This window comes from Pleurodeles waltl, chromosome 4_1, assembly GCF_031143425.1.
Source record: "Pleurodeles waltl isolate 20211129_DDA chromosome 4_1, aPleWal1.hap1.20221129, whole genome shotgun sequence".
NCBI classification, from domain to species: Eukaryota; Metazoa; Chordata; class Amphibia; order Caudata; family Salamandridae; genus Pleurodeles; species Pleurodeles waltl.
This window is the reverse complement of record NC_090442.1, coordinates 647,152,377-647,224,465: the sequence shown is the minus strand read 5'-3', so window position 1 is coordinate 647,224,465 and position 72,089 is coordinate 647,152,377.

The following is a 72,089-nucleotide window of genomic DNA, read 5'->3' as shown; positions in this document are numbered from 1 at the left end:
ATTTTTTGAAGGAAAACAGAGGTGTTTTTTGCAAAGTGCCTACCTGTAGATTTTGCCCTCTAGCTCAGCCGGCACCTAGGGAAACCTACCAACCCTGTGCATTTTTGAAAACTATAGACCTAGGGGAATCCAAGATGGGGTGACTTGTGGGGCTCTGACCAGGTTCTGTTACCCAGAATCCTTTGCAAACCTCAAAATTTGGCTAAAAAAACACGTTTTCCTCACATTTCGGTGACAGAAAGTTCTGGAATCTGAGAGGAGCCACGAATTTCCTTCCACCCAGCATTTCCACAAGTCTCCCGATAAAAATGACACCTCACTTGTGTGGGTAGGCCTAGCACCCGTGACAGGAAATGCCCCAAAACACAACGTGGACACATCACATTTTTTGAAAGAAAACAGAGGTGTTTTTTGCAAAGTGCCTACCTGTAGACTTTGGCCTCTAGCTCAGCCGGCACCTAGGGAAACTTACCAAACCTGTGCATTTTTCAAAACTAGAGACCTAGGGGAATCCAAGATGGGGTGACTTGTGGGGCTCTGACCAGGTTCTGTTACCCAGAATCCTTTGCAAACCTCAAAATTTGGCTAAAAAAACACGTTTTCCTCACATTTCGGTGACAGAAAGTTCTGGAATCTGAGAGGAGCCACAAATTTCTTTCCACCCAGCGTTCCCCCAAGTCTCCCGATAAAAATGATACCTCACTTGTGTGGGTAGGCCTAGCTCCTGTGACAGGAAATGCCCCAGAACACAACGTAGACACATCACATCTTTTGAAAGAAAACAGAGGTGTTTTTTGCAAAGTGCCTACCTGTAGATTTTGGCCTCTAGCTCAGCCGGCACCTAGGGAAACCTACCAAACCTGTGCATTTTTGAAAACTAGAGACCCAGGGGAATCCAAGATGGGGTGACTTGTGGGGCTCTGACCAGGTTCTGTTACCCAGAATCCTTTGCAAACCTCAAAATTTGGCTAAAAAAACACGTTTTCCTCACATTTCGGTGACAGAAGGTTCTGGAATCTGAGAGGAGCCACAAATTTCCTTCCACCCAGCATTTCCACAAGTCTCCCGATAAAAATGACACCTCACTTGTGTGGGTAGGCCTAGCACCCGTGACAGGAAATGCCCCAAAACACAACGTGGACACATCACATTTTTTTAAAGAAAACAGAGGTGTTTTTTGCAAAGTGCCTACCTGTAGACTTTGGCCTCTAGCTCAGCCGGCACCTAGGGAAACTTACCAAACCTGTGCATTTTTTAAAACTAGAGACCTAGGGGAATCCAAGATGGGGTGACTTGTGGGGCTCTGACCAGGTTCTGTTACCCACAATCCTTTGCAAACCTCAAAATTTGGCTAAAAAAACAAGTTTTCCTCACATTTCGTGACAGAAAGTTCTGGAATCTGAGAGGAGCCACAAATTTCCTTCCACCCAGCGTTCCCCCAAGTCTCCCGATAAAAATGATATCTCACTTGTGTGGGTAGGCCTAGCGCCTGTGACAGGAAATGCCCCAGAACACAACGTAGACACATCACATCTTTTGAAAGAAAACAGAGGTGTTTTTTTCAAAGTGCCTACCTGTAGATTTTGGCCTCTAGCTCATCCGGCACCTAGGGAAACCTACCAAACCTGTGCATTTTTCAAAACTAGAGTCCTAGGGGAATCCAAGATGGGTTGACTTGTGGGGCTCTGACCAGGTTCTGTTACCCAGAATCCTTTGCAAACCTCACAATTTGGATAAAAAACACATTTTCCTCACATTTCGGTGACAGAAAGTTCTGGAATCTGAGAGGAGCCACAACTTTCCTTCCACCCAGCGTTCCCACAAGTCTCCAGATAAAAATGATACCTCACTTGTGTGGGTAGGCCTAGCGCCAGTGACAGGAAATGCCCCAAAACACAACGTGGACACATCACATTTTTTGAAAGAAAACAGAGGTGTTTTTTGCAAAGTGCCTACCTGTAGATTTTGGCCTCTAGCTCAGCCGGCACCTAGGGAAACCTACCAAACCTGTGCATTTTTGAAAACTAGAGACCCAGGGGAATCCAAGATGGGGTGACTTGTGGGGCTCTGACCAGGTTCTGTTACCCAGAATCCTTTGCAAACCTCAAAATTTCGCTAAAAAAACACGTTTTCCTCACATTTCGGTGACAGAAAGTTCTGGAATCTGAGAGGAGCCACAAATTTCCTTCCACCCAGCATTTCCACAAGTCTCCCGATAAAAATGACACCTCACTTGTGTGGGTAGGCCTAGCACCCGTGACAGGAAATGCCCCAAAACACAACGTGGACACATCACATTTTTTTAAAGAAAACAGAGGTGTTTTTTGCAAAGTGCCTACCTGTAGACTTTGGCCTCTAGCTCAGCCGGCACCTAGGGAAACTTACCAAACCTGTGCATTTTTTAAAACTAGAGACCTAGGGGAATCCAAGATGGGGTGACTTGTGGGGCTCTGACCAGGTTCTGTTACTCACAATCCTTTGCAAACCTCAAAATTTGGCTAAAAAAACACGTTTTCCTCACATTTCGTGACAGAAAGTTCTGGAATCTGAGAGGAGCCACAAATTTTCTTCCACCCAGCGTTCCCCCAAGTCTCCCGATAAAAATGATACCTCACTTGTGTGGGTAGGCCTAGCGCCTGTGACAGGAAATGCCCCAGAACACAACGTAGACACATCACATCTTTTGAAAGAAAACAGAGGTGTTTTTTGCAAAGTGCCTACCTGTAGATTTTGGCCTCTAGCTCATCCGGCACCTAGGGAAACCTACCAAACCTCTGCATTTTTCAAAACTAGAGTCCTAGGGGAATCCAAGATGGGGTGACTTGTGGGGCTCTGACCAGGTTCTGTTACCCAGAATCCTTTGCAAACCTCAAAATTTGGCTAAAAAAACACGTTTTCCTCACATTTCGGTGACAGAAAGTTCTGGAATCTGAGAGGAGCCACAAATTTCCTTCCACCCAGCGTTCCCCCAAGTCTCCCGATAAAAATGATACCTCACTTGTGTGGGTAGGCCTAGCGCCAGTGACAGGAAATGCCCCAAAACACAACGTGGACACATCACATTTTTTGAAAGAAAACAGAGGTGTTTTTTGCAAAGTGCCTACATGTAGATTTTGGCCTCTAGCTCAGCCGGCACCTAGGGAAACCTACCAAACCTGTGCATTTTTGAAAACTAGAGACCCAGGGGAATCCAAGATGGGGTGACTTGTGGGGCTCTGACCAGGTTCTGTTACCCAGAATCCTTTGCAAACCTCAAAATTTGGCTAAAAAAACACGTTTTCCTCACATTTCGGTGACAGAAAGTTCTTGAATCTGAGAGGAGCCACAAATTTCCTTCCACCCAGCATTTCCACAAGTCTCCCGATAAAAATGACACCTCACTTGTGTGGGTAGGCCTAGCACCCGTGACAGGAAATGCCCCAAAACACAACGTGGACACATCACATTTTTTTAAAGAAAACAGAGGTGTTTTTTGCAAAGTGCCTACCTGTAGACTTTGGCCTCTAGCTCAGCCGGCACCTAGGGAAACTTACCAAACCTGTGCATTTTTTAAAACTAGAGACCTAGGGGAATCCAAGATGGGGTGACTTGTGGGGCTCTGACCAGGTTCTGTTACTCACAATCCTTTGCAAACCTCAAAATTTGGCTAAAAAAACACGTTTTCCTCACATTTCGTGACAGAAAGTTCTGGAATCTGAGAGGAGCCACAAATTTTCTTCCACCCAGCGTTCCCCCAAGTCTCCCGATAAAAAAGATACCTCACTTGTGTGGGTAGGCCAAGCGCCTGTGACAGGAAATGCCCCAGAACACAACGTAGACACATCACATCTTTTGAAAGAAAACAGAGGTGTTTTTTGCAAAGTGCCTACCTGTAGATTTTGGCCTCTAGCTCATCCGGCACCTAGGGAAACCTACCAAACCTCTGCATTTTTCAAAACTAGAGTCCTAGGGGAATCCAAGATGGGGTGACTTGTGGGGCTCTGACCAGGTTCTGTTACCCAGAATCCTTTGCAACCCTCAAAATTTGGCTAAAAAAACACGTTTTCCTCACATTTCGGTGACAGAAAGTTCTGGAATCTGAGAGGAGCCACAAATTTCCTTCCACTCAGCGTCCCCCCAAGTCTCCCGATAAAAATGATACCTCACTTGTGTGGGTAGGCCTAGCGCCCGTGACAGGAAATGCCCCAAAACACAACGTGGACACATCACATTTTTTGAAAGAAAGCAGAGGTGTTTTTTGCAAAGTGCCTACCTGTAGATTTTGGCCTCTAGCTCAGCCGGCACCTAGGGAAACCTACCAAACCTGTGCATTTTTGAAAACTAGAGACCCAGGGGAATCCAAGATGGGGTGACTTGTGGGGCTCTGACCAGGTTCTGTTACCCAGAATCCTTTGGAAACCTCAAAATTTGGCTAAAAAAACACGTTTTCCTCACATTTCGGTGACAGAAAGTTCTGGAATCTGAGAGGAGCCACAAATTTCCTTCCACCCAGCATTTCCACAAGTCTCCCGATAAAAATGACACCTCACTTGTGTGGGTAGGCCTAGCACCCGTGACAGGAAATGCCCCAAAACACAACGTGGACACATCACATTTTTTGAAAGAAAACAGAGGTGTTTTTTGCAAAGTGCCTACCTGTAGACTTTGGCCTCTAGCTCAGCCGGCACCTAGGGAAACTTACCAAACCTGTGCATTTTTTAAAACTAGAGACCTAGGGGAATCCAAGATGGGGTGACTTGTGGGGCTCTGACCAGGTTCTGTTACCCACAATCCTTTGCAAACCTCAAAATTTGGCTAAAAAAACAAGTTTTCCTCACATTTCGTGACAGAAAGTTCTGGAATCTGAGAGGAGCCACAAATTTCCTTCCACCCAGCGTTCCCCCAAGTCTCCCGATAAAAATGATATCTCACTTGTGTGGGTAGGCCTAGCGCCTGTGACAGGAAATGCCCCAGAACACAACGTAGACACATCACATCTTTTGAAAGAAAACAGAGGTGTTTTTTTCAAAGTGCCTACCTGTAGATTTTGGCCTCTAGCTCATCCGGCACCTAGGGAAACCTACCAAACCTGTGCATTTTTCAAAACTAGAGTCCTAGGGGAATCCAAGATGGGGTGACTTGTGGGGCTCTGACCAGGTTCTGTTACCCAGAATCCTTTGCAAACCTCACAATTTGGATAAAAAACACATTTTCCTCACATTTCGGTGACAGAAAGTTCTGGAATCTGAGAGGAGCCACAACTTTCCTTCCACCCAGCGTTCCCACAAGTCTCCAGATAAAAATGATACCTCACTTGTGTGGGTAGGCCTAGCGCCAGTGACAGGAAATGCCCCAAAACACAACGTGGACACATCACATTTTTTGAAAGAAAACAGAGGTGTTTTTTGCAAAGTGCCTACCTGTAGATTTTGGCCTCTAGCTCAGCCGGCACCTAGGGAAACCTACCAAACCTGTGCATTTTTGAAAACTAGAGACCCAGGGGAATCCAAGATGGGGTGACTTGTGGGGCTCTGACCAGGTTCTGTTACCCAGAATCCTTTGCAAACCTCAAAATTTGGCTAAAAAAACACGTTTTCTTCACATTTCGGTGACAGAAAGTTCTGGAATCTGAGAGGAGCCACAAATTTCCTTCCACCCAGCATTTCCACAAGTCTCCCGATAAAAATGACACCTCACTTGTGTGGGTAGGCCTAGCACCCGTGACAGGAAATGCCCCAAAACACAACGTGGACACATCACATTTTTTTAAAGAAAACAGAGGTGTTTTTTGCAAAGTGCCTATCTGTAGACTTTGGCCTCTAGCTCAGCCGGCACCTAGGGAAACTTACCAAACCTGTGCATTTTTTAAAACTAGAGACCTAGGGGAATCCAAGATGGGGTGACTTGTGGGGCTCTGACCAGGTTCTGTTACTCACAATCCTTTGCAAACCTCAAAATTTGGCTAAAAAAACACGTTTTCCTCACATTTCGTGACAGAAAGTTCTGGAATCTGAGAGGAGCCACAAATTTTCTTCCACCCAGCGTTCCCCCAAGTCTCCCGATAAAAATGATACCTCACTTGTGTGGGTAGGCCTAGCGCCTGTGACAGGAAATGCCCCAGAACACAACGTAGACACATCACATCTTTTGAAAGAAAACAGAGGTGTTTTTTGCAAAGTGCCTACCTGTACATTTTGGCCTCTAGCTCATCCGGCACCTAGGGAAACCTACCAAACCTCTGCATTTTTCAAAACTAGAGTCCTAGGGGAATCCAAGATGGGGTGACTTGTGGGGCTCTGACCAGGTTCTGATACCCAGAATCCTTTGCAAACCTCAAAATTTGGCTAAAAAAAACACGTTTTCCTCACATTTCGGTGACAGAAAGTTCTGGAATCTGAGAGGAGCCACAAATTTCCTTCCACCCAGCGTTCCCCCAAGTCTCCCGATAAAAATGATACCTCACTTGTGTGGGTAGGCCTAGCGCCTGTGACAGGAAATTCCCCAGAACACAACGTAGACACATCACATCTTTTGAAAGAAAACAGAGGTGTTTTTTGCAAAGTGCCTACCTGTAGATTTTGGCCTCTAGCTCATCCGGCACCTAGGGAAACCTACCAAACCTGTGCATTTTTCAAAACTAGAGTTCTAGGGGAATCCAAGATGGGGTGACTTGTGGGGCTCTGACCAGGTTCTGTTACCCAGAATCCTTTGCAAACCTCAAAATGTGGCTAAAAAAACACCTTTTACTTACATTTCGGTGACAGAAAGTTCTGGAATCTGAGAGGAGCCACAAATTTCCTTCCACCCAGCGTTCCCCCAAATCTCCTGATAAAAATGATACCTCACTTGTGTGGGTAGGCCTAGCACCCGTGACAGGAAATGCCCCAAAACACAACGTAGACACATCACATTTTTTGAAGGAAAACAGAGGTGTTTTTTGCAAAGTGCCTACCTGTAGATTTTGCCCTCTAGCTCAGCCGGCACCTAGGGAAACCTACCAACCCTGTGCATTTTTGAAAACTATAGACCTAGGGGAATCCAAGATGGGGTGACTTGTGGGGCTCTGACCAGGTTCTGTTACCCAGAATCCTTTGCAAACCTCAAAATTTGGCTAAAAAAACACGTTTTCCTCACATTTCGGTGACAGAAAGTTCTGGAATCTGAGAGGAGCCACGAATTTCCTTCCACCCAGCATTTCCACAAGTCTCCCGATAAAAATGACACCTCACTTGTGTGGGTAGGCCTAGCACCCGTGACAGGAAATGCCCCAAAACACAACGTGGACACATCACATTTTTTGAAAGAAAACAGAGGTGTTTTTTGCAAAGTGCCTACCTGTAGACTTTGGCCTCTAGCTCAGCCGGCACCTAGGGAAACTTACCAAACCTGTGCATTTTTCAAAACTAGAGACCTAGGGGAATCCAAGATGGGGTGACTTGTGGGGCTCTGACCAGGTTCTGTTACCCAGAATCCTTTGCAAACCTCAAAATTTGGCTAAAAAAACACGTTTTCCTCACATTTCGGTGACAGAAAGTTCTGGAATCTGAGAGGAGCCACAAATTTCTTTCCACCCAGCGTTCCCCCAAGTCTCCCGATAAAAATGATACCTCACTTGTGTGGGTAGGCCTAGCTCCTGTGACAGGAAATGCCCCAGAACACAACGTAGACACATCACATCTTTTGAAAGAAAACAGAGGTGTTTTTTGCAAAGTGCCTACCTGTAGATTTTGGCCTCTAGCTCAGCCGGCACCTAGGGAAACCTACCAAACCTGTGCATTTTTGAAAACTAGAGACCCAGGGGAATCCAAGATGGGGTGACTTGTGGGGCTCTGACCAGGTTCTGTTACCCAGAATCCTTTGCAAACCTCAAAATTTGGCTAAAAAAACACGTTTTCCTCACATTTCGGTGACAGAAAGTTCTGGAATCTGAGAGGAGCCACAAATTTCCTTCCACCCAGCATTTCCACAAGTCTCCCGATAAAAATGACACCTCACTTGTGTGGGTAGGCCTAGCACCCGTGACAGGAAATGCCCCAAAACACAACGTGGACACATCACATTTTTTTAAAGAAAACAGAGGTGTTTTTTGCAAAGTGCCTACCTGTAGACTTTGGCCTCTAGCTCAGCCGGCACCTAGGGAAACTTACCAAACCTGTGCATTTTTTAAAACTAGAGACCTAGGGGAATCCAAGATGGGGTGACTTGTGGGGCTCTGACCAGGTTCTGTTACCCACAATCCTTTGCAAACCTCAAAATTTGGCTAAAAAAACAAGTTTTCCTCACATTTCGTGACAGAAAGTTCTGGAATCTGAGAGGAGCCACAAATTTCCTTCCACCCAGCGTTCCCCCAAGTCTCCCGATAAAAATGATATCTCACTTGTGTGGGTAGGCCTAGCGCCTGTGACAGGAAATGCCCCAGAACACAACGTAGACACATCACATCTTTTGAAAGAAAACAGAGGTGTTTTTTTCAAAGTGCCTACCTGTAGATTTTGGCCTCTAGCTCATCCGGCACCTAGGGAAACCTACCAAACCTGTGCATTTTTCAAAACTAGAGTCCTAGGGGAATCCAAGATGGGTTGACTTGTGGGGCTCTGACCAGGTTCTGTTACCCAGAATCCTTTGCAAACCTCACAATTTGGATAAAAAACACATTTTCCTCACATTTCGGTGACAGAAAGTTCTGGAATCTGAGAGGAGCCACAACTTTCCTTCCACCCAGCGTTCCCACAAGTCTCCAGATAAAAATGATACCTCACTTGTGTGGGTAGGCCTAGCGCCAGTGACAGGAAATGCCCCAAAACACAACGTGGACACATCACATTTTTTGAAAGAAAACAGAGGTGTTTTTTGCAAAGTGCCTACCTGTAGATTTTGGCCTCTAGCTCAGCCGGCACCTAGGGAAACCTACCAAACCTGTGCATTTTTGAAAACTAGAGACCCAGGGGAATCCAAGATGGGGTGACTTGTGGGGCTCTGACCAGGTTCTGTTACCCAGAATCCTTTGCAAACCTCAAAATTTCGCTAAAAAAACACGTTTTCCTCACATTTCGGTGACAGAAAGTTCTGGAATCTGAGAGGAGCCACAAATTTCCTTCCACCCAGCATTTCCACAAGTCTCCCGATAAAAATGACACCTCACTTGTGTGGGTAGGCCTAGCACCCGTGACAGGAAATGCCCCAAAACACAACGTGGACACATCACATTTTTTTAAAGAAAACAGAGGTGTTTTTTGCAAAGTGCCTACCTGTAGACTTTGGCCTCTAGCTCAGCCGGCACCTAGGGAAACTTACCAAACCTGTGCATTTTTTAAAACTAGAGACCTAGGGGAATCCAAGATGGGGTGACTTGTGGGGCTCTGACCAGGTTCTGTTACTCACAATCCTTTGCAAACCTCAAAATTTGGCTAAAAAAACACGTTTTCCTCACATTTCGTGACAGAAAGTTCTGGAATCTGAGAGGAGCCACAAATTTTCTTCCACCCAGCGTTCCCCCAAGTCTCCCGATAAAAATGATACCTCACTTGTGTGGGTAGGCCTAGCGCCTGTGACAGGAAATGCCCCAGAACACAACGTAGACACATCACATCTTTTGAAAGAAAACAGAGGTGTTTTTTGCAAAGTGCCTACCTGTAGATTTTGGCCTCTAGCTCATCCGGCACCTAGGGAAACCTACCAAACCTCTGCATTTTTCAAAACTAGAGTCCTAGGGGAATCCAAGATGGGGTGACTTGTGGGGCTCTGACCAGGTTCTGTTACCCAGAATCCTTTGCAAACCTCAAAATTTGGCTAAAAAAACACGTTTTCCTCACATTTCGGTGACAGAAAGTTCTGGAATCTGAGAGGAGCCACAAATTTCCTTCCACCCAGCGTTCCCCCAAGTCTCCCGATAAAAATGATACCTCACTTGTGTGGGTAGGCCTAGCGCCAGTGACAGGAAATGCCCCAAAACACAACGTGGACACATCACATTTTTTGAAAGAAAACAGAGGTGTTTTTTGCAAAGTGCCTACATGTAGATTTTGGCCTCTAGCTCAGCCGGCACCTAGGGAAACCTACCAAACCTGTGCATTTTTGAAAACTAGAGACCCAGGGGAATCCAAGATGGGGTGACTTGTGGGGCTCTGACCAGGTTCTGTTACCCAGAATCCTTTGCAAACCTCAAAATTTGGCTAAAAAAACACGTTTTCCTCACATTTCGGTGACAGAAAGTTCTTGAATCTGAGAGGAGCCACAAATTTCCTTCCACCCAGCATTTCCACAAGTCTCCCGATAAAAATGACACCTCACTTGTGTGGGTAGGCCTAGCACCCGTGACAGGAAATGCCCCAAAACACAACGTGGACACATCACATTTTTTTAAAGAAAACAGAGGTGTTTTTTGCAAAGTGCCTACCTGTAGACTTTGGCCTCTAGCTCAGCCGGCACCTAGGGAAACTTACCAAACCTGTGCATTTTTTAAAACTAGAGACCTAGGGGAATCCAAGATGGGGTGACTTGTGGGGCTCTGACCAGGTTCTGTTACTCACAATCCTTTGCAAACCTCAAAATTTGGCTAAAAAAACACGTTTTCCTCACATTTCGTGACAGAAAGTTCTGGAATCTGAGAGGAGCCACAAATTTTCTTCCACCCAGCGTTCCCCCAAGTCTCCCGATAAAAAAGATACCTCACTTGTGTGGGTAGGCCAAGCGCCTGTGACAGGAAATGCCCCAGAACACAACGTAGACACATCACATCTTTTGAAAGAAAACAGAGGCGTTTTTTGCAAAGTGCCTACCTGTAGATTTTGGCCTCTAGCTCATCCGGCACCTAGGGAAACCTACCAAACCTCTGCATTTTTCAAAACTAGAGTCCTAGGGGAATCCAAGATGGGGTGACTTGTGGGGCTCTGACCAGGTTCTGTTACCCAGAATCCTTTGCAACCCTCAAAATTTGGCTAAAAAAACACGTTTTCCTCACATTTCGGTGACAGAAAGTTCTGGAATCTGAGAGGAGCCACAAATTTCCTTCCACTCAGCGTCCCCCCAAGTCTCCCGATAAAAATGATACCTCACTTGTGTGGGTAGGCCTAGCGCCCGTGACAGGAAATGCCCCAAAACACAACGTGGACACATCACATTTTTTGAAAGAAAGCAGAGGTGTTTTTTGCAAAGTGCCTACCTGTAGATTTTGGCCTCTAGCTCAGCCGGCACCTAGGGAAACCTACCAAACCTGTGCATTTTTGAAAACTAGAGACCCAGGGGAATCCAAGATGGGGTGACTTGTGGGGCTCTGACCAGGTTCTGTTACCCAGAATCCTTTGGAAACCTCAAAATTTGGCTAAAAAAACACGTTTTCCTCACATTTCGGTGACAGAAAGTTCTGGAATCTGAGAGGAGCCACAAATTTCCTTCCACCCAGCATTTCCACAAGTCTCCCGATAAAAATGACACCTCACTTGTGTGGGTAGGCCTAGCACCCGTGACAGGAAATGCCCCAAAACACAACGTGGACACATCACATTTTTTGAAAGAAAACAGAGGTGTTTTTTGCAAAGTGCCTACCTGTAGACTTTGGCCTCTAGCTCAGCCGGCACCTAGGGAAACTTACCAAACCTGTGCATTTTTTAAAACTAGAGACCTAGGGGAATCCAAGATGGGGTGACTTGTGGGGCTCTGACCAGGTTCTGTTACCCACAATCCTTTGCAAACCTCAAAATTTGGCTAAAAAAACAAGTTTTCCTCACATTTCGTGACAGAAAGTTCTGGAATCTGAGAGGAGCCACAAATTTCCTTCCACCCAGCGTTCCCCCAAGTCTCCCGATAAAAATGATATCTCACTTGTGTGGGTAGGCCTAGCGCCTGTGACAGGAAATGCCCCAGAACACAACGTAGACACATCACATCTTTTGAAAGAAAACAGAGGTGTTTTTTTCAAAGTGCCTACCTGTAGATTTTGGCCTCTAGCTCATCCGGCACCTAGGGAAACCTACCAAACCTGTGCATTTTTCAAAACTAGAGTCCTAGGGGAATCCAAGATGGGGTGACTTGTGGGGCTCTGACCAGGTTCTGTTACCCAGAATCCTTTGCAAACCTCACAATTTGGATAAAAAACACATTTTCCTCACATTTCGGTGACAGAAAGTTCTGGAATCTGAGAGGAGCCACAACTTTCCTTCCACCCAGCGTTCCCACAAGTCTCCAGATAAAAATGATACCTCACTTGTGTGGGTAGGCCTAGCGCCAGTGACAGGAAATGCCCCAAAACACAACGTGGACACATCACATTTTTTGAAAGAAAACAGAGGTGTTTTTTGCAAAGTGCCTACCTGTAGATTTTGGCCTCTAGCTCAGCCGGCACCTAGGGAAACCTACCAAACCTGTGCATTTTTGAAAACTAGAGACCCAGGGGAATCCAAGATGGGGTGACTTGTGGGGCTCTGACCAGGTTCTGTTACCCAGAATCCTTTGCAAACCTCAAAATTTGGCTAAAAAAACACGTTTTCTTCACATTTCGGTGACAGAAAGTTCTGGAATCTGAGAGGAGCCACAAATTTCCTTCCACCCAGCATTTCCACAAGTCTCCCGATAAAAATGACACCTCACTTGTGTGGGTAGGCCTAGCACCCGTGACAGGAAATGCCCCAAAACACAACGTGGACACATCACATTTTTTTAAAGAAAACAGAGGTGTTTTTTGCAAAGTGCCTATCTGTAGACTTTGGCCTCTAGCTCAGCCGGCACCTAGGGAAACTTACCAAACCTGTGCATTTTTTAAAACTAGAGACCTAGGGGAATCCAAGATGGGGTGACTTGTGGGGCTCTGACCAGGTTCTGTTACTCACAATCCTTTGCAAACCTCAAAATTTGGCTAAAAAAACACGTTTTCCTCACATTTCGTGACAGAAAGTTCTGGAATCTGAGAGGAGCCACAAATTTTCTTCCACCCAGCGTTCCCCCAAGTCTCCCGATAAAAATGATACCTCACTTGTGTGGGTAGGCCTAGCGCCTGTGACAGGAAATGCCCCAGAACACAACGTAGACACATCACATCTTTTGAAAGAAAACAGAGGTGTTTTTTTCAAAGTGCCTACCTGTAGATTTTGGCCTCTAGCTCATCCGGCACCTAGGGAAACCTACCAAACCTGTGCATTTTTCAAAACTAGAGTCCTAGGGGAATCCAAGATGGGGTGACTTGTGGGGCTCTGACCAGGTTCTGTTACCCAGAATCCTTTGCAAACCTCAAAATTTGGCTAAAAAAACACGTTTTCCTCACATTTCGTGACAGAAAGTTCTGGAATCTGAGAGGAGCCACAAATTTCCTTCCACCCAGCGTTCCCCCAAGTCTCCCGATAAAAATGATATCTCACTTGTGTGGGTAGGCCTAGCGCCTGTGACAGGAAATGCCCCAGAACACAACGTAGACACATCACATCTTTTGAAAGAAAACAGAGGTGTTTTTTTCAAAGTGCCTACCTGTAGATTTTGGCCTCTAGCTCATCCGGCACCTAGGGAAACCTACCAAACCTGTGCATTTTTCAAAACTAGAGTCCTAGGGGAATCCAAGATGGGTTGACTTGTGGGGCTCTGACCAGGTTCTGTTACCCAGAATCCTTTGCAAACCTCACAATTTGGATAAAAAACACATTTTCCTCACATTTCGGTGACAGAAAGTTCTGGAATCTGAGAGGAGCCACAACTTTCCTTCCACCCAGCGTTCCCACAAGTCTCCAGATAAAAATGATACCTCACTTGTGTGGGTAGGCCTAGCGCCAGTGACAGGAAATGCCCCAAAACACAACGTGGACACATCACATTTTTTGAAAGAAAACAGAGGTGTTTTTTGCAAAGTGCCTACCTGTAGATTTTGGCCTCTAGCTCAGCCGGCACCTAGGGAAACCTACCAAACCTGTGCATTTTTGAAAACTAGAGACCCAGGGGAATCCAAGATGGGGTGACTTGTGGGGCTCTGACCAGGTTCTGTTACCCAGAATCCTTTGCAAACCTCAAAATTTCGCTAAAAAAACACGTTTTCCTCACATTTCGGTGACAGAAAGTTCTGGAATCTGAGAGGAGCCACAAATTTCCTTCCACCCAGCATTTCCACAAGTCTCCCGATAAAAATGACACCTCACTTGTGTGGGTAGGCCTAGCACCCGTGACAGGAAATGCCCCAAAACACAACGTGGACACATCACATTTTTTTAAAGAAAACAGAGGTGTTTTTTGCAAAGTGCCTACCTGTAGACTTTGGCCTCTAGCTCAGCCGGCACCTAGGGAAACTTACCAAACCTGTGCATTTTTTAAAACTAGAGACCTAGGGGAATCCAAGATGGGGTGACTTGTGGGGCTCTGACCAGGTTCTGTTACTCACAATCCTTTGCAAACCTCAAAATTTGGCTAAAAAAACACGTTTTCCTCACATTTCGTGACAGAAAGTTCTGGAATCTGAGAGGAGCCACAAATTTTCTTCCACCCAGCGTTCCCCCAAGTCTCCCGATAAAAATGATACCTCACTTGTGTGGGTAGGCCTAGCGCCTGTGACAGGAAATGCCCCAGAACACAACGTAGACACATCACATCTTTTGAAAGAAAACAGAGGTGTTTTTTGCAAAGTGCCTACCTGTAGATTTTGGCCTCTAGCTCATCCGGCACCTAGGGAAACCTACCAAACCTCTGCATTTTTCAAAACTAGAGTCCTAGGGGAATCCAAGATGGGGTGACTTGTGGGGCTCTGACCAGGTTCTGTTACCCAGAATCCTTTGCAAACCTCAAAATTTGGCTAAAAAAACACGTTTTCCTCACATTTCGGTGACAGAAAGTTCTGGAATCTGAGAGGAGCCACAAATTTCCTTCCACCCAGCGTTCCCCCAAGTCTCCCGATAAAAATGATACCTCACTTGTGTGGGTAGGCCTAGCGCCAGTGACAGGAAATGCCCCAAAACACAACGTGGACACATCACATTTTTTGAAAGAAAACAGAGGTGTTTTTTGCAAAGTGCCTACATGTAGATTTTGGCCTCTAGCTCAGCCGGCACCTAGGGAAACCTACCAAACCTGTGCATTTTTGAAAACTAGAGACCCAGGGGAATCCAAGATGGGGTGACTTGTGGGGCTCTGACCAGGTTCTGTTACCCAGAATCCTTTGCAAACCTCAAAATTTGGCTAAAAAAACACGTTTTCCTCACATTTCGGTGACAGAAAGTTCTTGAATCTGAGAGGAGCCACAAATTTCCTTCCACCCAGCATTTCCACAAGTCTCCCGATAAAAATGACACCTCACTTGTGTGGGTAGGCCTAGCACCCGTGACAGGAAATGCCCCAAAACACAACGTGGACACATCACATTTTTTTAAAGAAAACAGAGGTGTTTTTTGCAAAGTGCCTACCTGTAGACTTTGGCCTCTAGCTCAGCCGGCACCTAGGGAAACTTACCAAACCTGTGCATTTTTTAAAACTAGAGACCTAGGGGAATCCAAGATGGGGTGACTTGTGGGGCTCTGACCAGGTTCTGTTACTCACAATCCTTTGCAAACCTCAAAATTTGGCTAAAAAAACACGTTTTCCTCACATTTCGTGACAGAAAGTTCTGGAATCTGAGAGGAGCCACAAATTTTCTTCCACCCAGCGTTCCCCCAAGTCTCCCGATAAAAAAGATACCTCACTTGTGTGGGTAGGCCAAGCGCCTGTGACAGGAAATGCCCCAGAACACAACGTAGACACATCACATCTTTTGAAAGAAAACAGAGGTGTTTTTTGCAAAGTGCCTACCTGTAGATTTTGGCCTCTAGCTCATCCGGCACCTAGGGAAACCTACCAAACCTCTGCATTTTTCAAAACTAGAGTCCTAGGGGAATCCAAGATGGGGTGACTTGTGGGGCTCTGACCAGGTTCTGTTACCCAGAATCCTTTGCAACCCTCAAAATTTGGCTAAAAAAACACGTTTTCCTCACATTTCGGTGACAGAAAGTTCTGGAATCTGAGAGGAGCCACAAATTTCCTTCCACTCAGCGTCCCCCCAAGTCTCCCGATAAAAATGATACCTCACTTGTGTGGGTAGGCCTAGCGCCCGTGACAGGAAATGCCCCAAAACACAACGTGGACACATCACATTTTTTGAAAGAAAGCAGAGGTGTTTTTTGCAAAGTGCCTACCTGTAGATTTTGGCCTCTAGCTCAGCCGGCACCTAGGGAAACCTACCAAACCTGTGCATTTTTGAAAACTAGAGACCCAGGGGAATCCAAGATGGGGTGACTTGTGGGGCTCTGACCAGGTTCTGTTACCCAGAATCCTTTGGAAACCTCAAAATTTGGCTAAAAAAACACGTTTTCCTCACATTTCGGTGACAGAAAGTTCTGGAATCTGAGAGGAGCCACAAATTTCCTTCCACCCAGCATTTCCACAAGTCTCCCGATAAAAATGACACCTCACTTGTGTGGGTAGGCCTAGCACCCGTGACAGGAAATGCCCCAAAACACAACGTGGACACATCACATTTTTTGAAAGAAAACAGAGGTGTTTTTTGCAAAGTGCCTACCTGTAGACTTTGGCCTCTAGCTCAGCCGGCACCTAGGGAAACTTACCAAACCTGTGCATTTTTTAAAACTAGAGACCTAGGGGAATCCAAGATGGGGTGACTTGTGGGGCTCTGACCAGGTTCTGTTACCCACAATCCTTTGCAAACCTCAAAATTTGGCTAAAAAAACAAGTTTTCCTCACATTTCGTGACAGAAAGTTCTGGAATCTGAGAGGAGCCACAAATTTCCTTCCACCCAGCGTTCCCCCAAGTCTCCCGATAAAAATGATATCTCACTTGTGTGGGTAGGCCTAGCGCCTGTGACAGGAAATGCCCCAGAACACAACGTAGACACATCACATCTTTTGAAAGAAAACAGAGGTGTTTTTTTCAAAGTGCCTACCTGTAGATTTTGGCCTCTAGCTCATCCGGTACCTAGGGAAACCTACCAAACCTGTGCATTTTTCAAAACTAGAGTCCTAGGGGAATCCAAGATGGGGTGACTTGTGGGGCTCTGACCAGGTTCTGTTACCCAGAATCCTTTGCAAACCTCACAATTTGGATAAAAAACACATTTTCCTCACATTTCGGTGACAGAAAGTTCTGGAATCTGAGAGGAGCCACAACTTTCCTTCCACCCAGCGTTCCCACAAGTCTCCAGATAAAAATGATACCTCACTTGTGTGGGTAGGCCTAGCGCCAGTGACAGGAAATGCCCCAAAACACAACGTGGACACATCACATTTTTTGAAAGAAAACAGAGGTGTTTTTTGCAAAGTGCCTACCTGTAGATTTTGGCCTCTAGCTCAGCCGGCACCTAGGGAAACCTACCAAACCTGTGCATTTTTGAAAACTAGAGACCCAGGGGAATCCAAGATGGGGTGACTTGTGGGGCTCTGACCAGGTTCTGTTACCCAGAATCCTTTGCAAACCTCAAAATTTGGCTAAAAAAACACGTTTTCTTCACATTTCGGTGACAGAAAGTTCTGGAATCTGAGAGGAGCCACAAATTTCCTTCCACCCAGCATTTCCACAAGTCTCCCGATAAAAATGACACCTCACTTGTGTGGGTAGGCCTAGCACCCGTGACAGGAAATGCCCCAAAACACAACGTGGACACATCACATTTTTTTAAAGAAAACAGAGGTGTTTTTTGCAAAGTGCCTATCTGTAGACTTTGGCCTCTAGCTCAGCCGGCACCTAGGGAAACTTACCAAACCTGTGCATTTTTTAAAACTAGAGACCTAGGGGAATCCAAGATGGGGTGACTTGTGGGGCTCTGACCAGGTTCTGTTACTCACAATCCTTTGCAAACCTCAAAATTTGGCTAAAAAAACACGTTTTCCTCACATTTCGTGACAGAAAGTTCTGGAATCTGAGAGGAGCCACAAATTTTCTTCCACCCAGCGTTCCCCCAAGTCTCCCGATAAAAATGATACCTCACTTGTGTGGGTAGGCCTAGCGCCTGTGACAGGAAATGCCCCAGAACACAACGTAGACACATCACATCTTTTGAAAGAAAACAGAGGTGTTTTTTGCAAAGTGCCTACCTGTACATTTTGGCCTCTAGCTCATCCGGCACCTAGGGAAACCTACCAAACCTCTGCATTTTTCAAAACTAGAGTCCTAGGGGAATCCAAGATGGGGTGACTTGTGGGGCTCTGACCAGGTTCTGATACCCAGAATCCTTTGCAAACCTCAAAATTTGGCTAAAAAAACACGTTTTCCTCACATTTCGGTGACAGAAAGTTCTGGAATCTGAGAGGAGCCACAAATTTCCTTCCACCCAGCGATCCCCCAAGTCTCCCGATAAAAATGATACCTCACTTGTGTGGGTAGGCCTAGCGCCTGTGACAGGAAATTCCCCAGAACACAACGTAGACACATCACATCTTTTGAAAGAAAACAGAGGTGTTTTTTGCAAAGTGCCTACCTGTAGATTTTGGCCTCTAGCTCATCCGGCACCTAGGGAAACCTACCAAACCTGTGCATTTTTCAAAACTAGAGTTCTAGGGGAATCCAAGATGGGGTGACTTGTGGGGCTCTGACCAGGTTCTGTTACCCAGAATCCTTTGCAAACCTCAAAATGTGGCTAAAAAAACACCTTTTACTTACATTTCGGTGACAGAAAGTTCTGGAATCTGAGAGGAGCCACAAATTTCCTTCCACCCAGCGTTCCCCCAAATCTCCCGATAAAAATGATACCTCACTTGTGTGGGTAGGCCTAGCACCCGTGACAGGAAATGCCCCAAAACACAACGTAGACACATCACATTTTTTGAAGGAAAACAGAGGTGTTTTTTGCAAAGTGCCTACCTGTAGATTTTGCCCTCTAGCTCAGCCGGCACCTAGGGAAACCTACCAACCCTGTGCATTTTTGAAAACTATAGACCTAGGGGAATCCAAGATGGGGTGACTTGTGGGGCTCTGACCAGGTTCTGTTACCCAGAATCCTTTGCAAACCTCAAAATTTGGCTAAAAAACACATTTTTCCTCACATTTCGGTGACAGAAAGTTTTGGAATCTGAGAGGAGCCACAAATTTTCTTCCACCCAGCGTTCCCTCAAGTCTCCCGAGAAAAAATATACCTCACTTGTGTGGGTAGGCCTAGAGCCCGTGACAGGAAATGCCCCAAAACACAACGAGGACACATCACATTTTTTGAAAGAAAACAGAGGTGTTTTTTTGCAAAGTGCCTACCTGTAGATTTTGGCCTCTAGCTCAGCCGGCACCTGGGGAAACCTAGCGAACCAGCGCATTGTTGAAAACTAGAAACCCAGGGGAATCCAAGATGGGGTGACTTGTGGGGCTCTGACCAGGTTCTGTTACCCAGAATCCTTTGCAAACCTCAAAATTTGGCTAAAAAAACACGTTTTCCTCACATTTCGGTGACAGATAGTTCTGGAATCTGAGAGGAGCCACAAATTTCCTTCCGCCCAGCATTTCCACAAGTTTCCTGATAAAAATGACACCTCACTTGTGTGGGTAGGCCTAGCACCCGTGACAGGAAATGCCCCAAAACACAACGTGGACACATCACATTTTTTGAAAGAAAACAGAGGTGTTTTTTGCAAAGTGCCTACCTGTAGATTTTGGCCTCTAGCTCAGCCGGCATCTAGGGAAACCTACCAAACCTGTGCATTTTTCAAAACTAGAGTCATAGGGGAATCCAAGATGGGGTGACTTGTGGGGCTCTGACCAGGTTCTGTTACCCAGAATCCTTTGCAAACCTCACAATTTGGATAAAAAACACATTTTCCTCACATTTCGGTGACAGAAAGTTCTGGAATCTGAGAGGAGACACAACTTTCCTTCCACCCAGCGTTCCCACAAGTCTCCAGATAAAAATGATACCTCACTTGTGTGGGTAGGCCTAGCGCCCGCGACAGGAAATGGCCCAAAACACAACGTGGACACATCACATTTTTTGAAAGAAAACAGAGGTGTTTTTTGCAAAGTGCCTACCTGTAGATTTTGGCCTCTAGCTCAGCCGGCACCTAGGGAAACTTTCCAAACCTGTGCATTTTTTAAAACTAGAGACCTAGGGGAATCCAAGATGGGGTGACTTGTGGGGCTCTGACCAGGTTCTGTTACCCAGAATCCTTAGCAAACCTCAAAATTTGGCTAAAAAAACACGTTTTCCTCACATTTCGGTGACAGAAAGTTCTGGAATCTGAGAGGAGCCACAAATTTCCTTCCACCCAGCGTTCCCCCAAGTCTCCCGATAAAAATGATACCTCACTTGTGTGGGTAGGCCTAGCGCCTGTGACAGGAAATGCCCCAAAACACAACGTGGACACATCACATCTTTTGAAAGAAAACAGAGGTGTTTTTTGCAAAGTGCCTACCTGTAGATTTTGGCCTCTAGCTCAGCCGGCACCTAGGGAAACCTACCAACCCTGTGCATTTTTGAAAACTATAGACCTAGGGGAATCCAAGATGGGGTGACTTGTGGGGCTCTGACCAGGTTCTGTTACCCAGAATCCTTTGCAAACCTCAAAATTTGGCTAAAAAACACATTTTCCTCACATTTCGGTGACAGAAAGTTCTGGAATCTGAGAGGAGCCACAAATTTTCTTCCACCCAGCGTTCCCTCAAGTCTCCCGAGAAAAATTATACCTCACTTGTGTGGGTAGGCCTAGAGCCCGTGACAGGAAATGCCCCAAAACACAACGTAGACACATCACATCTTTTGAAAGAAAACGGAGGTGTTTTTTGCAAAGTGCCTACCTGTAGATTTTGGCCTCTAGCTCAGCCGGCACCTAGGGAAACCTACCAAACCTGTGCATTTTTCAAAACTAGAGTCATAGGGGAATCCAAGATGGGGTGACTTGTGGGGCTCTGACCAGGTTCTGTTACCCAGAATCCTTTGCAAACCTCACAATTTGGATAAAAAACACATTTTCCTCACATTTCGGTGACAGAAAGTTCTGGAATCTGAGAGGAGCCACAACTTTCCTTCCACCCAGCGTTCCCACAAGTCTCCAGATAAAAATGATACCTCACTTGTGTGGGTAGGCCTAGCGCCAGTGACAGGAAATGCCCCAAAACACAACGTGGACACATCACATTTTTTTAAAGAAAACAGAGGTGTTTTTTGCAAAGTGCCTACCTGTAGATTTTGGCCTCTAGCTCAGCCGTCACCTAGGGAAACTTTCCAAACCTGTGCATTTTTTAAAACTAGAGACCTAGGGGAATCCAAGATGGGGTGACTTGTGGGGCTCTGACCAGGTTCTGTTACCCAGAATCCTTTGCAAACCTCAAAATTTGGCTAAAAAAACACGTTTTCCTCACATTTCGCTGACAGAAAGTTCTGGAATCTGAGAGGAGCCACAAATTTCCTTCCACCCAGCGTTACCCCAAGTCTCCCGATAAAAATGATACCTCACTTGTGTGGGTAGGCCTAGCGCCTGTGACAGGAAATGCCCCAAAACACAACGTGGACACATCACATCTTTTGAAAGAAAACAGAGGTGTTTTTTGCAAAGTGCCTACCTGTAGATTTTGGCCTCTAGCTCAGCCGGCACCTGGGGAAACCTAGCGAACCAGCGCATTGTTGAAAACTAGAAACCCAGGGGAATCCAAGATGGGGTGACGTGTGGGGCTCTGACCAGGTTCTGTTACCCAGAATCCTTAGCAAACCTCAAAATTTGGCTAAAAAAACACGTTTTCCTCGCATTTCGGTGACAGAAAGTTCTGGAATCTGAGAGGAGCCACAAATTTCCTTCCACCCAGCGTTCCCCCAAGTCTCCCGATAAAAATGATACCTCACTTGTGTGGGTAGGCCTAGCGCCCGTGACAGGAAATGCCCCAAAACACAACGTAGACACATCACATTTTTTGAAAGAAAACAGAGGTGTTTTTTGCAAAGTGCCTACCTGTAGATTTTGCCCTCTAGCTCAGCCGGCACCTAGGGAAACCTACCAACCCTGTGCATTTTTGAAAACTATAGACCTAGGGGAATCCAAGATGGGGTGACTTGTGGGGCTCTGACCAGGTTCTGTTACCCAGAATCCTTTGCAAACCTCAAAATTTGGCTAAAAAACACATTTTCCTCACATTTCGGTGACAGAAAGTTCTAGAATCTGAGAGGAGCCACAAATTTTCTTCCACCCAGCGTTCCCTCAAGTCTCCCGATAAAAATTATACCTCACTTGTGTGGGTAGGCCTAGAGCCCGTGACAGGAAATGCCCCAAAACACAACGTGGACACATCACATTTTTTTAAAGAAAACAGCGGTGTTTTTTGCAAAGTGCCTATCTGTAGATTTTGGCCTCTAGCTCAGCCGGCACCTAGGGAAACCTACCAAACCTGTGCATTTGTGAAAACTAGAGATCCAGGGGAATCCAAGATGGGGTGACTTGTGGGGCTCTGACCAGGTTCTGTTACCCAGAATCCTTTGCAAACCTCAAAATCTGGCTAAAAAAACACGTTTTCCTCACATTTCGGTGACAGAAAGTTCTGGAATCTGAGAGGAGCCACAAATTTCCTTCCACCCAGCGTTCCCCCAAGTCTCCCGATAAAAATGATACCTCACTTGTGTGGGTAGGCCTAGCGCCCGTGACAGGAAATGCCCCAAAACACAACGTGGACACATCACATTTTTTGAAAGAAAACAGAGGTGTTTTTTGCAAAGTGCCTACCTGTAGATTTTGGCCTCTAGCTCAGCCGGCACCTAGGGAAACCTACCAAACCTGTGCATTTTTGAAAACTAGAGACCCAGGGGAATCCAAGATGGGGTGACTTGTGGGGCTCTGACCAGGTTCTGTTACCCAGAATCCTTTGCAAACCTCAAAATTTGGCTAAAAAAACACGTTTTCCTCACATTTCGGTGACAGAAAGTACTGGAATCTGAGAGGAGCCACAAATTTCCTTCCACCCAGCATTTCCACAAGTCTCCCGATAAAAATGGCACCTCACTTGTGTGGGTAGGCCTAGCACCCGTGACAGAAAATGCCCCAAAACACAACGTGGACACGTCACATTTTTTTAAAGAAAACAGAGGTGTTTTTTGCAAAGTGCCTACCTGTAGATTTTGGCCTCTAGCTCAGCCGGCACCTAGGGAAACTTTCCAAACCTGTGCATTTTTTTAAACTAGAGACCTAGGGGAATCCAAGATGGGGTGACTTGTGGGGCTCTGACCAGGTTCTGTTACCCAGAATCCTTTGCAAACCTCAAAATTTGGCTAAAAAAACACGTTTTCCTCACATTTCGGTGACAGAAAGTACTGGAATCTGAGAGGACCCTCAAATTTCCTTCCACCCAGCGTTCCCCCAAGTCTCCCGATAAAAATGATACCTCACTTGTGTGGATAGGCCTAGCACCCGTGACAGGAAATGCCCCAAAACACAACGTGGACACATCACATTTTTTGAAAGAAAACAGAGGTGTTTTTTGCAAAGTGCCTACCTGTAGATTTTGGCCTCTAGCTCAGCCGGCACCTAGGGAAACCTACCAAACCTGTGCATTTTTGAAAACTAGAGACCCAGGGGAATCCAAGATGGGGTGACTTGTGGGGCTCTGACCAGGTTCTGTTACCCAGAATCCTTTGCAAACCTCAAAATTTGGCTAAAAAAACACGTTTTCCTCACATTTCGGTGACAGAAAGTACTGGAATCTGAGAGGAGCCACAAATTTCCTTCCACCCAGCATTTCCACAAGTCTCCCGATAAAAATGGCACCTCACTTGTGTGGGTAGGCCTAGCACCCGTGACAGGAAATGCCCCAAAACACAACGTGGACACGTCACATTTTTTTAAAGAAAACAGAGGTGTTTTTTGCAAAGTGCCTACCTGTAGATTTTGGCCTCTAGCTCAGCCGGCACCTAGGGAAACTTTCCAAACCTGTGCATTTTTTTAAACTAGAGACCTAGGGGAATCCAAGATGGGGTGACTTGTGGGGCTCTGACCAGGTTCTGTTACCCAGAATCCTTTGCAAACCTCAAAATTTGGCTAAAAAAACACGTTTTCCTCACATTTCGGTGACAGAAAGTTCTGGAATCTGAGAGGAGCCACAAATTTCCTTCCACCCAGCGTTCCCCCAAGTCTCCCGATAAAAATGATACCTCACTTGTGTGGGTAGGCCTAGCGCCTGTGACAGGAAATGCCCCAAAACACAACGTGGACACATCACATCTTTTGAAATAAAACAGAGGTGTTTTTTGCAAAGTGCCTACCTGTAGATTTTGGCCTCTAGCTCAGCCGGCACCTAGGGAAACCTAGCGAACCAGCGCATTGTTGAAAACTAGAAACCCAGGGGAATCCAAGATGGGGTGACTTGTGGGGCTCTGACCAGGTTCTGTTACCCAGAATCCTTTGCAAACCTCAAAATTTGGCTAAATAAACACGTTTTCCTCGCATTTCGGTGACAGAAAGTTCTGGAATCTGAGAGGAGCCACAAATTTCCTTCCACCCAGCGTTCCCCCAAGTCTCCCGATAAAAATGAAACCTCACTTGTGTGGGTAGGCCTAGCGCCCGTGACAGGAAATTCCACAAAACACAACGTGGACACATCACATTTTTTTAAAGAAAACAGAGGTGTTTTTTGCAAAGTGCCTACCTGTAGATTTTGGCCTCTAGCTCAGCCGGCACCTAGGGAAACCTACCAAACCTGTGCATATGTGAAAACTAGAGATCCAGGGGAATCCAAGATGGGGTGACTTGAGGGGCTCTGACCAGGTTCTGTTACCCAGAATCCTTTGCAAACCTCAAAATTTGGCTAAAAAAACACGTTTTCCTCACATTTCGGTGACAGAAAGTTCTGGAATCTGAGAGGAGCCACAAATTTCCTTCCACCCAGCGTTCCCCCAAGTCTCCCGATAAAAATTATACCTCACTTGTGTGGGTAGGCCTAGCGCCCGTGACAGGAAATGCCCCAAAACACAACGTGGACACATCACATTTTTTGAAAGAAAACAGAGGTGTTTTTTGCAAAGTGCCTACCTGTAGACTTTGGCCTCTAGCTCAGCCGGCACCTAGGGAAACTTACCAAACCTGTGCATTTTTCAAAACTAGAGACCTAGGGGAATCCAAGATGGGGTGACTTGTGGGGTTCTGACCAGGTTCTGTTACCCACAATCCTTTGCAAACCTCAAAATTTGGCTAAAAAAACACGTTTTCCTCACATTTCGTGACAGAAAGTTCTGGAATCTGAGAGGAGCCACAAATTTCTTTCCACCCAGCGTTCCCCCAAGTCTCCCGATAAAAATGATACCTCACTTGTGTGGGTAGGCCTAGCTCCTGTGACAGGAAATGCCCCAGAACACAACGTAGACACATCACATCTTTTGAAAGAAAACAGAGGTGTTTTTTGCAAAGTGCCTACCTGTAGATTTTGGCCTCTAGCTCAGCCGGCACCTAGGGAAACCTACCAAACCTGTGCATTTGTGAAAACTAGAGATCCAGGGGAATCCAAGATGGGGTGACTTGAGGGGCTCTGACCAGGTTCTGTTACCCAGAATCCTTTGCAACCCTCAAAATTTGGCTAAAAAAAACACGTTTTCCTCACATTTCGGTGACAGAAAGTTCTGGAATCTGAGAGGAGCCACAAATTTCCTTCCACCCAGCGTTCCCCCAAGTCTCCCGATAAAAATGATACCTCACTTGTGTGGGTAGGCCTAGCGCCCGTGACAGGAAATGCCCCAAAACACAACGTGGACACATCACATTTTTTGAAAGAAAACAGAGGTGTTTTTTGCAAAGTGCCTACCTGTAGATTTTGGCCTCTAGCTCAGCCGGCACCTAGGGAAACCTACCAAACCTGTGCATTTTTGAAAACTAGAGACCCAGGGGAATCCAAGATGGGGTGACTTGTGGGGCTCTGACCAGGTTCTGTTACCCAGAATCCTTTGCAAACCTCAAAATTTGGCTAAAAAAACACGTTTTCCTCACATTTCGGTGACAGAAAGTTCTGGAATCTGACAGGAGCCACAAATTTCCTTCCACCCAGCATTTCCACAAGTCTCCCGATAAAAATGACACCTCACTTGTGTGGGTAGGCCTAGCACCCGTGACAGGAAATGCCCCAAAACACAACGTGGACACATCACATTTTTTGAAAGAAAACAGAGGTGTTTTTTGCAAAGTGCCTACCTGTAGACTTTGGCCTCTAGCTCAGCCGGCACCTAGGGAAACTTACCAAACCTGTGCATTTTTTAAAACTAGAGACCTAGGGGAATCCAAGATGGGGTGACTTGTGGGGCTCTGACCAGGTTCTGTTACCCACAATCCTTTGCAAACCTCAAAATTTGGCCAAAAAAACACGTTTTCCTCACATTTCGTGACAGAAAGTTCTGGAATCTGAGAGGAGCCACAAATTTCCTTCCACCCAGCGTTCCCCCAAGTCTCCCGATAAAAATGATATCTCACTTGTGTGGGTAGGCCTAGCGCCTGTGACAGGAAATGCCCCAGAACACAACGTAGACACATCACATCTTTTGAAAGAAAACAGAGGTGTTTTTTTCAAAGTGCCTACCTGTAGATTTTGGCCTCTAGCTCAGCCGGCACCTAGGGAAACCTAGCGAACCAGCGCATTGTTGAAAACTAGAAACCCAGGGGAATCCAAGATGGGGTGACTTGTGGGGCTCTGACCAGGTTCTGTTACCCAGAATCCTTTGCAAACCTCAAAATTTGGCTAAAAAAACACGTTTTCCTCGCATTTCGGTGACAGAAAGTTCTGGAATCTGAGAGGAGCCACAAATTTCCTTCCACCCAGCGTTCCCCCAAGTCTCCCGATAAAAATGAAACCTCACTTGTGTGGGTAGGCCTAGCGCCCGTGACAGGAAATTCCACAAAACACAACGTGGACACATCACATTTTTTTAAAGAAAACAGAGGTGTTTTTTGCAAAGTGCCTACCTGTAGATTTTGGCCTCTAGCTCAGCCGGCACCTAGGGAAACCTACCAAACCTGTGCATATGTGAAAACTAGAGATCCAGGGGAATCCAAGATGGGGTGACTTGAGGGGCTCTGACCAGGTTCTGTTACCCAGAATCCTTTGCAAACCTCAAAATTTGGCTAAAAAAACACGTTTTCCTCACATTTCGGTGACAGAAAGTTCTGGAATCTGAGAGGAGCCACAAATTTCCTTCCACCCAGCGTTCCCCCAAGTCTCCCGATAAAAATTATACCTCACTTGTGTGGGTAGGCCTAGCGCCCGTGACAGGAAATGCCCCAAAACACAACGTGGACACATCACATTTTTTGAAAGAAAACAGAGGTGTTTTTTGCAAAGTGCCTACCTGTAGATTTTGGCCTCTAGCTCAGCCGGCACCTAGGGAAACCTACCAAACCTGTGCATTTTTGAAAACTAGAGACCCAGGGGAATCCAAGATGGGGTGACTTGTGGGGCTCTGACCAGGTTCTGTTACCCAGAATCCTTTGCAAACCTCAAAATTTGGCTAAAAAACACGTTTTCCTCACATTTCGGTGACAGAAAGTTCTGGAATCTGAGAGGAGCCACGAATTTCCTTCCACCCAGCATTTCCACAAGTCTCCCGATAAAAATGACACCTCACTTGTGTGGGTAGGCCTAGCACCCGTGACAGGAAATGCCCCAAAACACAACGTGGACACATCACATTTTTTGAAAGAAAACAGAGGTGTTTTTTGCAAAGTGCCTACCTGTAGACTTTGGCCTCTAGCTCAGCCGGCACCTAGGGAAACTTACCAAACCTGTGCATTTTTCAAAACTAGAGACCTAGGGGAATCCAAGATGGGGTGACTTGTGGGGTTCTGACCAGGTTCTGTTACCCACAATCCTTTGCAAACCTCAAAATTTGGCTAAAAAAACACGTTTTCCTCACATTTCGTGACAGAAAGTTCTGGAATCTGAGAGGAGCCACAAATTTCTTTCCACCCAGCGTTCCCCCAAGTCTCCCGATAAAAATGATACCTCACTTGTGTGGGTAGGCCTAGCTCCTGTGACAGGAAATGCCCCAGAACACAACGTAGACACATCACATCTTTTGAAAGAAAACAGAGGTGTTTTTTGCAAAGTGCCTACCTGTAGATTTTGGCCTCTAGCTCAGCCAGCACCTAGGGAAACCTACCAAACCTGTGCATTTGTGAAAACTAGAGATCCAGGGGAATCCAAGATGGGGTGACTTGAGGGGCTCTGACCAGGTTCTGTTACCCAGAATCCTTTGCAACCCTCAAAATTTGGCTAAAAAAAACACGTTTTCCTCACATTTCGGTGACAGAAAGTTCTGGAATCTGAGAGGAGCCACAAATTTCCTTCCACCCAGCGTTCCCCCAAGTCTCCCGATAAAAATGATACCTCACTTGTGTGGGTAGGCCTAGCGCCCGTGACAGGAAATGCCCCAAAACACAACGTGGACACATCACATTTTTTGAAAGAAAACAGAGGTGTTTTTTGCAAAGTGCCTACCTGTAGATTTTGGCCTCTAGCTCAGCCGGCACCTAGGGAAACCTACCAAACCTGTGCATTTTTGAAAACTAGAGACCCAGGGGAATCCAAGATGGGGTGACTTGTGGGGCTCTGACCAGGTTCTGTTACCCAGAATCCTTTGCAAACCTCAAAATTTGGCTAAAAAAACACGTTTTCCTCACATTTCGGTGACAGAAAGTTCTGGAATCTGAGAGGAGCCACAAATTTCCTTCCACCCAGCATTTCCACAAGTCTCCCGATAAAAATGACACCTCACTTGTGTGGGTAGGCCTAGCACCCGTGACAGGAAATGCCCCAAAACACAACGTGGACACATCACATTTTTTGAAAGAAAACAGAGGTGTTTTTTGCAAAGTGCCTACCTGTAGACTTTGGCCTCTAGCTCAGCCGGCACCTAGGGAAACTTACCAAACCTGTGCATTTTTTAAAACTAGAGACCTAGGGGAATCCAAGATGGGGTGACTTGTGGGGCTCTGACCAGGTTCTGTTACCCACAATCCTTTGCAAACCTCAAAATTTGGCCAAAAAAACACGTTTTCCTCACATTTCGTGACAGAAAGTTCTGGAATCTGAGAGGAGCCACAAATTTCCTTCCACCCAGCGTTCCCCCAAGTCTCCCGATAAAAATGATATCTCACTTGTGTGGGTAGGCCTAGCGCCTGTGACAGGAAATGCCCCAGAACACAACGTAGACACATCACATCTTTTGAAAGAAAACAGAGGTGTTTTTTTCAAAGTGCCTACCTGTAGATTTTGGCCTCTAGCTCATCCGGCACCTAGGGAAACCTACCAAACCTGTGCATTTTTCAAAACTAGAGTCCTAGGGGAATCCAAGATGGGGTGACTTGTGGGGCTCTGACCAGGTTCTGTTACCCAGAATCCTTTGCAAACCTCACAATTTGGATAAAAAACACATTTTCCTCACATTTCGGTGACAGAAAGTTCTGGAATCTGAGAGGAGCCACAACTTTCCTTCCACCCAGCGTTCCCACAAGTCTCCAGATAAAAATGATACCTCACTTGTGTGGGTAGGCCTAGCGCCAGTGACAGGAAATGCCCCAAAACACAACGTGGACACATCACATTTTTTGAAAGAAAACAGAGGTGTTTTTTGCAAAGTGCCTACCTGTAGATTTTGGCCTCTAGCTCAGCCGGCACCTAGGGAAACCTACCAAACCTGTGCATTTTTGAAAACTAGAGACCCAGGGGAATCCAAGATGGGGTGACTTGTGGGGCTCTGACCAGGTTCTGTTACCCAGAATCCTTTGCAAACCTCAAAATTTGGCTAAAAAAACACGTTTTCCTCACATTTCGGTGACAGAAAGTTCTGGAATCTGAGAGGAGCCACAAATTTCCTTCCACCCAGCATTTCCACAAGTCTCCCGATAAAAATGACACCTCACTTGTGTGGGTAGGCCTAGCACCCGTGACAGGAAATGCCACAAAACACAACGTGGACACATCACATTTTTTTAAAGAAAACAGAGGTGTTTTTTGCAAAGTGCCTACCTGTAGACTTTGGCCTCTACCTCAGCCGGCACCTAGGGAAACTTACCAAACCTGTGCATTTTTTAAAACTAGAGACCTAGGGGAATCCAAGATGGGGTGACTTGTGGGGCTCTGACCAGGTTCTGTTACTCACAATCCTTTGCAAACCTCAAAATTTGGCTAAAAAAACACGTTTTCCTCACATTTCGTGACAGAAAGTTCTGGAATCTGTGAGGAGCCACAAATTTTCTTCCACCCAGCTTTCCCCCAAGTCTCCCGATAAAAATGATACCTCACTTGTGTGGGTAGGCCTAGCGCCTGTGACAGGAAATGCCCCAGAACACAACGTAGACACATCACATCTTTTGAAAGAAAACAGAGGTGTTTTTTGCAAAGTGCCTACCTGTAGATTTTGGCCTCTAGCTCATCCGGCACCTAGGGAAACCTACCAAACCTGTGCATTTTTCAAAACTAGAGTTCTAGGGGAATCCAAGATGGGGTGACTTGTGGGGCTCTGACCAGGTTCTGTTACCCAGAATCCTTTGCAAACCTCAAAATTTGGCTAAAAAAACACCTTTTTCTTACATTTCGGTAACAGAAAGTTCTGGAATCTGAGAGGAGCCACAAATTTCCTTCCACCCAGCGTTCCCCCAAATCTCCTGATAAAAATGATACCTCACTTGTGTGGGTAGGCCTAGCTCCCGTGACAGGAAATGCCCCAAAACACAACGTAGACACATCACATTTTTTGAAAGAAAACAGAGGTGTTTTTTGCAAAGTGCCTACCTGTAGATTTTGCCCTCTAGCTCAGCCGGCACCTAGGGAAACCTACCAAGCCTGTGCATTTTTGAAAACTATAGACCTAGGGGAATCCAAGATGGGGTGACTTGTGGGGCTCTGACCAGGTTCTGTTACCCAGAATCCTTTGCAAACCTCAAAATTTGGCTAAAAAACACATTTTCCTCACATTTCGGTGACAGAAAGTTCTGGAATCTGAGAGGAGCCACAAATTTTCTTCCACCCAGCGTTCCCTCAAGTCTCCCGAGAAAAATTATACCTCACTTGTGTGGGTAGGCCTAGAGCCCGTGACAGGAAATGCCCCAAAACACAACGTGGACACATCACATTTTTTGAAAGAAAACAGAGGTGTTTTTTTGCAAAGTGCCTACCTGTAGATTTTGGCCTCTAGCTCAGCCGGCACCTGGGGAAACCTAGCGAACCAGCGCATTGTTGAAAACTAGAAACCCAGGGGAATCCAAGATGGGGTGACTTGTGGGGCTCTGACCAGGTTCTGTTACCCAGAATCCTTTGCAAACCTCAAAATTTGGCTAAAAAAACACGTTTTCCTCACATTTCGGTGACAGAAAGTTCTGGAATCTGAGAGGAGCCACAAATTTCCTTCCACCCAGCATTTCCACAAGTCTCCTGATAAAAATGACACCTCACTTGTGTGGGTAGGCCTAGCACCCGTGACAGGAAATGCCCCAAAACACAACGTGGACACATCACATTTTTTGAAAGAAAACAGAGGTGTTTTTTGCAAAGTGCCTACCTGTAGATTTTGGCCTCTAGCTCAGCCGGCACCTAGGGAAACCTACCAAACCTGTGCATTTTTCAAAACTAGAGTCATAGGGGAATCCAAGATGGGGTGACTTGTGGGGCTCTGACCAGGTTCTGTTACCCAGAATCCTTTGCAAACCTCACAATTTGGATAAAAAACACATTTTCCTCACATTTCGGTGACAGAAAGTTCTGGAATCTGAGAGGAGCCACAACTTTCCTTCCACCCAGCGTTCCCACAAGTCTCCAGATAAAAATGATACCTCACTTGTGTGGGTAGGCCTAGCGCCCGTGACAGGAAATGGCCCAAAACACAACGTGGACACATCACATTTTTTGAAAGAAAACAGAGGTGTTTTTTGCAAAGTGCCTACCTGTAGATTTTGGCCTCTAGCTCAGCCGGCACCTAGGGAAACTTTCCAAACCTGTGCATTTTTTAAAACTAGAGACCTAGGGGAATCCAAGATGGGGTGACTTGTGGGGCTCTGACCAGGTTCTGTTACCCAGAATCCTTAGCAAACCTCAAAATTTGGCTAAAAAAACACGTTTTCCTCACATTTCGGTGACAGAAAGTTCTGGAATCTGAGAGGAGCCACAAATTTTCTTCCACCCAGCGTTCCCCCAAGTCTCCCGATAAAAATGATACCTCACTTGTGTGGGTAGGCCTAGCGCCTGTGACAGGAAATGCCCCAAAACACAACGTGGACACATCACATCTTTTGAAAGAAAACAGAGGTGTTTTTTGCAAAGTGCCTACCTGTAGATTTTGGCCTCTAGCTCAGCCGGCACCTAGGGAAACCTACCAACCCTGTGCATTTTTGAAAACTATAGACCTAGGGGAATCCAAGATGGGGTGACTTGTGGGGCTCTGACCAGGTTCTGTTACCCAGAATCCTTTGCAAACCTCAAAATTTGGCTAAAAAACACATTTTCCTCACATTTCGGTGACAGAAAGTTCTGGAATCTGAGAGGAGCCACAAATTTTCTTCCACCCAGCGTTCCCTCAAGTCTCCCGAGAAAAATTATACCTCACTTGTGTGGGTAGGCCTAGCGCCCGCGACAGGAAATGGCCCAAAACACAACGTGGACACATCACATTTTTTGAAAGAAAACAGAGGTGTTTTTTGCAAAGTGCCTACCTGTAGATTTTGGCCTCTAGCTCAGCCGGCACCTAGGGAAACTTTCCAAACCTGTGCATTTTTTAAAACTAGAGACCTAGGGGAATCCAAGATGGGGTGACTTGTGGGGCTCTGACCAGGTTCTGTTACCCAGAATCCTTTGCAAACCTCAAAATTTGGCTAAAAAAACACCTTTTCCTCACATTTCGGTGACAGAAAGTTCTGGAATCTGAGAGGAGCCACAAATTTCCTTCCACCCAGCGTTCCCCCAAGTCTCCCGATAAAAATGATACCTCACTTGTGTGGGTAGGCCTAGCGCCTGTGACAGGAAATGCCCCAAAACACAACGTGGACACATCACATCTTTTGAAAGAAAACAGAGGTGTTTTTTGCAAAGTGCCTACCTGTAGATTTTGGCCTCTAGCTCAGCCGGCACCTGGGGAAACCTAGCGAACCAGCGCATTGTTGAAAACTAGAAACCCAGGGGAATCCAAGATGGGGTGACGTGTGGGGCTCTGACCAGGTTCTGTTACCCAGAATCCTTAGCAAACCTCAAAATTTGGCTAAAAAAACACGTTTTCCTCGCATTTCGGTGACAGAAAGTTCTGGAATCTGAGAGGAGCCACAAATTTCCTTCCACCCAGCGTTCCCCCAAGTCTCCCGATAAAAATGATACCTCACTTGTGTGGGTAGGCCTAGCGCCCGTGACAGGAAATGCCCCAAAACACAACGTAGACACATCACATTTTTTGAAAGAAAACAGAGGTGTTTTTTGCAAAGTGCCTACCTGTAGATTTTGCCCTCTAGCTCAGCCGGCACCTAGGGAAACCTACCAACCCTGTGCATTTTTGAAAACTATAGACCTAGGGGAATCCAAGATGGGGTGACTTGTGGGGCTCTGACCAGGTTCTGTTACCCAGAATCCTTTGCAAACCTCAAAATTTGGCTAAAAAACACATTTTCCTCACATTTCGGTGACAGAAAGTTTTAGAATCTGAGAGGAGCCACAAATTTTCTTCCACCCAGCGTTCCCTCAAGTCTCCCGATAAAAATTATACCTCACTTGTGTGGGTAGGCCTAGAGCCCGTGACAGGAAATGCCCCAAAACACAACGTGGACACATCACATTTTTTGAAAGAAAACAGCGGTGTTTTTTGCAAAGTGCCTATCTGTAGATTTTGGCCTCTAGCTCAGCCGGCACCTAGGGAAACCTACCAAACCTGTGCATTTGTGAAAACTAGAGATCCAGGGGAATCCAAGATGGGGTGACTTGTGGGGCTCTGACCAGGTTCTGTTACCCAGAATCCTTTGCAAACCTCAAAATCTGGCTTAAAAAAACACGTTTTCCTCACATTTCGGTGACAGAAAGTTCTGGAATCTGAGAGGAGCCACAAATTTCCTTCCACCCAGCGTTCCCCCAAGTCTCCCGATAAAAATGATACCTCACTTGTGTGGGTAGGCCTAGCGCCCGTGACAGGAAATGCCCCAAAACACAACGTGGACACATCACATTTTTTGAAAGAAAACAGAGGTGTTTTTTGCAAAGTGCCTACCTGTAGATTTTGGCCTCTAGCTCAGCCGGCACCTAGGGAAACCTACCAAACCTGTGCATTTTTGAAAACTAGAGACCCAGGGGAATCCAAGATGGGGTGACTTGTGGGGCTCTGACCAGGTTCTGTTACCCAGAATCCTTTGCAAACCTCAAAATTTGGCTAAAAAAACACGTTTTCCTCACATTTCGGTGACAGAAAGTACTGGAATCTGAGAGGAGCCACAAATTTCCTTCCACCCAGCATTTCCACAAGTCTCCCGATAAAAATGGCACCTCACTTGTGTGGGTAGGCCTAGCACCCGTGACAGGAAATGCCCCAAAACACAACGTGGACACGTCACATTTTTTTAAAGAAAACAGAGGTGTTTTTTGCAAAGTGCCTACCTGTAGATTTTGGCCTCTAGCTCAGCCGGCACCTAGGGAAACTTTCCAAACCTGTGCATTTTTTAAAACTAGAGACCTAGGGGAATCCAAGATGGGGTGACTTGTGGGGCTCTGACCAGGTTCTGTTACCCAGAATCCTTTGCAAACCTCAAAATTTGGCTAAAAAAACACGTTTTCCTCACATTTCGGTGACAGAAAGTTCTGGAATCTGAGAGGAGCCACAAATTTCCTTCCACCCAGCGTTCCCCCAAGTCTCCCGATAAAAATGATACCTCACTTGTGTGGGTAGGCCTAGCGCCTGTGACAGGAAATGCCCCAAAACACAACGTGGACACATCACATCTGTCAGGTGCTAGCCGGCGCCTACAGGGCCTATCGGGAGATTGTAGTCATTAGGGACTACACCTCCCATGAAGCCCAGCGCGGTAGAGATCACGTAAGAGTCAGCGCACCCTGGAAAGGGTGTGCGTTATTCTGTGCTAATGAGGCAGGTCGGAGCCTCAACGAAGTCGGAGCGGACGGCGTTCCCCAGGGGGAAATCATCCGCGGCCGGAAAAGAGGAATGAGATTCATCAGGGCCCCCCTCCTGGAAACTGACCTTTTACCGGCAGAAGGAGTTCCTATCTGCTCCTCCGTTCGAGATCCAAGTACTAAGGAGGTGGTAAGCGGCAAGCTGTGCTACTTGCCGGAGGCTATCGCCTTTCTTTATTTCTGCATTCCTTACAGCCAGGTTGTGAGTGACTGTCATATATTGGAGCACTTTACTTTTTGAGGTACCATAATAAAGGAACGGCGATCTTATGAGACATAATCTTTTGGCTTTTTGTTGGCGGCAATTCAGAATGAGATTTACTGTTTGCAGGATTCCAAACAGCCGGGACAAATGATTCTTGTCAACATTCACTGAGATATGAACGAGTTACTTCTTCAAATATACGTGACATTAACAAAAGGCTCAGTGGGTTAACTGAATCATAGGAAGAAGTGCAAAATAGATTTTCTTCACCTTATTCTTTCTCCTCATGTTTGTTTCTTTATACGTACTGTAGTATTGTTTAGGAGGAGGGGCGGTGAGACCCTTAAGTGATTATTAGTGGCCGTAGTTGGCTTGGGGCATCCATTGGTGATACTGATGGAACATAGTCAGGCTTTGGACTAGTTCTGCCCTTATGAGTTATGGGCAGGCCAGGTCGTTTTGGTTTTAGTGAGACCTTATGAGAATAGACAGACAATGTGATAATTAACACTGTGTATTTTTCTTTACAGTTATCCCGTCCCTGCTGATCCTTCCCCTTCCTTCCCTCGCTTGATTACTCCAATGCACTGTGGTTTTTTATCGGTGACTTGGTGGTGTCAGGAGGTGGACCTTGTTTGCATCACACCGAGTCTGAGGAGTACCTACACCGTGACAGAATAACGCACCCACGAATAATACTCCTCCTGCTCGGTGTAATGCAAAGATGGCATCTATGGATGATGTATTACAGGCGTTAGTGGTAGTGCAGCAAGAGTTGGCAAATTCTAGGGTGGAGGCAGCGGCCCTAAGGGACAAGGTAGAAAGGCTTACTAGGAATCCCTTCGATGCCTCAGCATCTACACCGCAGGTAACCGTGAAAGTCTCCCCTCCAATCCCTTTGGCCAGTCCGGAACGGTTTTCAGGGGACCCCAGGAAAGTTCAGGCTTTTTTAACGCAGTTGTCTCTTCAATTCTCATGTAGACCGGCGTCTTTTCCCTCTAACCTTTCCAGGGTAATGTTCGCTATTTCTTATCTCTCGGGAGATGCAGCTAACTGGGCAGTGCCGTTAGTTAGAAACGATGACCCCTTATTATCGGATTGGAATGCCTTTCGGTCGGCCTTTGAGAAGGTGTTTGATCACAGAACAACCACCTTTAGTGCTGATAGAGAATTGCTGGAACTGAGACAGGGGAGGTCTGACCTGGTTACTTATCTTACGACCTTCAATAGACTGGTGGCGGAATCAGAGTGGCCAGAGGAGAAGAGAATGTCTCTCTATTATCAAGGATTAAGAGACGACATGAAGGATATCCTAGCCCAAATAGATCCACAGCCTTCCACGTGTACTGAACTTGTGAATCTTACCTTGAGATTGAATCATCGGCTAGCAGAGAGAAGGGGAGAGCGTAGAGCGGGTGATAGGCGGCCGGTCATTCCAGAAAAGGAGGGGCGACCAGTTCCTAATTCCCATGATTTATGCGGGGAACCTATGGAAGTGGGAGCCGTTAGGGCACCTCTGTCAAGGGCCGAAAAAGAGAGTAGGAGGGTACAGGGGTTGTGCATGTATTGCGGCAGGAAGGGTCATTATGTGAGAGAGTGTCCCCAAAAACCAAGAAAAAGGTTCTCCTACTCCCCCACTCAAAAGGCCGCGGTGACGTCAGGGAAGATATCAGAGAAAGAGGATTTGCCCTTTATAGAACCCCTATCGGGGTTCCGGTTGACTTCTTTAACCCTCTTGCCACAAGAAGAAAAGGCGTCACACCTTTTGTTATCCGTAGAGCTGGTGTCCCAAGATCGAACCCATCCTGTGTGGGCAATGATAGACTCAGGAGCCACGGGAAATTTCATAGATGAAGGGGTGGTTAAGAGACTGGGACTTCTGAGAATTCCAAGAAAGAACCCCGAAATAGTGTTGGCAGTTGACGGTACACCACTGAAGTCTGGACCCCTTACTGAACAAACTGAGGATGTGGGGTTGGTTTTCAGTGGAGTATCTCCGGCACGCAGAGAAATAATCAGGCTAGATATAATAGAGGCTCCTCAGTATGAAATAATTTTGGGAATGCCCTGGCTAAGAAAAAGCAATCCTGTTATCGATTGGCAAACCAAGACGGTTAGTTTTCAGGCCTTGAGGAGTGAGAAAGTCTGTTCCTTATATGATAACCCCCCCGCGTTAGCGTTGGCTCAAGGGTTACAGTTGGCCACAGTGGTGGAGAAAGCTGTGATATTGCCCTCTGTTTACGCCAAGTTCAAGGATTTGTTCGACGAAGGTCAGGCGGAGACATTGCCACCCCATCGTATATACGATTGCAAGATAGATCTGATTCCGGGAGCACTCCTTCCTTCTTGTAGGGTATATGCTCTATCAGACCCAGAAACCAAACATTTGCGAAGATATCTGGACTGCTTCCTGGAAATCGGGTTCATTAGACCATCTTGTTCTCCGGCAGCTTCTCCACTCTTTTTCATAGCTAAAGCGAATAAAGAGTTGAGAACCTGCATCGATTATCGAATGCTGAACAAGAACACGATAAGGAATAGATACCCTCTTCCCCTCATTCCTGTGTTATTGGAACAGGTGAAAGAGGCAACTATCTATACAAGGTTGGATCTGAAGGGGGCTTACCATCTGGTCAGAATCCGTGAAGGGGATGAGTGGAAGACGGCGTTCAAGACCCGTTATGGCCTGTTTGAATACTTGGTAATGCCGTTCGGGTTGTGTAACGCCCCGGCGGCTTTCCAATACTTTCTGAACGATGTTCTCAAAGAATACGTAGACCACTTTGTGATCGTTTATATAGATGACATATTGGTGTATTCTACCTCCCTAGAGCGGCACATGGAACATGTTTCCCTAGTACTCCAAGCATTGCAACAGCACCATCTTTATTGCAAACTGAGCAAATGCGAGTTCCATGTACAGAAGGTTGAGTTCTTGGGGGTGGATTTAAGCCCGGAAGGGTTCTGCATGTCGACAAGAAAAATACAGGCGGTTCAAGAGTGGCCAGTGCCCACTAGTGTGAGAGACGTGCAATGCTTCCTGGGGTTTTCCAATTACTATAGAAGATTCATCTGTCATTTTTCCCACATTGTGTCACCTATAACAAGGTTGCTAAGAAAGGGTGTGTCTTTTGTTTGGTCAGAGGAGGCAGAGGAGGCCTTCTGCTTCTTAAAACAGGCCTTCTGCTCAGCGCCTATACTTCAGCATCCACAGCCAGAAGTACCTTTTATAGTCGAAGCAGATGCCTCGGATATAGCCATTGGGGCTGTGTTATCCCAAAGAAACAAGACCTCGGGACAGCTTCATCCGGTTGCGTTTTTATCTAAGAAGCTATCTGCTGCGGAACTCAACTATACGGTGGCAGAAAAAGAACTACTAGCCATCAAGAAGGCATTTCAGGAATGGAGACACTATCTCTGGGGGGCCCAACACCCGGTCACGGTATATACTGATCACCGAAACCTGCAGTATATGAAGGAGGCTAGACAGCTTACCCAGCGGCAAATGAGGTGGATGCTGTTCTTTTCAGAATATGAGTTTGTAGTAACCTTCCGTCCTGGGGTCGACAATCGCAAGGCAGATTCACTGTCTAGACAAAGGGACGCGAGGAACATCACTTCAAGACCTGATGAAGCAATCATCCAACCGGAAAAAGTGCTTTGTGCCCTTCATATCTCTCACTTCCTAGAAAAGGTCTCTAAGCATAAGTCTGCTGCTCAGTGGAAGGAGTGGGCCGAAGTAAGTCAGGACCGTACCCTTAAGCATGGAATACCGTTGCAAGGTAATCGTTTGTATTTACCAACACCTGAACTTCGAATGCAAGCCTTCAATTGGTGTCATGATGCGGTAACAGCTGGTCATCCGGGGTACACCAAGACTGCGCAAATAGTTCAACGACATTTCAGGTGGAAAGGTTGGGCTAAGGACATTGCGACATGGGTAGCTCGGTGTGAGATATGTGCTCGATCCAAGGGAGAAAACGCGAAGAGCCAGGGCAAGCTGATGCCTTTGCCCACTCCGGAAAAACCATGGCAAACCATCAGCGTGGATTTTGTGGTAGGATTGCCAATGGATCAGGGGTACAATGCTATCATGGTGGTAATCGATAGTCTTACCAAGATGGGTCACTTTCTCCCTTGTAGAAACCTACCTACAGCAAGTCAGACCGCCCATCTAATTCTGTCTCAAGTGGTGCGGTTACATGGTTTACCAAGAACCATTATTTCAGACAGAGGCCCCCAGTTCGTTGCTAGGTTTTGGTGCATGTGGTGCAAGGTTCTGCGCATTGAATCCGCCCTATCCACCAGTTTCCACCCACAAACCGATGGCCAGACGGAGCGCCTCAACCAAACCCTGAAGAAATATCTGAGGTGCTATGCAAAGGACGCCCAGGAATCGTGGGTGTCATTGCTATGGCTGGCCGAACTATCGTACAACAATGCTTGGCATAGCTCGATAAGGGAGTCTCCTTTTCGTGCTAACACAGGGTTCCACGCGGAGATGTTGCCCATAATCATACCTCGGGATGTCACGGATCAACCTACTGTCCATGCTATGGTTAAGAACCTACAATCCATGCAAAAAAAAATACGACTTAATTTGGATAAAGCCAAGGAACAGTATAAGAAATGGGGTGATGTACATCGGCGTGAGGGGCCGGTGTATCAGCCAGGGGATCGAGTGTGGCTTTCCACCAAGTATATACGCTTTAAGATGCGTAGCATCTTTCATCCTCGTTACATTGGTCCTTATGAGGTGGTACGCAAGATAAACCCTGTGGCTTACCGTCTCAACTTACCTGCTTCCTTAAGAATCCATCCGGTGTTTCATTGCAGCCTTTTGAAGCCAGCTCTGTCAGCGACCCGGCGGGCGGTGCCTCCGGTGGTTAGAGACGGGCAGCTGGAGTATGAGGTGCGCAAGGTGTTGGATTCCAAACTACGGGGGGGTAAGTTATGGTACTTGGTTTCGTGGAAGGGGTATGAGGCCGAGGAGGATTCATGGGAGCCGGAAGGCAATGTCCATGCCCCTAGGGCGGTGCAACGGTTTCATGTTGTCATCCCACTAAACTTGGCCCTAGGAGGCGCTTTGGAGGTGGGCGTACTGTCAGGTGCTAGCCGGCGCCTACAGGGCCGATCGGGAGATTGTAGTCATTAGGGACTACACCTCCCATGAAGCCCAGCGCGGTAGAGATCGCGTAAGAGTCAGCGCACCCTGGAAAGGGTGTGCGTTATTCTGTGCTAATGAGGCAGGTCGGAGCCTCAACGAAGTCGGAGCGGACGGCGTTCCCCAGGGGGAAATCATCGGCGGCCGGAAAAGAGGAATGAGATTCATCAGGGCCCCCCTCCTGGAAACTGACCTTTTACCGGCAGAAGGAGTTCCTAGCTGCTCCTCCGTTCGAGATCCAAGTACTAAGGAGGTGGTAAGCGGCAAGCTGTGCTACTTGCCGGAGGCTATCGCCTTTCTTTATTTCTGCATTCCTTACAGCCAGGTTGTGAGTGACTGTCATATATTGGAGCACTTTACTTTTTGAGGTACCATAATAAAGGAACGGCGATCTTATGAGACATAATCTTTTGGCTTTTTGTTGGCGGCAATTCAGAATGAGATTTACTGTTTGCAGGATTCCAAACAGCCGGGACAAATGATTCTTGTCAACATTCACTGAGATATGAACGAGTTACTTCTTCAAATATACGTGACATTAACAAAAGGCTCAGTGGGTTAACTGAATCATAGGAAGAAGTGCAAAATAGATTTTCTTCACCTTATTCTTTCTCCTCATGTTTGTTTCTTTATACGTACTGTAGTATTGTTTAGGAGGAGGGGCGGTGAGACCCTTAAGTGATTATTAGTGGCCGTAGTTGGCTTGGGGCATCCATTGGTGATACTGATGGAACATAGTCAGGCTTTGGACTAGTTCTGCCCTTATGAGTTATGGGCAGGCCAGGTCGTTTTGGTTTTAGTGAGACCTTATGAGAATAGACAGACAATGTGATAATTAACACTGTGTATTTTTCTTTACAGTTATCCCGTCCCTGCTGATCCTTCCCCTTCCTTCCCTCGCTTGATTACTCCAATGCACTGTGGTTTTTTATCGGTGACTTCGTGGTGTCAGGAGGTGGACCTTGTTTGCATCACACCGAGTCTGAGGAGTACCTACACCGTGACAACATCTTTTGAAATAAAACAGAGGTGTTTTTTGCAAAGTGCCTACCTGTAGATTTTGGCCTCTAGCTCAGCCGGCACCTGGGGAAACCTAGCGAACCAGCGCATTGCTGAAAACTAGAAACCCAGGGGAATCCAAGATGGGGTGACTTGTGGGGCTCTGGCCAGGTTCTGTTACCCAGAATCCTTTGCAAACCTCAAAATTTGGCTAAAAAAACACGTTTTCCTCGCATTTCGGTGACAGAAAGTTCTGGAATCTGAGAGGAGCCACAAATTTCCTTCCACCCAGCGTTCCCCCAAGTCTCCCGATAAAAATGAAACCTCACTTGTGTGGGTAGGCCTAGCGCCCGTGACAGGAAATTCCCCAAAACACAACGTGGACACATCACATTTTTTTTAAGAAAACAGAGGTGTTTTTTGCAAAGTGCCTACCTGTAGATTTTGGCCTCTAGCTCAGCCGGCACTTGGGGAAACCTAGCGAACCAGCGAATTGTTGAAAACTAGAAACCCAGGGGAATCCAAGATGGGGTGACTTGTGGGGCTCTGACACGGTTCTGTTACCCAGAATCCTTTGCAAACTTCAAAATTTGGCTAAAAAAACACGTTTTCCTCACATTTCGGTGACAGAAAGTTCTGGAATCTGAGAGGAGCCACAAATTTCCTTCCACCCAGCGTTCCCCCAAGTCTCCCGATAAAAATGATACCTCACTTGTGTGGGTAGGCCTAGCGCCCGTGACAGGAAATGCCCCAAAACACAACGTGGACACATCACATTTTTTGAAAGAAAACAGAGGTGTTTTTTGCAAAGTGCCTACCTGTAGATTTTGGCCTCTAGCTCAGCCGGCACCTAGGGAAACCTACCAAACCTGTGCATTTTTGAAAACTAGAGACCCAGGGGAATCCAAGATGGGGTGACTTGTGGGGCTCTGACCAGGTTCTGTTACCCAGAATCCTTTGCAAACCTCAAAATTTGGCTAAAAAAACACGTTTTCCTCACATTTCGGTGACAGAAAGTTCTGGAATCTGAGAGGAGCCACAAATTTCCTTCCACCCAGCATTTCCACAAGTCTCCCGATAAAAATGGCACCTCACTTGTGTGGGTAGGCCTAGCACGCGTGACAGGAAATGCCCCAAAACACAACGTGGACACGTCACATTTTTTGAAAGAAAACAGAGGTGTTTTTTGCAAAGTGCCTAACTGTAGATTTTGGCCTCTAGCTCAGCCGGCACCTGGGGAAACCTAGCGAACCAGCGCATTGTTGAAAACTAGAAACCCAGGGGAATCCAAGATGGGGTGACTTGTGGGGCTCTGACCAGGTTCTGTTACCCAGAATCCTTTGCAAACCTCAAAATTTGGCTAAAAAAACACGTTTTCCTCGCATTTCGGTGACAGAAAGTTCTGGAATCTGAGAGGAGCCACAAGTTTCCTTCCACCCAGCATTTCCACAAATCTCCCGATAAAAATGACACCTCACTTGTGTGGGTAGGCCTAGCACCCGTGATAGGAAATGCCCCAAAACACAACGTGGACACATCACATTTTTTGAAAGAAACCAGAGGTGTTTTTTGCAAAGTGCCTACCTGTAGACTTTGGCCTCTAGCTCAGCCGGCACCTAGGGAAACTTACCAAACCTGTGCATTTTTCAAAACTAGAGACCTAGGGGAATCCAAGATGGGGCGACTTGTGGGGCTCTGACCAGGTTCTGTTACCCACAATCCTTTGCAAACCTCAAAATTTGGCTAAAAAAACACGTTTTCCTCACATTTCGTGACAGAAAGTTCTGGAATCTGAGAGGAGCCACAAATTTCTTTCCACCCAGCGTTCCCCCAAGTCTCCCGATAAAAATGATACCTCACTTGTGTGGGTAGGCCTAGCGCCTGTGACAGGAAATGCCCCAGAACACAACATAGACACATCACATCTTTTGAAAGAAAACAGAGGTGTTTTTTGCAAAGTGCCTACCTGTAGATTTTGGCCTCTAGCTCAGCCGGCACCTAGGGAAACCTACCAAACCTGTGCATTTGTGAAAACTAGAGATCCAGGGGAATCCAAGATGGGGTGACTTGAGGGGCTCTGACCAGGTTCTGTTACCCAGAATCCTTTGCAACACTCAATATTTGGCTAAAAAAACACGTTTTCCTCACATTTCGGTGACAGAAAGTTCTGGAATCTGAGAGGAGCCACAAATTTCATTCCACCCAGCGTTCCCCCAAGTCTCCCGATAAAAATGATACCTCACTTGTGTGGGTAGGCCTAGCGCCCGTGACAGGAAATGCCCCAAAACACAACGTGGACACATCACATTTTTTGAAAGAAACCAGAGGTGTTTTTTGCAAAGTGCCTACCTGTAGACTTTGGCCTCTAGCTCAGCCGGCACCTAGGGAAACTTACCAAACCTGTGCATTTTTCAAAACTAGAGACCTAGGGGAATCCAAGATGGGGCGACTTGTGGGGCTCTGACCAGGTTCTGTTACCCACAATCCTTTGCAAACCTCAAAATTTGGCTAAAAAAACACGTTTTCCTCACATTTCGTGACAGAAAGTTCTGGAATCTGAGAGGAGCCACAAATTTCTTTCCACCCAGCGTTCCCCCAAGTCTCCCGATAAAAATGATACCTCACTTGTGTGGGTAGGCCTAGCGCCTGTGACAGGAAATGCCCCAGAACACAACGTAGACACATCACATCTTTTGAAAGAAAACAGAGGTGTTTTTTGCAAAGTGCCTACCTGTAGATTTTGGCCTCTAGCTCAGCCGGCACCTAGGGAAACCTACCAAACCTGTGCATTTGTGAAAACTAGAGATCCAGGGGAATCCAAGATGGGGTGACTTGAGGGGCTCTGACCAGGTTCTGTTACCCAGAATCCTTTGCAACCCTCAATATTTGGCTAAAAAAACACGTTTTCCTCACATTTCGGTGACAGAAAGTTCTGGAATCTGAGAGGAGCCACAAATTTCCTTCCACCCAGCGTTCCCCCAAGTCTCCCCATAAAAATGAAACCTCACTTGTGTGGGTAGGCCTAGCGCCCGTGACAGGAAATTCCCCAAAACACAACGTGGACACATCACATTTTTTTAAAGAAAACAGAGGTGTTTTTTGCAAAGTGCCTACCTGTAGATTTTGGCCTCTAGCTCAGCCGGCACTTGGGGAAACCTAGCGAACCAGCGCATTGTTGAAAACTAGAAACCCAGGGGAATCCAAGATGGGGTGACTTGTGGGGCTCTGACACGGTACTGTTACCCAGATTTCTTTGCAAACCTCAAAATTTAGCTAAAAAAACACGTTTTCATCACATTTCGGTGACAGAAAGTTCTGGAATCTGAGAGGAGCCACAAGTTTCCTTCCACCCAGCATTTCCACAAATCTCCCGATAAAAATGACACCTCACTTGTGTGGGTAGGCCTAGCACCCGTGACAGGAAATGCCCCAAAACACAACGTGGACACATCACATTTTTTTAAAGAAACCAGAGGTGTTTTTTGCAAAGTGCCTACCTGTAGACTTTGGCCTCTAGCTCAGCCGGCACCTAGGGAAACTTACCAAACCTGTGCATTTTTCAAAACTAGAGACCTAGGGGAATCCAAGATGGGGCGACTTGTGGGGCTCTGACCAGGTTCTGTTACCCACAATCCTTTGCAAACCTCAAAATTTGGCTAAAAAAACACGTTTTCCTCACATTTCGTGACAGAAAGTTCTGGAATCTGAGAGGAGCCACAAATTTCTTTCCACCCAGCGTTCCCCCAAGTCTCCCGATAAAAATGATACCTCACTTGTGTGGGTAGGCCTAGCGCCTGTGACAGGAAATGCCCCAGAACACAACGTAGACACATCACATCTTTTGAAAGAAAACAGAGGTGTTTTTTGCAAAGTGCCTACCTGTAGATTTTGGCCTCTAGCTCAGCCGGCACCTAGGGAAACCTACCAAACCTGTGCATTTGTGAAAACTAGAGATCCAGGGGAATCCAAGATGGGGTGACTTGAGGGGCTCTGACCAGGTTCTGTTACCCAGAATCCTTTGCAACCCTCAATATTTGGCTAAAAAAACACGTTTTCCTCACATTTCGGTGACAGAAAGTTCTGGAATCTGAGAGGAGCCACAAATTTCATTCCACCCAGCGTTCCCCCAAGTCTCCCGATAAAAATGATACCTCACTTGTGTGGGTAGGCCTAGCGCCCGTGACAGGAAATGCCCCAAAACACAACGTGGACACATCACATTTTTTGAAAGAAAACAGAGGTGTTTTTTGCAAAGTGCCTACCTGTAGATTTTGGCCTCTAGCTCAGCCGGCACCTAGGGAAACCTACCAAACCTGTGCATTTTTCAAAACTAGAGTCATAGGGGAATCCAAGATGGGGTGACTTGTGGGCTCTGACCAGGTTCTGTTACCCAGAATCCTTTGCAAACCTCACAATTTGGATAAAAAACACATTTTCCTCACATTTCGGTGACAGAAAGTTCTGGAATCTGAGAGGAGCCACAACTTTCCTTCCACCCAGCGTTCCCACAAGTCTCCAGATAAAAATGATACCTCACTTGTGTGGGTAGGCCTAGCGCCCGCGACAGGAAATGGCCCAAAACACAATGTGGACACATCACATTTTTTGAAAGAAAACAGAGGTGTTTTTTGCAAAGTGCCTACCTGTAGATTTTGGCCTCTAGCTCAGCCGGCACCTAGGGAAACTTTCCAAACCTGTGCATTTTTTAAAACTAGAGACCTAGGGGAATCCAAGATGGGGTGACTTGTGGGGCTCTGACCAGGTTCTGTTACCCAGAATCCTTTGCAAACCTCAAAATTTGGCTAAAAAAACAAGTTTTCCTCACATTTCGGTGACAGAAAGTTCTGGAATCTGAGAGGAGCCACAAATTTTCTTCCACCCAGCGTTCCCCCAAGTCTCCCGATAAAAATGATACCTCACTTGTGTGGGTAGGCCTAGCGCCTGTGACAGGAAATGCCCCAAAACACAACGTGGACACATCACATCTTTTGAAAGAAAACAGAGGTGTTTTTTGCAAAGTGCCTACCTGTAGATTTTGGCCTCTAGCTCAGCCGGCACCTGGGGAAACCTAGCGAACCAGCGCATTGTTGAAAACTAGAAACCCAGGGGAATCCAAGATGGGGTGACTTGTGGGGCTCTGACCAGGTTCTGTTACCCAGAATCCTTAGCAAACCTCAAAATTTGGCTAAAAAAACACGTTTTCCTCGCATTTCGGTGACAGAAAGTTCTGGAATCTGAGAGGAGCCACAAATTTCCTTCCACCCAGCGTTCCCCCAAGTCTCCCGATAAAAATGATACCTCACTTGTGTGGGTAGGCCTAGCGCCCGTGACAGGAAATGCCCCAAAACACAACGTAGACACATCACATTTTTTGAAAGAAAACAGAGGTGTTTTTTGCAAAGTGCCTACCTGTAGATTTTGCCCTCTAGCTCAGCCGGCACCTAGGGAAACCTACCAACCCTGTGCATTTTTGAAAACTATAGACCTAGGGGAATCCAAGATGGGGTGACTTGTGGGGCTCTGACCAGGTTCTGTTACCCAGAATCCTTTGCAAACCTCAAAATGTGGCTAAAAAACACATTTTCCTCACATTTCGGTGACAGAAAGTTCTGGAATCTGAGAGGAGCCACAAATTTTCTTCCACCCAGCGTTCCCTCAAGTCTCCCGATAAAAATTATACCTCACTTATGTGGGTAGGCCTCGAGCCCGTGACAGGAAATGCCCCAAAACACAACGTGGACACATCACAATTTTTTAAAGAAAACAGAGGTGTTTTTTTGGAAAGTGCCTACCTGTAGATTTTGGCCTCTAGCTCAGCCGGCACCTGGGGAACCCTAGCGAACCAGCGCATTGTTGAAAACTAGAAACCCAGGGGTATCCAAGATGGGGTGACTTGTGGGGCTCTGACCAGGTTCTGTTACCCAGAATTCTTTGCAAACCTCAAAATTTAGCTAAAAAAACACGTTTTCCTCACATTTCGGTGACAGAAAGTTCTGGAATCTTAGAGGAGCCACAAATTTCCTTCCACCCAGCGTTCCCCCAAGTCTCTCGATAAACATGATACCTCACTTGTGTGGGTAGGCCTAGCACCAGTGACAGGAAATGCCCCAAAACACAACGTGGACACATCACATTTTTTGAAAGAAAACAGCGGTGTTTTTTGCAAAGTGTCTACCTGTAGATTTTGGCCTCTAGCTCAGCCGGCACCTAGGGAAACCTACCAAACCTGTGCATTTGTGAAAACTAGAGATCCAGGGGAATCCAAGATGGGGTGACTTGTGGGGCTCTGACCAGGTTCTGTTACCCAGAATCCTTTGCAAACCTCAAAATTTGGCTAAAAAAACAAGTTTTCCTCACATTTCGGTGACAGAAAGTTCTGGAATCTGAGAGGAGCCACAAATTTTCTTCCACCCAGCGTTCCCCCAAGTCTCCCGATAAAAATGATACCTCACTTGTGTGGGTAGGCCTAGCGCCTGTGACAGAAATGCCCCAAAACACAACGTGGACACATCACATCTTTTGAAAGAAAACAGAGGTGTTTTTTGCAAAGTGCCTACCTGTAGATTTTGGCCTCTAGCTCAGCCGGCACCTGGGGAAACCTAGCGAACCAGCGCATTGTTGAAAACTAGAAACCCAGAGGAATCCAAGATGGGGTGACTTGTGGGGCTCTGACCAGGTTCTGTTACCCAGAATCCTTAGCAAACCTCAAAATTTGGCTAAAAAAACACGTTTTCCTCACATTTCGGTGACAGAAAGTTCTGGAATCTGAGAGGAGCCACAACTTTCCTTCCACCCAGCGTTCCCACAAGTCTCCAGATAAAAATGATACCTCACTTGTGTGGGTAGGCCTAGCGCCCGCGACAGGAAATGGCCCAAAACACAATGTGGACACATCACATTTTTTGAAAGAAAACAGAGGTGTTTTTTGCAAAGTGCCTACCTGTAGATTTTGGCCTCTAGCTCAGCCGGCACCTAGGGAAACTTTCCAAACCTGTGCATTTTTTAAAACTAGAGACCTAGGGGAATCCAAGATGGGGTGACTTGTGGGGCTCTGACCAGGTTCTGTTACCCAGAATCCTTTGCAAACCTCAAAATTTGGCTAAAAAAACAAGTTTTCCTCACATTTCGGTGACAGAAAGTTCTGGAATCTGAGAGGAGCCACAAATTTTCTTCCACCCAGCGTTCCCCCAAGTCTCCCGATAAAAATGATACCTCACTTGTGTGGGTAGGCCTAGCGCCTGTGACAGGAAATGCCCCAAAACACAACGTGGACACATCACATCTTTTGAAAGAAAACAGAGGTGTTTTTTGCAAAGTGCCTACCTGTAGATTTTGGCCTCTAGCTCAGCCGGCACCTGGGGAAACCTAGCGAACCAGCGCATTGTTGAAAACTAGAAACCCAGGGGAATCCAAGATGGGGTGACTTGTGGGGCTCTGACCAGGTTCTGTTACCCAGAATCCTTAGCAAACCTCAAAATTTGGCTAAAAAAACACGTTTTCCTCGCATTTCGGTGACAGAAAGTTCTGGAATCTGAGAGGAGCCACAAATTTCCTTCCACCCAGCGTTCCCCCAAGTCTCCCGAGAAAAATGATACCTCACTTGTGTGGGTAGGCCTAGCGCCCGTGACAGGAAATGCCCCAAAACACAACGTAGACACATCACATTTTTTGAAAGAAAACAGAGGTGTTTTTTGCAAAGTGCCTACCTGTAGATTTTGCCCTCTAGCTCAGCCGGCACCTAGGGAAACCTACCAACCCTGTGCATTTTTGAAAACTATAGACCTAGGGGAATCCAAGATGGGGTGACTTGTGGGGCTCTGACCAGGTTCTGTTACCCAGAATCCTTTGCAAACCTCAAAATGTGGCTAAAAAACACATTTTCCTCACATTTCGGTGACAGAAAGTTCTGGAATCTGAGAGGAGCCACAAATTTTCTTCCACCCAGCGTTCCCTCAAGTCTCCCGATAAAAATTATACCTCACTTATGTGGGTAGGCCTCGAGCCCGTGACAGGAAATGCCCCAAAACACAACGTGGACACATCACAATTTTTTAAAGAAAACAGAGGTGTTTTTTTGGAAAGTGCCTACCTGTAGATTTTGGCCTCTAGCTCAGCCGGCACCTGGGGAACCCTAGCGAACCAGCGCATTGTTGAAAACTAGAAACCCAGGGGTATCCAAGATGGGGTGACTTGTGGGGCTCTGACCAGGTTCTGTTACCCAGAATTCTTTGCAAACCTCAAAATTTAGCTAAAAAAACACGTTTTCCTCACATTTCGGTGACAGAAAGTTCTGGAATCTTAGAGGAGCCACAAATTTCCTTCCACCCAGCGTTCCCCCAAGTCTCTCGATAAACATGATACCTCACTTGTGTGGGTAGGCCTAGCACCAGTGACAGGAAATGCCCCAAAACACAACGTGGACACATCACATTTTTTGAAAGAAAACAGCGGTGTTTTTTGCAAAGTGTCTACCTGTAGATTTTGGCCTCTAGCGCAGCCGGCACCTAGGGAAACCTACCAAACCTGTGCATTTGTGAAAACTAGAGATCCAGGGGAATCCAAGATGGGGTGACTTGTGGGGCTCTGACCAGGTTCTGTTACCCAGAATCCTTTGCAAACCTCAAAATTTGGCTAAAAAAACACGTTTTCCTCACATTTCGGTGACAGAAAGTTCTGGAATCTGAGAGGAGCCACAAATTTCCTTCCACCCAGCGTTCCCCCAAGTCTCCCGATAAAAATGATAGCTCACTTGTGTGGGTAGGCCTAGCGCCCGTGACAGGAAATGCCCCAAAACACAACGTGGACACATCACATTTTTTTAAAGAAAACAGACGTGTTTTTTGCAAAGTGCCTACCTGTAGATTTTGGCCTCTAGCTCAGCCGGCACCTAGGGAAACCTACCAAACCTGTGCATTTTTGAAAACTAGAGACCCAGGGGAATCCAAGATGGGGTGACTTGTGGGGCTCTGACCAGGTTCTGTTACCCAGAATCCTTTGCAAACCTCAAAATTTGGCTAAAAAAACACGTTTTCCTCACATTTCGGTGATAGAAAGTTCTGGAATCTGAGAGGAGCCACAAATTTCCTTCCACCCAGGATTTCCACAAGTCTCCCGATAAAAATGGCACCTCACTTGTGTGGGTAGGCCTAGCACCCGTGACAGGAAATGCCCCAAAACACAACGTGGACACGTCACATTTTTTTAAAGAAAACAGAGGTGTTTTTTGCAAAGTACCTACCTGTAGATTTTAGCCTCTAGCTCAGCCGGCACCTAGGGAAACTTTCCAAACCTGTGCATTTTTTAAAACTAGAGACCTAGGGGAATCCAAGATGGGGTGACTTGTGGGGCTCTGACCAGGTTCTGTTACCCAGAATCCTTTGCAAACCTCAAAATTTGGCTAAAAAAACACGTTTTCCTCACATTTCGGTGACAGAAAGTTCTGGAATCTGAGAGGAGCCACAAATTTCCTTCCACCCAGCGTTCCCCCAAGTCTCCCGATAAAAATGATACCTCACTTGTGTGGGTAGGCCTAGCGCCTGTGACAGGAAATGCCCCAAAACACAACGTGGACACATCACATCTTTTAAAAGAAAACAGAGGTGTTTTTTGCAAAGAGCCTACCTGTAGATTTTGGCCACTAGCTCAGCCGGCACCTGGGGAAACCTAGCGAACCAGCGAATTGTTGAAAACTAGAAACCCAGGTGAATCCAAGATGGGGTGACTTGTGGGGCTCTGACCAGGTTCTGTTACCCAGAATCCTTTGCAAACCTCAAAATTTGGCTAAAAAAACACGTTTTCCTCGCATTTCGGTGACAGAAAGTTCTGGAATCTGAGAGGAGCCACAAATTTCCTTCCACGCAGCGTTCCCCCAAGTCTCCCGATAAAAATGAAACCTCACTTGTGTGGGTAGGCCTAGTGCCCGTGACAGGAAATTCCCCAAAACACAACGTGGACACATCACATTTTTTTAAAGAAAACAGAGGTGTTTTTTGCAAAGTGCCTACCTGTAGATTTTGGCCTCTAGCTCAGCCGGCACTTGGGGAAACCTAGCGAACCAGCGCATTGTTGAAAACTAGAAACCCAGGGGAATCCAAGATGGGGTGACTTGTGGGGCTCTGACACGGTTCTGTTACCCAGAATTCTTTGCAAACCTCAAAATTTAGCTAAAAAAACACGTTTTCATCACATTTCGGTGACAGAAAGTTCTGGAATCTGAGAGGAGCCACAAGTTTCCTTCCACCCAGCATTTCCACAAGTCTCCCGATAAAAATGACACCTCACTTGTGTGGGTAGGCCTAGCACCCGTGACAGGAAATGCCCCAAAACACAACATGGACACATCACATTTTTTGAAAGAAAACAGAGGTGTTTTTTGCAAAGTGCCTACCTGTAGACTTTGGCCTCTAGCTCAGCCGGCACCTAGGGAAACTTACCAAACCTGTGCATTTTTTAAAACTAGAGACCTAGGGGAATCCAAGATGGGGCGAATTGTGGGGCTCTGACCAGGTTCTGTTACCCAGAATCTTTTGCAATCCTCAAAATTTGGCTAAAAAAACACGTTTTCCTCACATTTCGTGACAGAAAGTTCTGGAATCTGAGAGGAGCCACAAATTTCCTTCCACCCAGCGTTCCCCCAAGTCTCCCGATAAAAATGATACCTCACTTGTGTGGGTAGGCCTAGCGCCTGTGACAGGAAATGCCCCAGAACACAACGTAGACACATCACATCTTTTGAAAGAAAACAGAGGTGTTTTTTGCAAAGTGCCTACCTGTAGATTTTGGCCTCTAGCTCAGCCGGCACCTAGGGAAACCTACCAAACCTGTGCATTTGTGAAAACTAGAGATCCAGGGGAATCCAAGATGGGGTGACTTGAGGGGCTCTGACCAGGTTCTGTTACCCAGAATCCTTTGCAACCCTCAATATTTGGCTAAAAAAACACGTTTTCCTCACATTTCGGTGACAGAAAGTTCTGGAATCTGAGAGGAGCCACAAATTTCCTTCCACCCAGCGTTCCCCCAAGTCTCCCCATAAAAATGAAACCTCACTTGTGTGGGTAGGCCTAGCGCCCGTGACAGGAAATTCCCCAAAACACAACGTGGACACATCACATTTTTTTAAAGAAAACAGAGGTGTTTTTTGCAAAGTGCCTACCTGTAGATTTTGGCCTCTAGCTCAGCCGGCACTTGGGGAAACCTAGCGAACCAGCGCATTGTTGAAAACTAGAAACCCAGGGGAATCCAAGATGGGGTGATTTGTGGGGCTCTGACACGGTTCTGTTACCCAGAATTCTTTGCAAACCTCAAAATTTAGCTAAAAAAACACGTTTTCATCACATTTCGGTGACAGAAAGTTCTGGAATCTGAGAGGAGCCACAAGTTTCCTTCCACCCAGCATTTCCACAAATCTCCTGATAAAAATGACACCTCACTTGTGTGGGTAGGCCTAGCACCCGTGACAGGAAATGCCCCAAAACACAACGTGGACACATCACATTTTTTGAAAGAAACCAGAGGTGTTTTTTGCAAAGTGCCTACCTGTAGACTTTGGCCTCTAGCTCAGCCGGCACCTAGGGAAACTTACCAAACCTGTGCATTTTTCAAAACTAGAGACCTAGGGGAATCCAAGATGGGGCGACTTGTGGGGCTCTGACCAGGTTCTGTTACCCACAATCCTTTGCAAACCTCAAAATTTGGCTAAAAAAACACGTTTTCCTCACATTTCGTGACAGAAAGTTCTGGAATCTGAGAGGAGCCACAAATTTCTTTCCACCCAGCGTTCCCCCAAGTCTCCCGATAAAAATGATACCTCACTTGTGTGGGTAGGCCTAGCGCCTGTGACAGGAAATGCCCCAGAACACAACGTAGACACATCACATCTTTTGAAAGAAAACAGAGGTGTTTTTTGCAAAGTGCCTACCTGTAGATTTTGGCCTCTAGCTCAGCCGGCACCTAGGGAAACCTACCAAACCTGTGCATTTGTGAAAACTAGAGATCCAGGGGAATCCAAGATGGGGTGACTTGAGGGGCTCTGACCAGGTTCTGTTACCCAGAATCCTTTGCAACCCTCAATATTTGGCTAAAAAAACACGTTTTCCTCACATTTCGGTGACAGAAAGTTCTGGAATCTGAGAGGAGCCACAAATTTCATTCCACCCAGCGTTCCCCCAAGTCTCCCGATAAAAATGATACCTCACTTGTGTGGGTAGGCCTAGCGCCCGTGACAGGAAATGCCCCAAAACACAACGTGGACACATCACATTTTTTGAAAGAAAACAGAGGTGTTTTTTGCAAAGTGCCTACCTGTAGATTTTGGCCTCTAGCTCAGCCGGCACCTAGGGAAACCTACCAAACCTGTGCATTTTTCAAAACTAGAGTCATAGGGGAATCCAAGATGGGGTGACTTGTGGGGCTCTGACCAGGTTCTGTTACCCAGAATCCTTTGCAAACCTCACAATTTGGATAAAAAACACATTTTCCTCACATTTCGGTGACAGAAAGTTCTGGAATCTGAGAGGAGCCACAACTTTCCTTCCACCCAGCGTTCCCACAAGTCTCCAGATAAAAATGATACCTCACTTGTGTGGGTAGGCCTAGCGCCCGCGACAGGAAATGACCCAAAACACAATGTGGACACATCACATTTTTTGAAAGAAAACAGAGGTGTTTTTTGCAAAGTGCCTACCTGTAGATTTTGGCCTCTAGCTCAGCCGGCACCTAGGGAAACTTTCCAAACCTGTGCATTTTTTAAAACTAGAGACCTAGGGGAATCCAAGATGGGGTGACTTGTGGGGCTCTGACCAGGTTCTGTTACCCAGAATCCTTTGCAAACCTCAAAATTTGGCTAAAAAAACACGTTTTCCTCACATTTCGGTGACAGAAAGTTCTGGAATCTGAGAGGAGCCACAAATTTTCTTCCACCCAGCGTTCCCCCAAGTCTCCAGATAAAAATGATACCTCACTTGTGTGGGTAGGCCTAGCGCCTGTGACAGGAAATGCCCCAAAACACAACGTGGACACATCACATATTTTGAAAGAAAACAGAGGTGTTTTTTGCAAAGTGCCTACCTGTAGATTTTGGCCTCTAGCTCAGCCGGCACCTGGGGAAACCTAGCGAACCAGCGCATTGTTGAAAACTAGAAACCCAGGGGAATCCAAGATGGGGTGACTTGTGGGGCTCTGTCCAGGTTCTGTTACCCAGAATCCTTAGCAAACCTCAAAATTTGGCTAAAAAAACACGTTTTCCTCGCATTTCGGTGACAGAAAGTTCTGGAATCTGAGAGGAGCCACAAATTTCCTTCCACCCAGCGTTCCCCCAAGTCTCCCGATAAAAATGATACCTCACTTGTGTGGGTAGGCCTAGCGCCCGTGACAGGAAATGCCCCAAAACACAACGTAGACACATCACATTTTTTGAAAGAAAACAGAGGTGTTTTTTGCAAAGTGCCTACCTGTAGATTTTGCCCTCTAGCTCAGCCGGCACCTAGGGAAACCTACCAACCCTGTGCATTTTTGAAAACTATAGACCTAGGGGAATCCAAGATGGGGTGACTTGTGGGGCTCTGACCAGGTTCTGTTACCCAGAATCCTTTGCAAACCTCAAAATGTGGCTAAAAAACACATTTCCCTCACATTTCGGTGACAGAAACTTCTGGAATCTGAGAGGAGCCACAAATTTTCTTCCACCCAGCGTTCCCTCAAGTCTCCCGATAAAAATTATACCTCACTTATGTGGGTAGGCCTCGAGCCCGTGACAGGAAATGCCCCAAAACACAACGTGGACACATCACAATTTTTTAAAGAAAACAGAGGTGTTTTTTTGGAAAGTGCCTACCTGTAGATTTTGGCCTCTAGCTCAGCCGGCACCTGGGGAACCCTAGCGAACCAGCGCATTGTTGAAAACTAGAAACCCAGGGGTATCCAAGATGGGGTGACTTGTGGGGCTCTGACCAGGTTCTGTTACCCAGAATTCTTTGCAAACCTCAAAATTTAGCTAAAAAAACACGTTTTCCTCACATTTCGGTGACAGAAAGTTCTGGAATCTTAGAGGAGCCACAAATTTCCTTCCACCCAGCGTTCCCCCAAGTCTCTCGATAAACATGATACCTCACTTGTGTGGGTAGGCCTAGCACCAGTGACAGGAAATGCCCCAAAACACAACGTGGACACATCACATTTTTTGAAAGAAAACAGCGGTGTTTTTTGCAAAGTGTCTACCTGTAGATTTTGGCCTCTAGCTCAGCCGGCACCTAGGGAAACCTACCAAACCTGTGCATTTGTGAAAACTAGAGATCCAGGGGAATCCAAGATGGGGTGACTTGTGGGGCTCTGACCAGGTTCTGTTACCCAGAATCCTTTGCAAACCTCAAAATTTGGCTAAAAAAACACGTTTTCCTCACATTTCGGTGACAGAAAGTTCTGGAATCTGAGAGGAGCCACAAATTTCCTTCCACCCAGCGTTCCCCCAAGTCTCCCGATAAAAATGATAGCTCACTTGTGTGGGTAGGCCTAGCGCCCGTGACAGGAAATGCCCCAAAACACAACGTGGACACATCACATTTTTTGAAAGAAAACAGACGTGTTTTTTGCAAAGTGCCTACCTGTAGATTTTGGCCTCTAGCTCAGCCGGCACCTAGGGAAACCTACCAAACCTGTGCATTTTTGAAAACTAGAGACCCAGGGGAATCCAAGATGGGGTGACTTGTGGGGCTCTGACCAGGTTCTGTTACCCAGAATCCTTTGCAAACCTCAAAATTTGGCTAAAAAAACACGTTTTCCTCACATTTCGGTGATAGAAAGTTCTGGAATCTGAGAGGAGCCACAAATTTCCTTCCACCCAGCATTTCCACAAGTCTCCCGATAAAAATGGCACCTCACTTGTGTGGGTAGGCCTAGCACCCGTGACAGGAAATGCCCCAAAACACAACGTGGACACGTCACATTTTTTTAAAGAAAACAGAGGTGTTTTTTGCAAAGTACCTACCTGTAGATTTTGGCCTCTAGCTCAGCCGGCACCTAGGGAAACTTTCCAAACCTGTGCATTTTTGAAAACTAGAGACCTAGGGGAATCCAAGATGGGGTGACTTGTGGGGCTCTGACCAGGTTCTGTTACCCAGAATCCTTTGCAAACCTCAAAATTTGGCTAAAAAAACACGTTTTCCTCACATTTCGGTGACAGAAAGTTCTGGAATCTGAGAGGAGCCACAAATTTCCTTCCACCCAGCGTTCCCCCAAGTCTCCCGATAAAAATGATACCTCACTTGTGTGGGTAGGCCTAGCGCCTGTGACAGGAAATGCCCCAAAACACAACGTGGACACATCACATCTTTTAAAAGAAAACAGAGGTGTTTTTTGCAAAGAGCCTACCTGTAGATTTTGGCCACTAGCTCAGCCGGCACCTGGGGAAACCTAGCGAACCAGCGAATTGTTGAAAACTAGAAACCCAGGTGAATCCAAGATGGGGTGACTTGTGGGGCTCTGACCAGGTTCTGTTACCCAGAATCCTTTGCAAACCTCAAAATTTGGCTAAAAAAACACGTTTTCCTCGCATTTCGGTGACAGAAAGTTCTGGAATCTGAGAGGAGCCACAAATTTCCTTCCACCCAGCGTTCCCCCAAGTCTCCCGATAAAAATGAAACCTCACTTGTGTGGGTAGGCCTAGTGCCCGTGACAGGAAATTCCCCAAAACACAACATGGACACATCACATTTTTTTAAAGAAAACAGAGGTGTTTTTTGCAAAGTGCCTACCTGTAGATTTTGGCCTCTAGCTCAGCCGGCACTTGGGGAAACCTAGCGAACCAGCGCATTTTTGAAAACTAGAAACCCAGGGGAATCCAAGATGGGGTGACTTGTGGGGCTCTGACACGGTTCTGTTACCCAGAATTCTTTGCAAACCTCAAAATTTAGCTAAAAAAACACGTTTTCATCACATTTCGGTGACAGAAAGTTCTGGAATCTGAGAGGAGCCACAAGTTTCCTTCCACCCAGCATTTCCACAAGTCTCCCGATAAAAATGACACCTCACTTGTGTGGGTAGGCCTAGCACCCGTGACAGGAAATGCCCCAAAACACAACATGGACACATCACATTTTTTGAAAGAAAACAGAGGTGTTTTTTGCAAAGTGCCTACCTGTAGACTTTGGCCTCTAGCTCAGCCGGCACCTAGGGAAACTTACCAAACCTGTGCATTTTTTAAAACTAGAGACCTAGGGGAATCCAAGATGGGGCGACTTGTGGGGCTCTGACCAGGTTCTGTTACCCAGAATCTTTTGCAATCCTCAAAATTTGGCTAAAAAAACACGTTTTCCTCACATTTCGTGACAGAAAGTTCTGGAATCTGAGAGGAGCCACAAATTTCCTTCCACCCAGCGTTCCCCCAAGTCTCCCGATAAAAATGATACCTCACTTGTGTGGGTAGGCCTAGCGCCTGTGACAGGAAATGCCCCAGAACACAACGTAGACACATCACATCTTTTGGAAGAAAACAGAGGTGTTTTTTGCAAAGTGCCTTTCTGTAGATTTTGGCCTCTCGCTCAGCCGGCACCTAGGGAAACCTACCAAACCTGTGCATTTTTCAAAACTAGAGTCCTATGGGAATCCAAGATGGGGTGACTTGTGGGGCTCTGACCAGGTTCTGTTACCCAGAATCCTTTGCAAACCTCACAATTTGGATAAAAAACACATTTTCCTCACATTTCGGTGACAGAAAGTTCTGGAATCTGAGAGGAGCCACTAATTTCCTTCCACCCAGCGTTCCCACAAGTCTCCCGATAAAAATGATACCTCACTTGTGTGGGTAGGCCTAGCGCCCACGACAGGAAATGGCCCAAAACACAACGTGGACACATCACATTTTTTCATAGAAAACAGTGCCTACCTATAGATTTTGGCCTCTAGCTCAGCCGGCACCTAGGGAAACCTACCAAACCTGTGCATTTTTTAAAACTAGAGTTCTAGGGGAATCCAAGATGGGGTGACTTGTGGGGCTCTGACCAGGTTCTGTTACCCACAATCCTTTGCAAACCTCAAAATTTGGCTAAAAAAAACACCTTTTTCTTACATTTCAGTGACAGAAAGTTCTGGAATCTGAGAGGAGGCACAAATTTCCTTCCACCCAGCGTTCCCCCAAATCTCCTGATAAAAATGATACCTCACATGTGTGGGTAGGCCTAGCACCCGTGACAGGAAATGCCCCAAAACACAACGTAGACACATCACATTTTTTTAAAGAAAACAGAGGTGTTTTTTGCAAAGTGCCTACCTGTAGATTTTGACCTCTAGCTCAGCCGGCACCTAGGGAAACCTACCAACCCTGTGCATTTTTGAAAACTATAGACCTAGGGGAATCCAAGATGGGGTGACTTGTGGGGCTCTGACCAGGTTCTGTTACCCAGAATCCTTTGCAAACCTCAAAATTTGGCTAAAAAACACATTTTCCTCACATTTCGGTGACAATAAGTTCTGGAATCTGAGAGGAGCCACAAATTTCCTTCCACCCAGCGTTCCCCCAAGTCTCCCGATAAAAATTATACCTTTCTTGTGTGGGTAGGCCTAGAGCCCGTGACAGGAAATGCCCCAAAACACAACGTGGACACATCACATTTTTTGAAAGAAAACAGAGGTGTTTTTTGCAAAGTGCCTACCTGTAGATTTTGGCCTCTAGCTCAGCCGGCACCTAGGGAAACCTACCAAACCTGTGCATTTTTTAAAACTAGAGACCTAGGGGAATCCAAGATGGGGTGACTTGTGGGGCTCTGACCAGGTTCTGTTACCCAGAATCCTTTGCAAACCTCAAAATTTGGCTAAAAAAACACGTTTTCCTCACATTTCGGTGACAGAAAGTTCTGGAATCTGAGAGGAGCCACAAATTTCCTTCCACCCAGCGTTCCCGCAAGTCTCCCGATAAAAATGATACCTCACTTGTGTGGGTAGGCCTAGCGCCCGTGACAGGAAATGCCCCAAAACACAACGTGGACACATCACATTTTTTGAAAGAAAACAGAGGTGTTTTTTGCAAAGTGCCTACCTGTAGATTTTGGCCTCTAGCTCAGCCGGCACCTAGGGAAACCTACCAAACCTGTGCATTTTTTAAAACTAGAGACCTACGGGAATCCAAGATGGGGTGACTTGTGGGGCTCTGACCAGGTTCTGTTACCCAGAATCCTTTGCAAACCTCAAAATTTGGCTAAAAAAACACATTTTCCTCACATTTCGGTGACAGACTGTTCTGGAATCTGAGAGGAGCCACAAATTTCCTTCCACCCAGAGTTCCCCCAAGTCTCCCGATAAAAATGATACCTCACTTGTGTGGGTAGGCCTAGCGCCTGTGACAGGAAATGCCCCAAAACACAACGTGGACACATCACATCTTTTGAAAGAAAACAGAGGTGTTTTTTGCAAAGTGCCTACCTGTAGATTTTGGCCTCTAGCTCAGCCGGCACCTAGGGAAACTTTCCAAACCTGTGCATTTTTTTAAACTAGAGACCTAGGGGAATCCAAGATGGGGTGACTTGTGGGGCTCTGACCAGGTTCTGTTACCCAGAATCCTTTGCAAACCTCAAAATTTGGCTAAAAAAACACGTTTTCCTCACATTTCGGTGACAGAAAGTTCTGGAATCTGAGAGGAGCCACAAATTTCCTTCCACCCAGCATTCCCCCAAGTCTCCCGATAAAAATGATACCTCACTTGTGTGGGTAGGCCTAGGGCCTGTGACAGGAAATGCCCCAAAACACAACGTGGACACATCACATCTTTTGAAAGAAAACAGAGGTGTTTTTTGCAAAGTGCCTACCTGTAGATTTTGGCCTCTAGCTCAGCCGGCACCTGGGGAAACCTAGCGAACCAGCGCATTGTTGAAAACTAGAAACCCAGGGGAATCCAAGATGGGGTGACTTGTGGGGCTCTGACCAGGTTCTGTTACCCAGAATCCTTTGCAAACCTCAAAATTTGGCTAAAAAAACACGTTTTCCTCGCATTTCGGTGACAGAAAGTTCTGGAATCTAAGAGGAGCCACAAATTTCATTCCACCGAGCATTTCCACAAGTCTCCCGATAAAAATGACACCTCACTTGTGTGGGTAGGCCTAGCACCCGTGACAGGAAATGCCCCAAAACACAACGTGGACACATCACATTTTTTGAAAGAAAACAGCGGTGTTTTTTGCAAAGTGCCTAGCTGTAGATTTTGGCCTCTAGCTCAGCCGGCACCTAGGGAAACCTACCAAACCTGTGCCTTTGTGAAAACTAGAGATCCAGGGGAATCCAAGATGGGGCGACTTGTGGGGCTCTGACCAGTTTATGTTACCCAGAATCCTTTGCAAACCTCAAAATTTGGCTAAAAAAACAAATTTTCCTCACATTTCGGTGACAGAAAGATCTGGAATCTGAGAGGAGCCACAAATTTCCTTCCACCCAGCGTTCCCCCAAGTCTCCCGATAAAAATGATACCTCACTTGTGTGGGTAGGCCTAGCGCACGTGACAGGAAATGCCCCAAAACACAACGTGGACACATCACATTTTTTTAAAGAAAACAGAGGTGTTTTTTGCAAAGTGCCTACCTGTAGATTTTGGCCTCTAGCTCAGCCGGCACCTAGGGAAACCTACCAAACCTGTGCATTTTTTAAAACTAGAGACCCAGGGGAATCCAAGATGGGGTGACTTGTGGGGCTCTGACCAGGTTCTGTTACCCAGAATCCTTTGCAAACCTCAAAATTTGGCTAAAAAACACGTTTTCCTCACATTTCGGTGACAGAAAGTTCTGGAATCTGAGAGGAGCCACAAATTTCCTTCCACCCAGCATTTCCACAAGTCTCCCGATAAAAATGACACCTCACTTGTGTGGGTAGACCTAGCACCCGTGATAGGAAATGCCCCAAAACACAACGTGGACACATCAAATTTTTTGAAAGAAAACAGAGGTGTTTTTTGCAAAGTGCCTACTTGTAGATTTTGGCCTCTAGCTCAGCCGGCACCTAGGGAAACTTACCAAACCTGTGCATTTTTTAAAACTAGAGACCTAGGGGAATCCAAGATGGGGTGACTTGTGGGGCTCTGACCAGGTTCTGTTACCCAGAATCCTTTGCAAACCTCAAAATTTGGCTAAAAAAACACGTTTCCTCACATTTCGGTGATAGAAAGTTCTGGAATCTGAGAGGAGCCACAAATTTCCTTCCACCCAGCGTTCCCCCAAGTCTCCCGATAAAAATGATACCTCACTTGTGTGGGTAGGCCTAGCGCCTGTGACAGGAAATGCCCCAAAACACAACGTGGACACATCACATCTTTTGAAAGAAAACAGAGGTGTTTTTTGCAAAGTGCCTACCTGTAGATTTTGCCCTCTAGCTCAGCCGGCACCTAGGGAAACCTACCAACCCTGTGCATTTTCGAAAACTAGAGTTCTAGGGGAATCCAAGATGGGGTGACTTGTGGTGCTCTGACCGGGTTCTGTTACCCAGAATCCTTTGCAAACCTCAAAATTTGGATAAAAAATCACCTTTTTCTTACATTTCGGTGACAGAAAGTTCTGGAATCTGAGAGGAGCCACAAATTTCCTTCCACCCAGCGTTCCCCCAAATCTCCCGATAAAAATGATACCTCACTTGTGTGGGTAGGCCTAGCACCCGTGAGAGGAAATGCCCCAAAACACAACGTAAACACATCACATTTTTTTAAAGAAAACAGAGGTGTTTTTTGCAAAGTGCCTACCTGTAGATTTTGCCCTCTAGCTCAGCCGGCACCTAGGGAAACCTACTAACCCTGTGCATTTTCGAAAACTAGAGACCTAGGGGAATCCAAGATGGGGTGACTTGTGGGGCTCTGACCAGGTTCTGTTACCCAGAATCCTTTGCAAACCTCAAAATTTGGCTAAAAAACAAATTTTCCTCACATTTCGGTGACAGAAAGTTCTGGAATCTGAGAGGAGCCACAAATTTCCTTCTACCCACCGTTCCTCCAAATCTCCCGATAAAAATTATACCTCACTTGTGTGGGTAGGCCTAGAGCCCGTGACAGGAAATGCCCCAAAACACAACGTGGACACATCACATTTTTTGAAAGAAAACAGAGGTGTTTTTTGCACAGTGCCTACCTGTAGATTTTGGCCTCTAGCTCAGCCGGCACCTGGGGAAACCTAGCGAACCAGCGCATTTTTGAAAACTAGAAACCCAGGGTAATCCAAGATGGGGTGACTTGTGGGGCTCTGAACAGGTTTTGTTACCCAGAATTCTTTGCAAACCTCAAAATGTGGCTAAAAAAGCTCATTTTCCTCACATTTCGGTGACAGAAAGTTCTGGAATCTGAGAGGAGCCACAAATTTCCTTCCACCCAGCGTTCCCCCAAGTCTCCAGATAAAAATGATACCTCACTTGTGTGGGTAGGCCTAGCACCCGTGACAGGAAATGCCCCAAAACACAACGTGGACACATCACATTTTTTGAAAGAAAACAGAGGTGTTTTTTGCAAAGTGCCTACCTGTAGATTTTGGCCTCTAGCTCAGCCGGCACCTGGGGAAACCTACCAAACCTGTGCATTTTTCAAAACTAGAGTCCTAGGGGAATCCAAGATGGGGTGACTTGTGGGGCTCTGACCAGGTTCTGTTACCCAGAATCCTTTGCAAACCTCACAATTTGGATAAAAAACACATTTTCCTCACATTTCGGTGACAGAAAGTTCTGGAATCTGAGAGGAGCCACTAATTTCCTTCCACCCAGCGTTCCCACAAGTCTCCCGATAAAAATGATACCTCACTTGTGTGGGTAGGCCTAGCGCCCACGACAGGAAATGGCCCAAAACACAACATGGACACATCACATTTTTTCATAGAAAACAGTGCCTACCTATAGATTTTGGCCTCTAGCTTAGCCGGCACCTAGGGAAACCTACCAAACCTGTGCATTTTTGAAAACTAGAGTTCTAGGGGAATCCAAGATGAGGTGACTTGTGGGGCTCTGACCAGGTTCTGTTACCCACAATCCTTTGCAAACCTCAAAATTTGGCTAAAAAAAACACCTTTTTCTTACATTTCAGTGACAGAAAGTTCTGGAATCTGAGAGGAGGCACAAATTTCCTTCCACCCAGCGTTCCCCCAAATCTCCCGATAAAAATGATACCTCACATGTGTGGGTAGGCCTAGCACCCGTGACAGGAAATGCCCCAAAACACAACGTAGACACATCACATTTTTTTAAAGAAAACAGAGGTGTTTTTTGCAAAGTGCCTACCTGTAGATTTTGCCCTCTAGCTCAGCCGGCACCTAGGGAAACCTACCAACCCTGTGCATTTTTGAAAACTATAGCCCTAGGGGAATCCAAGATGGGGTGACTTGTGGGGCTCTGACCAGGTTCTGTTACCCAGAATCCTTTGCAAACCTCAAAATTTGGCTAAAAAACACATTTTCCTCACATTTCGGTGACAATAAGTTCTGGAATCTGAGAGGAGCCACAAATTTCCTTCCACCCAGCGTTCCCCCAAGTCTCCCGATAAAAATTATACCTCACTTGTGTGGGTACGCCTAGAGCCCGTGACAGGAAATGCCCCAAAACACAACGTGGACACATCACATTTTATGAATGAAAACAGAGGTGTTTTTTGCAAAGTACCTACCTGTAGATTTTGGCCTCTAGCTCAGCCGGCACCTGGGGAAACCTAGCGAATCAGCGCATTGTTGACAACTAGAAACCCAGGGGAATCCAAGATGGGGTGACTTGTGGGGCTCTGACCAGGTTCTGTTACCCAGAATTATTTGCAAACCTCAAAATTTTGCTAAAAAAACACGTTTTCCTCACATTTCGGTGACAGAAAGTTCTGGAATCTGAGAGGAGCCACAAATTTCCTTCCACCCAGAGTTCCCCCAAGTCTCCCGATAAAAATGATACCTCACTTGTGTGGGTTGGCCTAGCACCCGTGACAGGAAATGCCCCAAAACACAACGTGGACACATCACATTTTTTGAAAGAAAACAGCGGTGTTTTTTGCAAAGTGCCTACCTGTAGATTTTGGTCTCTAGCTCAGCCGGCACCTAGGGAAACCTACCAAACCTGTGCATTTGTGAAAACTAGAGATCCAGGGGAATCTAAGATGGGGTGACTTGTGGGGCTCTGACCAGGTTCTGTTACCCAGAATCCTTTGCAAACCTCAAAATTTGGCTAAAAAAACACGTTTTCCTCACATTTCGGTGACAGAAAGTCCTGGAATCTGAGAGGAGCCACAAATTTCCTTCCACCCAGCGTTCCCCCAAGTCTCCCGATAAAAATAATACCTCACTTGTGTGGGTAGGCCTAGCGCCCGTGACAGGAAATGCCCCAAAACACAACGTGGACACATCACATTTTTTTAAAGAAAACAGAGGTGTTTTTTGCAAAGTGCCTACCTGTAGATTTTGGCCTCTAGCTCAGCCGGCAACTAGGGAAACCTACCAAACCTGTGCATTTTTGAAAACTAGAGACCCATGGGAATCCAAGATGGGGTGACTTGTGGGGCTCTGAACATGTTTTGTTACCCAGAATCCTTTGCAAACCTCAAAATTTGGCTAAAAAAACACGTTTTACTCACATTTCGGTGACAGAAAGTTCTGGAATCTGAGAGGAGCCACAAATTTCCTTCCACCCAGCGTTCCCCCAAGTCTCCCGATAAAAATGATACCTCACTTGTGTGGGTAGGCCTAGCGCCTGTGACAGGAAATGCCCCAAAACACAACGTGGACACATCACATCTTTTGAAAGAAAACAGAGGTGTTTTTTGCAAAGTGCCTACCTGTAGATTTTGGCCTCTAGCTCAGCCGGCACCTAGGGAAACTTTCCAAACCTGTGCATTTTTTTAAACTAGAGACCTAGGGGAATCCAAGATGGGGTGACTTGTGGGGCTCTGACCAGGTTCTGTTACCCAGAATCCTTTGCAAACCTCAAAATTTGGCTAAAAAAACACGTTTTCCTCACATTTCGGTGACAGAAAGTTCTGGAATCTGAGAGGAGCCACAAATTTCCTTCCACCCAGCGTTCCCCCAAGTCTCCCGATAAAAATGATACCTCACTTGTGTGGGTAGGCCTAGCGCCTGTGACAGGAAATGCCCCAAAACACAACGTGGACACATCACATCTTTTGAAAGAAAACAGAGGTGTTTTTTGCAAAGTGCCTACCTGTAGATTTTGGCCTCTAGCTCAGCCGGCACCTGGGGAAACCTAGCGAACCAGCGCATTGTTGAAAACTAGAAACCCAGGGGAATCCAAGATGGGGTGACTTGTGGGGCTCTGACCAGGTTCTGTTACCCAGAATCCTTTGCAAACCTCAAAATTTGGCTAAAAAAACACGTTTTCCTCGCATTTCGGTGACAGAAAGTTCTGGAATCTGAGAGGAGCCACAAATTTCATTCCACCGAGCATTTCCACAAGTCTCCCGATAAAAATGACACCTCACTTGTGTGGGTAGGCCTAGCACCCGTGACAGGAAATGCCCCAAAACACAACGTGGACACATCACATTTTTTTAAAGAAAACAGAGGTGTTTTTTGCAAAGTGCCTACCTGTAGATTTTGGCCTCTAGCTCAGCCGGCACCTAGGGAAACCTACCAAACCTGTGCATTTTTTAAAACTAGAGACCCAGGGGAATCCAAGATGGGGTGACTTGTGGGGCTCTGACCAGGTTCTGTTACCCAGAATCCTTTGCAAACCTCAAAATTTGGCTAAAAAACACGTTTTCCTCACATTTCGGTGACAGAAAGTTCTGGAATCTGAGAGGAGCCACAAATTTCCTTCCACCCAGCATTTCCACAAGTCTCCCGATAAAAATGACACCTCACTTGTGTGGGTAGACCTAGCACCCGTGATAGGAAATGCCCCAAAACACAACGTGGACACATCAAATTTTTTGAAAGAAAACAGAGGTGTTTTTTGCAAAGTGCCTACTTGTAGATTTTGGCCTCTAGCTCAGCCGGCACCTAGGGAAACTTACCAAACCTGTGCATTTTTTAAAACTAGAGACCTAGGGGAATCCAAGATGGGGTGACTTGTGGGGCTCTGACCAGGTTCTGTTACCCAGAATCCTTTGCAAACCTCAAAATTTGGCTAAAAAAACACGTTTCCTCACATTTCGGTGATAGAAAGTTCTGGAATCTGAGAGGAGCCACAAATTTCCTTCCACCCAGCGTTCCCCCAAGTCTCCCGATAAAAATGATACCTCACTTGTGTGGGTAGGCCTAGCGCCTGTGACAGGAAATGCCCCAAAACACAACGTGGACACATCACATCTTTTGAAAGAAAACAGAGGTGTTTTTTGCAAAGTGCCTACCTGTAGATTTTGCCCTCTAGCTCAGCCGGCACCTAGGGAAACCTACCAACCCTGTGCATTTTCGAAAACTAGAGTTCTAGGGGAATCCAAGATGGGGTGACTTGTGGTGCTCTGACCGGGTTCTGTTACCCAGAATCCTTTGCAAACCTCAAAATTTGGATAAAAAATCACCTTTTTCTTACATTTCGGTGACAGAAAGTTCTGGAATCTGAGAGGAGCCACAAATTTCCTTCCACCCAGCGTTCCCCCAAATCTCCCGATAAAAATGATACCTCACTTGTGTGGGTAGGCCTAGCACCCGTGAGAGGAAATGCCCCAAAACACAACGTAAACACATCACATTTTTTTAAAGAAAACAGAGGTGTTTTTTGCAAAGTGCCTACCTGTAGATTTTGCCCTCTAGCTCAGCCGGCACCTAGGGAAACCTACTAACCCTGTGCATTTTCGAAAACTAGAGACCTAGGGGAATCCAAGATGGGGTGACTTGTGGGGCTCTGACCAGGTTCTGTTACCCAGAATCCTTTGCAAACCTCAAAATTTGGCTAAAAAACAAATTTTCCTCACATTTCGGTGACAGAAAGTTCTGGAATCTGAGAGGAGCCACAAATTTCCTTCTACCCACCGTTCCTCCAAATCTCCCGATAAAAATTATACCTCACTTGTGTGGGTAGGCCTAGAGCCCGTGACAGGAAATGCCCCAAAACACAACGTGGACACATCACATTTTTTGAAAGAAAACAGAGGTGTTTTTTGCACAGTGCCTACCTGTAGATTTTGGCCTCTAGCTCAGCCGGCACCTGGGGAAACCTAGCGAACCAGCGCATTTTTGAAAACTAGAAACCCAGGGTAATCCAAGATGGGGTGACTTGTGGGGCTCTGAACAGGTTTTGTTACCCAGAATTCTTTGCAAACCTCAAAATGTGGCTAAAAAAGCTCATTTTCCTCACATTTCGGTGACAGAAAGTTCTGGAATCTGAGAGGAGCCACAAATTTCCTTCCACCCAGCGTTCCCCCAAGTCTCCAGATAAAAATGATACCTCACTTGTGTGGGTAGGCCTAGCACCCGTGACAGGAAATGCCCCAAAACACAACGTGGACACATCACATTTTTTGAAAGAAAACAGAGGTGTTTTTTGCAAAGTGCCTACCTGTAGATTTTGGCCTCTAGCTCAGCCGGCACCTGGGGAAACCTAACAAACCTGTGCATTTTTCAAAACTAGAGTCCTAGGGGAATCCAAGATGGGGTGACTTGTGGGGCTCTGACCAGGTTCTGTTACCCAGAATCCTTTGCAAACCTCACAATTTGGATAAAAAACACATTTTCCTCACATTTCGGTGACAGAAAGTTCTGGAATCTGAGAGGAGCCACTAATTTCCTTCCACCCAGCGTTCCCACAAGTCTCCCGATAAAAATGATACCTCACTTGTGTGGGTAGGCCTAGCGCCCACGACAGGAAATGGCCCAAAACACAACATGGACACATCACATTTTTTCATAGAAAACAGTGCCTACCTATAGATTTTGGCCTCTAGCTTAGCCGGCACCTAGGGAAACCTACCAAACCTGTGCATTTTTGAAAACTAGAGTTCTAGGGGAATCCAAGATGGGGTGACTTGTGGGGCTCTGACCAGGTTCTGTTACCCACAATCCTTTGCAAACCTCAAAATTTGGCTAAAAAAAACACCTTTTTCTTACATTTCAGTGACAGAAAGTTCTGGAATCTGAGAGGAGGCACAAATTTCCTTCCACCCAGCGTTCCCCCAAATCTCCCGATAAAAATGATACCTCACATGTGTGGGTAGGCCTAGCACCCGTGACAGGAAATGCCCCAAAACACAACGTAGACACATCACATTTTTTTAAAGAAAACAGAGGTGTTTTTTGCAAAGTGCCTACCTGTAGATTTTGCCCTCTAGCTCAGCCGGCACCTAGGGAAACCTACCAACCCTGTGCATTTTTGAAAACTATAGCCCTAGGGGAATCCAAGATGGGGTGACTTGTGGGGCTCTGACCAGGTTCTGTTACCCAGAATCCTTTGCAAACCTCAAAATTTGGCTAAAAAACACATTTTCCTCACATTTCGGTGACAATAAGTTCTGGAATCTGAGAGGAGCCACAAATTTCCTTCCACCCAGCGTTCCCCCAAGTCTCCCGATAAAAATTATACCTCACTTGTGTGGGTACGCCTAGAGCCCGTGACAGGAAATGCCCCAAAACACAACGTGGACACATCACATTTTTTGAATGAAAACAGAGGTGTTTTTTGCAAAGTACCTACCTGTAGATTTTGGCCTCTAGCTCAGCCGGCACCTGGGGAAACCTAGCGAATCAGCGCATTGTTGACAACTAGAAACCCAGGGGAATCCAAGATGGGGTGACTTGTGGGGCTCTGACCAGGTTCTGTTACCCAGAATTATTTGCAAACCTCAAAATTTTGCTAAAAAAACACGTTTTCCTCACATTTCGGTGACAGAAAGTTCTGGAATCTGAGAGGAGCCACAAATTTCCTTCCACCCAGAGTTCCCCCAAGTCTCCCGATAAAAATGATACCTCACTTGTGTGGGTTGGCCTAGCACCCGTGACAGGAAATGCCCCAAAACACAACGTGGACACATCACATTTTTTGAAAGAAAACAGCGGTGTTTTTTGCAAAGTGCCTACCTGTAGATTTTGGTCTCTAGCTCAGCCGGCACCTAGGGAAACCTACCAAACCTGTGCATTTGTGAAAACTAGAGATCCAGGGGAATCTAAGATGGGGTGACTTGTGGGGCTCTGACCAGGTTCTGTTACCCAGAATCCTTTGCAAACCTCAAAATTTGGCTAAAAAAACACGTTTTCCTCACATTTCGGTGACAGAAAGTCCTGGAATCTGAGAGGAGCCACAAATTTCCTTCCACCCAGCGTTCCCCCAAGTCTCCCGATAAAAATAATACCTCACTTGTGTGGGTAGGCCTAGCGCCCGTGACAGGAAATGCCCCAAAACACAACGTGGACACATCACATTTTTTTAAAGAAAACAGAGGTGTTTTTTGCAAAGTGCCTACCTGTAGATTTTGGCCTCTAGCTCAGCCGGCAACTAGGGAAACCTACCAAACCTGTGCATTTTTGAAAACTAGAGACCCATGGGAATCCAAGATGGGGTGACTTGTGGGGCTCTGAACATGTTTTGTTACCCAGAATCCTTTGCAAACCTCAAAATTTGGCTAAAAAAACACGTTTCACTCACATTTCGGTGACAGAAAGTTCTGGAATCTGAGAGGAGCCACAAATTTCCTTCCACCCAGCGTTCCCCCAAGTCTCCCGATAAAAATGATACCTCACTTGTGTGGGTAGGCCTAGCGCCTGTGACAGGAAATGCCCCAAAACACAACGTGGACACATCACATCTTTTGAAAGAAAACAGAGGTGTTTTTTGCAAAGTGCCTACCTGTAGATTTTGGCCTCTAGCTCAGCCGGCACCTAGGGAAACTTTCCAAACCTGTGCATTTTTTTAAACTAGAGACCTAGGGGAATCCAAGATGGGGTGACTTGTGGGGCTCTGACCAGGTTCTGTTACCCAGAATCCTTTGCAAACCTCAAAATTTGGCTAAAAAAACACGTTTTCCTCACATTTCGGTGACAGAAAGTTCTGGAATCTGAGAGGAGCCACAAATTTCCTTCCACCCAGCGTTCCCCCAAGTCTCCCGATAAAAATGATACCTCACTTGTGTGGGTAGGCCTAGCGCCTGTGACAGGAAATGCCCCAAAACACAACGTGGACACATCACATCTTTTGAAAGAAAACAGAGGTGTTTTTTGCAAAGTGCCTACCTGTAGATTTTGGCCTCTAGCTCAGCCGGCACCTGGGGAAACCTAGCGAACCAGCGCATTGTTGAAAACTAGAAACCCAGGGGAATCCAAGATGGGGTGACTTGTGGGGCTCTGACCAGGTTCTGTTACCCAGAATCCTTTGCAAACCTCAAAATTTGGCTAAAAAAACACGTTTTCCTCGCATTTCGGTGACAGAAAGTTCTGGAATCTGAGAGGAGCCACAAATTTCATTCCACCGAGCATTTCCACAAGTCTCCCGATAAAAATGACACCTCACTTGTGTGGGTAGGCCTAGCACCCGTGACAGGAAATGCCCCAAAACACAACGTGGACACATCACATTTTTTTAAAGAAAACAGCGGCGTTTTTTGCAAAGTGCCTAGCTGTAGATTTTGGCCTCTAGCTCAGCCGGCACCTAGGGAAACCTACCAAACCTGTGCATTTGTGAAAACTAGAGATCCAGGGGAATCCAAGATGGGGCGACTTGTGGGGCTCTGACCAGTTTCTGTTACCCAGAATCCTTTGCAAACCTCCAAATTTGGCTAAAAAAACAAGTTTTCCTCACATTTCGGGACAGAAAGATCTGGAATCTGAGAGGAGCCACAAATTTCCTTCCACCCAGCGTTCCCCCAAGTCTCCCGATAAAAATGATACCTCACTTGTGTGGGTAGGCCTAGCGCCTGTGACAGGAAATGCCCCAAAACACAACGTGGACACATCACATCTTTTGAAAGAAAATAGAGGTGTTTTTTGCAAAGTGCCTACCTGTAAATTTTGGCCTCTAGCTCAGCCGGCACCTGGGGAAACCTAGCGAATCAGCGCATTGTTGACAACTAGAAACCCAGGGGAATCCAAGATGGGGTGACTTGTGGGGCTCTGACCAGGTTCTGTTACCCAGAATTATTTGCAAACCTCAAAATTTAGCTAAAAAAACACGTTTTCCTCACATTTCGGTGACAGAAAGTTCTGGAATCTGAGAGGAGCCACAAATTTCCTTCCACCCAGAGTTCCCCCAAGTCTCCCTATAAAAATGATACCTCACTTGTGTGGGTAGGCCTAGCGCCCGTGACAGGAAATGCCCCAAAACACAACGTGGACACATCACATTTTTTGAAAGAAAACAGAGGTGTTTTTTGCAAAGTGCCTACCTGTAGATTTTGGCCTCTAGCTCAGCCGGCAACTAGGGAAACCTACCAAACCTGTGCATTTTTGAAAACTAGAGACCCAGGGGAATCCAAGATGGGGTGACTTGTGGGGCTCTGACCAGGTTTTGTTACCCAGAATCCTTTGCAAACCTCAAAATTTGGCTAAAAAAACACGTTTTCCTCACATTTCGGTGACAGACAGTTCTGGAATCTGAGAGGAGCCACAAATTTCCTTCCACCCAGAGTTCCCCCTAGTCTCCCGGTAAAAATGATACCTCACTTGTGTGGGTAGGCCTAGCGCCTGTGACAGGAAATGCCCCAAAACACAACGTGGACACATCACATCTTTTGAAAGAAAACAGAGGTGTTTTTTGCAAAGTGCCTACCTGTAGATTTTGGCCTCTAGCTCAGCCGGCACCTAGGGAAACTTTCCAAACCTGTGCATTTTTTTAAACTAGAGACCTAGGGGAAT